Source organism: Rattus rattus, chromosome 16 (assembly GCF_011064425.1).
Source record: "Rattus rattus isolate New Zealand chromosome 16, Rrattus_CSIRO_v1, whole genome shotgun sequence".
Taxonomy (NCBI): Eukaryota; Metazoa; Chordata; class Mammalia; order Rodentia; family Muridae; genus Rattus; species Rattus rattus.
The window spans coordinates 39475184-39544120 of record NC_046169.1 but is presented as its reverse complement, the minus strand read 5'-3'; the positions used below and the strand labels follow the sequence as shown (position 1 = coordinate 39544120).

General features: G+C 53.5%; 3 protein-coding genes across 3 annotated transcripts in view; 2 read left to right on the top strand and 1 right to left on the bottom strand.

Moving 5' to 3' along the window:
* The window catches only part of Ube3b (ubiquitin protein ligase E3B), a 46568-nt gene extending 36384 nt beyond the window's left edge, over positions 1-10184 (top strand). The window contains exons 22-28 of the mRNA XM_032887299.1: positions 48-185; positions 418-483; positions 1455-1513; positions 3543-3725; positions 3930-4041; positions 6929-7021; positions 8423-10184. Of these exons, the coding sequence (XP_032743190.1) occupies positions 48-185; positions 418-483; positions 1455-1513; positions 3543-3725; positions 3930-4041; positions 6929-7021; positions 8423-8614 (843 nt within the window). The 3' untranslated portion in view covers positions 8615-10184. The remainder of the gene's footprint in view (positions 1-47; positions 186-417; positions 484-1454; positions 1514-3542; positions 3726-3929; positions 4042-6928; positions 7022-8422) is intronic.
* A 12733-nt stretch (positions 10185-22917) lies between these two features.
* Mmab (metabolism of cobalamin associated B) lies at positions 22918-33593 on the bottom strand. The gene is made up of 9 exons (XM_032887048.1): positions 33439-33593; positions 32236-32297; positions 28657-28750; positions 28065-28122; positions 27245-27317; positions 26922-27019; positions 26607-26671; positions 25430-25489; positions 22918-23235 (listed from the first exon to the last, which is right to left on the bottom strand). The coding sequence occupies exons 1-9, from the start codon at positions 33552-33554 to the stop codon at positions 23148-23150; spliced, it is 714 nt and encodes a 237-aa protein (XP_032742939.1). The 5' UTR covers positions 33555-33593; the 3' UTR covers positions 22918-23147.
* Positions 33594-33823: 230 nt separating this feature from the next.
* On the top strand, positions 33824-51790 carry Mvk (mevalonate kinase). The gene is made up of 11 exons (XM_032886843.1): positions 33824-33926; positions 34908-34999; positions 36459-36606; positions 40680-40824; positions 43363-43518; positions 44704-44807; positions 45294-45339; positions 47192-47282; positions 47611-47727; positions 50195-50348; positions 51347-51790. Exons 2-11 carry the CDS (start codon positions 34922-34924, stop codon positions 51493-51495), a joined length of 1188 nt encoding a protein of 395 aa, XP_032742734.1. The 5' UTR covers positions 33824-33926; positions 34908-34921; the 3' UTR covers positions 51496-51790.
* The last annotated feature ends 17147 nt before the right edge of the window (positions 51791-68937 follow it).

The following is a 68937-nucleotide window of genomic DNA, read 5'->3' as shown; positions in this document are numbered from 1 at the left end:
CTCAGGCTGCCGGAGCTGACAGCTGGGCCCTGCCTCCTCTGACCTAGGGGATCGTGGTGGACGTGCCCTTTGCCTCCTTCTTCCTGAGCCAGATGCTCGGGCACCACCACAGCGTCTTCTACAGCTCCGTGGATGAGCTGCCCTCCCTGGACTCGGAGTTCTATAAAAACCTCACCTCCATCAAGGTCAGTGCTGGGTGGTGCATGTCCCTGTCACTGGGGCTTAACCCCAACTCTACCCTCGGCCAGGCCCTTCACAGCTGAGGCCCACAGCCTCTGCTGTCTCATGACCAGTGGCCTCTGCTTGGAGGTGGGGTTGCACAGCTGTCCATGTCCCCTCAGAGGGAAGAGTTCTGCCCACACACGCCCAGTGCTCCCCCCCCCCGCCCTCACTCTCTCATTCTCTCTCTTCCATTAGCGCTATGATGGAGACGTCGCAGACCTCGGGCTGACACTGTCTTACGATGAAGACGTCATGGGTCAGGTATGTGGGCTGATCTGGCCGGCCTCGTCTGCTCGTGAGACGCTCTGACTCATGGTTTCCTCAGAGATTCGCCCACTGGGGATCTGCCTGTCACTGGCCTCTGCGTTTGCACCTCTGGCTCCCACAGAGCCCGTGCTTTGCCTGTGTTACATCTTGGGACTTAAGAGAGGATCTGCCTGTGCCCAGCCTTCCTGTTCTAGTTTGGGGCAAGCTGTGAGTCTCAGTTGGGAAACCTGAGGTCAGTGAGGACTGGCCATTATAAGTGGAGCTTCCTGACCCGATGCGGAGGGCAGCACCTAAGCTGACGCTCCTGGGGAGTCCAATCCCAGTCACACCATCATCAGGAACGGAGGAGAAGTCAGCCTGGCAGAAGCCATTTCTGTCACAGTTAATGGCAGGACTCACCCCGTCCTCTACCCTCTTGTGTCCATGTAGCCTGAGGTCCGCTCTGGAGAAACCAGGAACATATTGGTGCAGAGCCGGCTTCTCAGATCTGGCTTCACCTCAGAGGGTATTTGGTGTTTGAAAAGCATGGTAATGTGTCCCGAATGTGTCTTTCCAGGCTTTCCCCACAGACACGTGTGAGCGTGTTGTGTGAGTGCGTGTGTGTGTCAGATATGGTACCAACACTCTTGCAGTATAGCCTGCTTTCCCATCTTTACGCAGTGGTGCAGTATTCCAGGTGTGGGTGTGCACGCCTGGCCGCCATGCTCAGCAGCCTCCCTCCGGGCATGCTGCAGCCTTAGTGCAAATGTTTGAACAAGGATTGGATGACAAACCATTCCCACTGATCGCATGAGGCCTGCGTGTTGATGTTTTGGCCCCAGGCTTTTGTGAAAAATGATCCTTTTGAGAAACATGCAGCATCATAATTCCGCCGTTACCGTGGGTGTCTGCACTAGGCCCTTCCGTCTTCCTGAGTGTCGCTGGCTGTTAGTTCTCTCTGGTAGTTACTCTCGTCTTCTCCCCAGCTTGTCTGCCACGAACTGGTTCCTGGAGGGAAGACCATCCCGGTCACAGATGAGAACAAGTGAGTACAGTGGAATGCGTCTGAGGCCGGCCCCTGAGAGCACTGCTCTGGCTCTGGCTCAGGCTGAGAGCTGAGCAAGACAGATGGGTGGAAGGAGGCCATAAGTATCCTAATGCGATTTCCTGGTTACAGTTCATAGGCCAGAATTGTAGTAAATTCAATTTGCAAAATAAGAGTGAATGGTTTGCTCTCTGCAGAAGCTCTTGGAAGGTCCGAGGCACCATTCTTAGGAATGTAGAGATGGCCCACGCTGAGGCGCAGGGAGCCTAAACAGCTTAGGCACGCTGCCCCGAGGGCAGGCGAGCAGGGACTTCAGAGTGACGGTGTGCGGCTGTTCTCAGGAAGACAGTGTGATTGCAGACACGGCAGACATTACTTAGAGGCAGGGTGTTAAGGGAGGTGTGGGGGCGCAGCAGCTCCTGTCACAGATAATGTGCTTTAGTAATGGCATAAATTTGGTCCTTTTGATCCTAGAAACAAAACCTTCAATGCATGATCTCCACCCAGGCTGTCCCACCTAATGAAAGGGGGACACTTGGCAGGAGGGAGGGACACTGGCCCTCTGGTCGGGGTTTGAACTGTCTGACAAACGAGGGCGAGGGCCCTGTGACTCCCGGGTCCCAGTGCAGCGCACCTGCACTCCGTTCCTGTCTCGGGTCAGCTCGTTTGGCAGCCTGTGTCTTGGGGGTTTATGTCTTAACTTTACAAGTCCAGCAAGGTTGCCTTAGCCTCGGTTTGAAAGCTTTAACAAAGAAGGGGTGGCTGAGGTCTGAGTCTCTGCAGGGTGAGTCCTGGTCCTGCCTGTGTGTGGCTGTGACTTCCTCAGGGGCAGCAGTGTTCAATGTGTAAACAGCCCCTGAGAGATCGAGCTGAGAAGGGGCCCAAACTTTTGACAGCAGATATGGGGCATGTCCTGTAGACCTGCCCACCTACCAGGGAGGTCATCTTTCTGCCTGGAACTATGGCAAAGGGTGGTGGGGTGTGTGCATGTGTGTGTGTGTGTGTGTGTGTGTGTGTGTGTGTGTGTGTGAGAGAGAGAGAGAGAGAGAGAGAGAGAGAGAGAGAGAGGTACAAATGACAGAAAAGGTAAGTTCACACAGGCTAAAAGGCCAGGGAAGATGAACTATAGGGGTAAATGCCCGGGTGGGTGAGTTCCTGCACACTGAAGGGCTGCAGAGACAAGGCTGGGAGGGTCAGGGAGGTGAGTCCGAGCAGGCTGTGCTAGAGTAAGATTCTTCTCCTGCCACGGAGCCTGGCAGTGAACCTTGTGTCCTGAACTCTGACCTATGATGAAGCTTCAGTATATGACAAGGGTACCTGGTCTCTCACACACGCATGCGCACACACCCACACATGCACACCCGAGCGCACATGCTATTAGTAACCTCCTTCATAGAAATAATTGAAAATTCATATTTGAATGTATTAGTGTGTAATGTTTGCTGCTGAATGGTTTTTAGTAGAACTATTTCAAGGTCAGTAACTGTGACCTGGGCACTGTAGGACACAATGGAATTACTTGGACTAGACTTAACGCGGTGTTTCTAATGGTTTCTTGGGCATACTTGCCAGCCGATCACTGACACTAGTACAAGCTGGAGCCAAGGCCACGAAACACTAGCTGAGAGCCTTTGCCCGTCCAACTCCGCTTTAGGCTTCAGTGGACTGTGCTGTGCTGTTGCAAGTGAGGCAGCCCTCTCTGACGTTGGTTGGAACACTAAGCTGTGTCCCCGAGAGAGGCCAGTGGGACGTACCTGTGCAGGTGACCCTCCGTCCCTGAGCATGGGGTCGTCCCGGGGCGTTCCCAGGTGCTGTGAGGATGAGTGAACCAGGCTGTGCTCTCGACACTTGGTGCTGTCATGGTGGCACAGTGTGTGACTCGGAGGCCACCATCACGGAGTTGCCATCACCTGCTGAGAGACGCTGGCGTTTGTGTTTTGGAGATGGTTCAAGAGCACTAGGCTCGTCTCTTAGCACATCTGGCAACAGCCTGGCCTGGCCTGCTAGTCCAGTGTCTCTCTCGTTACAGAATTAGCTACATCCATCTGATGGCTCATTTTCGAATGCACACTCAAATCAAGAACCAGACAGCTGCTCTCATTAGTGGCTTCCGTTCCATTATTAAGCCCGAGTGGATCCGAATGTTCTCTACCCCTGAGCTTCAACGTCTCATATCCGGGGACAATGCCGAGATCGATCTGGAAGACTTAAAGTAAGGGCATTGAGGAGGGGTGTGTGACGTGATTAGGCCATCCAGAAGGAGAGCTCTTCCCTCCCCGGGTCTAATACAGAGTGACTCTGGGCACCCTGGTGACAGCCCATTTAGTTTCCAGGGGATGAGGCATTGCATGGGGCCTTGCCTCGCTGCACCTGCCTGCTGTCCCCGAGAGTGAGCCCCACTCTGGCTTGTTTTTAGGAAGCACACGGTGTACTACGGTGGCTTTCATGGGAGTCACAGAGTCATCGTCTGGCTCTGGGATATCCTGGCTTCCGACTTCACGCCCGATGAAAGAGCCATGTTCCTGAAGGTACTTGTTACATTTTCTACGTACTTATGTTCTTGAGTGCGCAGACCTCGGGCCACTCTGATTCACACTGAAAACATGGGATTATCCAGAGGGCAGTGTTAGCATAGCCTCCTCTGTGCCAAAGGCTGGAGGAACCAGAGAGGGGCTGACACGATGGGGCGGGGCTGCTGGCTGCTCCTTGCTGTGGTGCAGGGCCCTGTGCACCTCTGCTCAGTGCTGCCCTCCCATCTGCAATTCTGCCTCTTTACCTTAGAGAAAATAATAATAATAATAATAATAATAATAATAATAATAATAATAATAGTAGTAGTAGTAGTAGTAGTAGTAGTAGTAGTAGTAGTAGTACAGGCCTTTTAATCCCAACTCAGAGGCAGAGGCAGGCAGAGCTCTGTGAGTTCGAGGCCAGCCTGATCTACAGAGTGAGTTCCAGGACAGCCTGGTCTACACAGAAACCCTGTTGGAAAAATGGAGAAGGAGGAGGAGGGGGAAATACAGACAATCCTAAATGCATCACACATATACACACGTGCACAGGCACATAGAGTGTCCCAAGGGAACACAAATGTTGAGGCTGACAACACTGAATGTTGCTCTGAGGGATCAGGGGTTGAGTCAGGTTCTCCATGTGTAGCCCAGGCTACTTCAGAGTCAGGGCAGGCCTCCTGCCTCAGCATCTTGAACTGCAATCCCAGGTGTGGCCGCCATGCCTGGCTTACTGTGTGCTTCTCAGGAGGAGAATCTGTAGTTAGCTCTGTGCCCTAACATCAGGGAAGTCTTGAGTGACCTCTGTGTCCCTAAGTGCTGTTGGATTTGGTGGATGACAGCAGCAGAGTATCGCTTTACAGGACACTGCATTATGTATGTGCCTGTCACCGTCACCTGTGCGTAGATTGTCATTTAAAACCATCATTTTGCCACCTGCTTTCCTTCTCTCTGAAAAGCTATGGTCTAGGAGTGTATGTAGGGCCTTGGAATCTCCCCTAAGGCTGGCTGCACACTCTGTCTATCTCCCTTTCTATCCCCCTCTGTTTTGCTTTAGGCAGGGTCTCCTGTATCCCAACATTGCTCTTAGATTTGCCATGTGACATGTGACCAAGGTTGACCTTCAAGTCCTGACCTCGCGTCTCCATTAGAAGCATTGGGAGTGTCTTGTGTGATCCACTGTGTGTGCTGGTGCCACCGACCAAACCAGTGGCTGGTCTTCCTTGCTGGCCACTTTAAACTGAGTTTTCTCCTGCTGTGGGAGCCATCACCCACTCCAGTCCAACCAGTACACACACAGGCTCCACAAACCCACAGGTCTCCAGGCCATAGGCCATTAGTTACAACAGCGGTTCTCCCAGCAGTGCACCACCCAGCATCCACTCTGGGCCACTGAGCTATGTCTCCTCCCCAGGAACATGGTAACTTATTAAAGCCCTTTGAAGCATGACAGGGAGAGCTGTGCAGCATTAGAGCGTGGCTTAAGTGGTTATTATGACCCACACTACATCAGCTACTGAATTACAGAGCCAGTCTTGCTGTTCTGTCTCTCAGAAAGCAGCATGAATCTGGTTACCGCTGAGTTAAAAAGGGGGGTTTTCTTAGGTCTTCCCCATGCAGACTGACCTGTGGATCTCCAGCTTGGTTGGACGCCTGCGTCTGAGGCATTAAGGCAGAGGCCGTATTTGGGGAAGGCCAGGAGATGCTGGAGTGTTGCTGGGAAGTGTGGCTGGCTGCCCACAGGCCCCACACCCAGTGTCCACAGCTTGGTCCCTGAAGCCTCACTGGCTTTGTGGACCTGATTTTTCCCAGTGTGCTGATTGGTGTTGGGCGTTGTACAGACCCTCCCCCCACACACACACACACACCCAGGATGCTCTGAATATGTGCAAGACACCAGTGTGAGCTGGGCTTCCCTACTTTGTGGGTGGTTCTTTCTCCCACCCTTTATCTGCCCGGTTTCACCCCGTTACTAGATAGAGAAAGGATAGCAGGGAGAGAGAGGTCTCTGAATCTAATTTCTTTCTTCTTTTTCTTTTTCTTTTTTTTCTTTTCTGTTTGTTTGGTTTTTTGGTTTGATTGGTTGGTTTGTTCATTTTTCCTTTGAGCACAACTGCTAACCAACTGTAACCTCCCCCTTCCCCAGTGACCAGCAACCACGCCTATCAAGTCTCTAGCATTTATATCCCCTCTGAAAAGTTCACACAATTCCAAACATCACACAATCACAGAAACCATCAGCAGCTGGCAAAACCACGCCTCTGCCAGAGCACGAGGCAAATCATAGTCAGCTGTGTGGACCACCTGACGCAGCCCCACCTCCCACACTTGGGATTAAGATGAAAATACTTAGAATATTTCTGTGGTTTTAAAGAAACCAAAATTCCCAAGTTGTCACTACACTAATGTGTGCCATGCATAAGGTCATGGTTTCCAGCTGTACTGGCTCCATACTGTGGCTCATAGGCACCTCCAGCCTCTGCTGGCCCAGGTGTCCTCAGATGCTGCCACTGCTGTGCTCCCCGAGGAGGACAGGTGCTGTTCCTCTCCTCTGCTGCTGCTGCCGTGCAGCTGCAGACCTGCCCCAAGCTGCTGTGCTGCTACACCAGGAGTCGAAGGGCCTCTGCTGCTCCAGAGCCCATGTCAGACTGAACAGAGACCTGTGTCACGGGTGTCACTCCGAGTTGCCCTACGAGCCACCAGCCTTGTTCAATGGGCCATTCCTTCACAAGCTTTAGTTCCAGAGAGAGGCGCCCTAGAGACACTCGGTGTGTCCTGTACACATGCAGGCGAGCACCTCCCGCTACCCCGTGCTCTACTGAGTAGCACTCGGACAGGGGAGATCCCAGCATGGCTGAGGTGGCAAAAAATGCCTACTGTCCCCCGACTCCACCTTGTATTGCAGTTTGTGACCAGCTGCTCCCGACCCCCGCTCCTAGGATTCGCCTACCTCAAACCTCCGTTCTCCATTCGCTGTGTGGAAGTGTCAGATGACCAGGTAACTAAGGCCATGTCTGCCCTTCTTCCTTCCTTCCTTCCTTCCTTTCTTCCTTCCTTTCTTCCTTCCTTCTTTCCTTCTTTCCTTCCTTCCTTCCCTCCTTCCCTCCTTCCCTCCTTCCCTCCTTCCCTCCTTCCCTCCTTCCCTCCTTCCCTCCTTCCCTCCTTCCTTCCTTGTGCTCAGTTTCTGCTGTGGGTGCCCACCATGTCCCTCCCACCCTTGCCTATGGTTCTCAGGGCATGACAGCCAGCCACCCACAGAGGGCACTGCAGAGCCAGGCCAGTGTGGGCTTCAGCACTGTCTGAGGTCCCTCCCTGGGAAAGGCCTGCAGGGTGTGTAATCGGAGCGCTCTTTGGTGGCTGCTGATCTGTCCAGGTTCAAGGTCCAAGAGGAAGGGTAAAAGAACAAAGCAGGTCTGCCCCAGCTCCCCCAGCTCACGTGCACACCCAGGGTAGCTGCCTGTTGGCTGCAGCTTAAAAGACAATGTGATGGGGTTCGTGTGCCCAGTGTGGTGTGAGCCTGGCCATGCTGATGCTCGGATGTGGCTGCCCCGGGAAAGCTGCTCTCAGGATGTCCCGCCTCACCACCTCTCTGCAGCCTGCAACCTGTGTTCCCCTGAGTCAGACACTAGATGGTTGTCCCTCAACTTCCAAATTTTGGGAAAAGTTGAGCCAAGTGCTAGTCAGCCATGGGCTGTGATATTGATGGAGAAGGGGTATTAGGTTGCCTTAGTCAACTGAACTGACACATGTCTTTTGTCCAGGAGCCTGTTGTCTTAGGTGACCTAGAACAGCACTCCAACAGGCATGGGTGCTCAGCAGCAGGGGCAGGTGTGGTGCTCAGTGACAGGTGTGGGTGCTCAGAGGCAGGTGTGGGTGCTCAGAGGCAGGTGTGGTGCTCAGCAGCAGGGGCATGTGTGGGTGCTCAGCAGCAGGTGTAGGTGCTCAGCAGCAGGGGCAGGTGTGGTGCTCAGTGGCAGGTGTGGGTGCTCAGTGGCAGGTGTGGTGCTCAGTGGCAGGTGTGGTGCTCAGAGGCAGGTGTGATGCTCAGAGGCAGGTGTAGGTGCTCAGAGGCAGGTGTAGGTGCTCAGCAGCAGAGGCAGGTGTGGTGCTCAGAGGCAGGTGTGGGTGCTCAGCAGCAGGGGCAGGTGTGGTGCTCAGAGGCAGGTGTGGGTGCTCAGAGGCAGGTGTGGGTGCTCAGCAGCAGGGGCAGGTGTGGTGCTCAGTGGCAGGTGTGGTGCTCAGTGGCAGGTGTGGGTGCTCAGTGGCAGGTGTGCTCAGTGGCAGGTGTGGGTGCTCAGCTGCAGGTATCTTTTGGCCTCCAGGGCCACTGCCCTGAGCTGGGCATCTTCTGCTCCTGTGTAGTCTTCCTCTGACCCGAAGCTGTGGTGTGTGCTTGCAGGATACTGGGGACACCCTGGGCAGCGTCCTCAGGGGCTTCTTCACCATCCGCAAGAGGGAGCCAGGCGGGCGTCTGCCCACTTCTTCCACTTGCTTCAACCTGCTTAAGCTGCCCAACTACAGCAAGAAAAGCGTACTCCGAGAGAAACTGCGCTACGCCATCAGCATGAACACAGGCTTTGAGCTCTCCTAACCCAACCTAATCTCACTACTAAGGAGCCCTCAGCTCCTGGAGGCAGCACGCCCCAGGAGTGTGGCCAGGTCACCGCAGCCTCAGACCCTCTCAATAGCCATGAGACACCCAAGCTTGAGGGTGCTGCACAGTGCCCTCCGTGCACTGGGGACAGAGGGCTGATGAAAATACCCCCAGTTCTGCCCTTGCAGGTCTTCCTCCTTCTGGGGCCTGAGACCTGGGCCTAGCGTTTGCAGAGCAACGCCTGGCAGTTCTGTGAGGCGTTCTCTTGCCCTCTGAGGACACAAGGCCTGTGTCTGTGAGCTCCTCCTTCCGTTCTGAAAACTCAGGTACGGCCTCGCCAAGCCTCTATGCACAGCAAAGTCCCTGCCTCTACCCTGTCCACAGTGGCCCCTCCCTAGGCAACCACACCCAGCTCCAGCCAGGGAGGCCACTGAGCACAGTTAGGGTCTCCTGCAGGGGACCCAGGGGATCCACACCACAGCCCTCTTTCCCACACCCTCAGCAGGCTACGCTGTCAGGGGACCCTTGCTGTCAGCCCGTGCGTGGCCTCTGCAGCAGTGTCCTAGCTTGGGAGAGCAGCCTGCCACCCCTGGAGAACAGCCCATTTCTGCAGTACCCAGAGCCTGCTCACCCTGTGTGTCTGCCCCTCATTGGAGAACCACACGAGACCCTACAGTGCCCCGTCCTCTGGGCAGTACTTTATTCCAGGGACTTCAGAGTCCTTCCTTTGCACTGACAGGCCCCGGAGGCTGAGGAGTGTCCCACACATCTCCACACTACTGCCTCTGTGGCTCTGCGCTTTCTTTGTCTGGGACCTCATTCTCTTTCCCCACTCACTGCACTCCTAGGCCCTTGTTCCCATTTACCTTAAGAATAGATTTGGGATATTGAGGCAGATGCCCTGAGCTTAGTGATCTGATAGCAGCCATGTGTCTCCTGCCTCACCAAGTTCTTGTATCCCTCCCATCCTGGTGGAAGCCAGGAGTCCTGGTCCCTCCTCCACATCGTGGAGTCAGCTTAGGGCTACAGTGCTCAGAGCAAGAAGACGCCTTCCACGAGGAGCCTGCACAGCGGGAGAGCGGCCGAGCCCTGTTCTCACTTTAGCAAAGAGCTGTGGCCGGAGTTTGGCCAGGCCCAGGAGAGCCCCTGGGGTTCTGGAGTGTGGTGCCAGCTTCACGTGGATGGGAGGCTGGCACGTCCTTGGAAGATATCTGCCAGCCATGTGTGTTCCCAGCTTGTCCATGGATTCCTGTGCCCCGAGCACAGCATGCACGAGTAACCTGGAGCCAGAGAGTCACAGCGGGGACACAGGAGAGAGTGGGGTGTAAGCACTGATACCAGCTTGACCTGTTTGGTTTTGACCTAAGGTCGTCTGTCAGTCACGAGTCTGCTTCCCTGCAGTTCATTGTGACACGGCATCCAAGCACTCACTCATCTGTGCCATAGCTGCTGTTCATGGCGTCCCAGCCGCTCTTGGTGGCTCCAGAAAGAAGTCGGGGTTTGGTTTTGTAGCTAACTGGTGGACTAAGACTTGTCAGGGCTTTATTAAATTTGTACTTGAGCACAGGATGGCTCTGTTCTGGTTTGTACTCAGCCCTGCGCCCAGATGGCCCCATGAAGCACCACTAGGAGCAGGAAGACAAGGGGCGCGTTGACCTCCTGGCTTTAGAGCTGGGTTAGGAGAGCTGGGCAGTTGTCACTGTGCCCAGCTTTACTTAGAGAAGCATCCCTAGAGCTGGTCTCCCTCTGCTCTGTTCCAACAAGCAGCGGCGCCAGGATGACATGCGTAGCTTTGCAGTTTGTGATGTATGTATTACCTACAAAAGCCAGCTCGCTTGATGGGGAGAGACCAGATGAGTCTAACCTGGGCTACCTCAGACACCCCGGTGTCCCCACTAACAGACAAATACTGCAAAGCCCCCAGGGCACACACCTCCTACAGTGTAATGCCCGCCCACCTAAAACTAAGCCCGGCCCTGGCTTTGGACTCTTTAGAACTGAAGTTACCATGCAGCAAGTGGGGTGTTCGAAGGGCCAGCAGGACCTGCGGGTGCTAATGAATTTTGTTCGTGCAAAACCCTGGGGAAACCCCTGTTACTGGCAGGGGCAAAGCCATTGGCCTTTGTCCTCTGGGTCAGGGAGACATGGCGTCTCCCTAAGTTGGTCAGTACATGAATGTGGCGTGCCCTGGGTCCTTTTGTATTTCTTTCCTTTCTGAGATTACGTGTACTATGTAGCCCCAGCTGCTTGAGTGCTGGGGCCACAGGTTCACGCGTATAATCACGGAGCCCGGGAAGATTTCAAGGTTCAGACCAGCCTTCAATAAACAGCAGACCCATGTGGTTTCAAAACCAGGGCCAGGGCCACCCACAGGCTAGAGAGCATCTGACCAAGCTTCCAGAAGCTTCTGATTCCCTCACAGAGTGAACAGAGGCCAAAGGTCACATGCCACCTCTTCACGCAGTTCACACAAGCTGGGGACTCATCTGCTTGGAACAGTGCCTTAGCAAACGTGCTTCAGCCAGCAGGGGCCTGGCCTGAAGAGTTTGCACACCTGAGGAGTTTGCACGAGTGTGCATCTCCAGGAGCTGGCTGTGCCCCCACACCAGTGTGAGACCAGTGTTGGAGAGGCTGCATGAAGGCCTAGGCCAGCAGTCCCCACCCCTTGGCACACCGGTCCTAAGGAAATCACTTCTTCATTGTGGTCACGACGGCCAACACTACTGACGAGCATATGTGTAACAGATGGAGTTGTTCTGGAGCCTGCACTGCGGACTCCACCATCCAGCCAGGGCCGAGAGCATTCTGCCACAGCTCACGTCCCAGCCCTGCTGCCACCAACTGGGAGCCCAGGCCAGAACCCCTTGCTTTTTGAGCTGCAGTTTCCCCTCTAGGACAGCAGAGAAGGGGGCGTAAGAGACCCTGGTCTCTGCCATCCGTGGGCAGCTGGTGAATCCTGGTTATCTCAGGGACAGAGTAAACATTCTCTCTGGAGATCTTTGTTCTTCTGACTCCTGGGTAGGAACATTCACGGATATCAACAGACATCTCAGCAATCTGCCACTGAGCCAAAGACAGCACTGGTGCCCCCGGGCCACAGCCCCGGCTGCACCCCAAGCTTCCACCACACCACACTCGCTGGACAGCTCTCCTGGTTTGAGCACTGTAGCTGCCTTTCCTTCAAAATTCCCCCAGACCCTTGTTGGAGCTTGGTGCACGGGGGAAGCGGGGGCAGGGGTGTGTGTGGCAGAGTCTGGCACCAGAGTCTGTTGAAGGAACAAGGCCAGGCCTCCAGCGGTTGGATACAGTGCTGAACGTGGCCTCAGAGTCTCCCAGGCCATCCTGGCAATGTCTACCTCCCAGGTTCACTCTGCACTCATGCCTGTGTAATAACACCCGTGGACTGTCTCGCCAGCAGACGGCTGGAATTACTGGGCAGGTGGGCAAGGCTGGTCCGGTCATGAGTGCTCAGGCCGCCGTGCTTGGAACCTTACTCTCCTCCTCTGAGAGAACAGCACAAGGAGTTTTCTTGGCCATAGTTGGCTGCGCTGTGGGTCACACCGGCAGTCCCGGCACTTGGGAAGCTCAAGGAAGAGAATTGCAAGTTCAAGAATAACCAGGGATACAGAGTGAGATCCCATCATTCATTAAGAAAAAAAAAAAAAAAAAAAGACTGGCAGGATGGCTCAGTGGTTAAGAACACTGACTGCTCTTACAGAGGTTCTGAGTTCAATTCCCAGCAGCCACATGGTAGCTCACAACCATCTGTAATGGGGTCTGGTGTGCCTAAAGATAGCTACAGTGTACTAATATAAATATAATAAATCTTGGGGTTGAGGATTTAGCTCAGTGGTAGAGCGCTAAAAAGGCCCTGGGTTCGGTCCTCAGCTCCGGAAGGAAAAAAAAATATATATATATATAATCTTAAAAAGAAAAAACAAAACAAGGAAGTCAGGGGTGGTGGTGCACACCTTTAATCCCAGCACCCATGATGCAGGAGCAGGTGGATCCCCCAGCCTGGTCTCTGCGTTCACGGGTAAATCACGCACAGGTTTGACGAAGAGGCTCCCTTGGCAGTTTTCACCATGCAGGTGGAAGGGGAGTCACTGTGGCAGAGGCAGAAGCAAGACCAGGCAGGTAAGATGGAGGCATGATGGGAGATGTAGCACCACTAGCCCAAGGTCGGCGTGGTCGGCGTGGGCACCACACACTGAACAGTGATAACCAAGGCGGCCGGTCTGCTCCTCCCACCAGGTTGAGCCTCTACACGGATCGCTGTAAATCCACCAGGGATCGTAGGAACCAGGGTGGAGCTGACCTCAGTCTACCAAGGGCTAGAGAGGCGAACAGCATTGCAGGAGATCACAGCCCCCAAAACTCTACAACTGAGACTCAGTCCTGGGCCTGTGTGACTCCGTCGGCCTGGAGGGTGTGCGTTGGATGGGGAGCAGGGACTCAGGGTTCAGACTGTCTTCCGAACTGGGAATTTGAAGTCAGTGGGGGCAAACAGGCAGGCAATGTTAGGCTTGGAAGAGAGGAGACAGGAGCAAAGTTACGCCAGGGCAAGCATGGTGTTGCTTTGCCCACTGGGTATCTGCCAGCTCTAGGCACCTGCCAGGCATCTGCACCCATGATCCTTTAGGGGCTCCCACGTATTCTGTAACCTTCTGTCCCATGCAGGACACTGTCCAGGAGAGGGAGGATCCTCTGCTCATCCTGTAGGGGCTTTGGTACTGTCTGTGGATGGTTTTGTCACTGGCCCAGATGGTGCCAGATGGGCTAAGCAGCTGGCAGGTGTTCCAGCCGGGAGCTCGCCCAGGAAGCCTGACGGGCATTCATTCACCAAACAAACAGGCCCAGAGAACTCCTGTGCCTCGGGCTGGCACGGGTATTGCTAAAGCCATGAGCAGTGTGGGTACTGTCCCCAGTCCAGGGAGTTATATTTGCAACGAAAAATGTCATCACATACCTTGGTCACTCTGTCCGGTGCCCTGTGTCACCCGGTTCTGATACCCACTTAACAACTAGGAAGACTGAGGTTTGGAAAGTGTCCCCCTAGTATTCCAGGTCAGAACACTGCTATGCCAAAACCCTCGTCAGGGCTGGGTGGGCAGAAGGGTGGGAGAAGCGTCTTGGCAAGGCTGAAGGGATGCCCTGCCCTTTGTCTGCAGTTCTTCCTGACCCTGTCACCGGCAGAGGCTTCTGGAAGCTGACACGGTCACACCTGTGTGAGGTGTTCCTACTGGCTTCAGAAAGACTAACCTCCCAAGCTCTGGCTTCCCAAGTCTTGCAATCTGAGAGGAAGTGACAGGCCACAGAGCAGCCGCTGGCCCCCAATTCCCAGCCGAAAGGAAGAACAAGACTTGGGGGTGCTCCTGACAGCCTGCTTTGTGGTGTTCACTCTCCCCTGAACCTTTAGAAACTCAATGCAGACAGGAAGGCAAGAAAAAGGCCAGGACCTCAGCTCACCCGAGCTCCGTGGGTCCAAAGACGCCTCCCCAGCTGAGGCAGAGAACCAGCCAGCCAAGGATCCGCAGTGGACATGGCTGCTGCATCTGAACACGTTCCATCGAGAGGGACACCAGGGGTGCCTCCTGTATGTCTTCCTCGTCCCTCAGCTCCCAAATATCTTCATGTGGGCATGCCACTGGCTGGGGAACAGCAGCCAGAGCTCCTGGGTTTTCCCTTTCGGTGTGCTATGCTATGCTATGCTATGCTATGCTATGCTATGCTATGCTATGCTATGCTATGCTATGCTATGCTATGCTATGCTATGCCCCTGAGAACAAGCTGTCAGCTCCAAGTGCCAATCAAATGTAAACGGCCCACCTCCATCAGGGTGGTCTCTCCTCATCCAGGGTTCTTGACATCTCACAGAGAGTCCATGCCGCAGGTGGGTGGAAGCTGGGGCAGTTCAGGACCCCAGGGAGTGTTAACAGAAGCTGGGTCTCCAGGATGCCTTGGGCATGGATGGGTGGCCCACAGCCAATGGCCATCCTCAGCACGCTCAAGTGTCTCATGGAGGTTTGGTGGACGGGTCTGGGCTTGCGTGTTGCTCAGGTATACATTAGGTCAGCAGACATCGTTAACCTGCCATGCCAGGCACCGCCCAGGCCTGGGATTCTGTGTCTGATGAAAGCCAGTCACCACACAGGAACTAGGTCCCTGCTTCTTCCTGACGTTCCAAAGCCCAGTCTGGCCTCAGAGTGGTGGTGATGGTGGTGGTGGTGATGGTGGTGGTGAAGATTCAGGCTCTGGAACAATCCATCATGGCTCCTTCCTCACTGTCTTGGGAACAGTCATGGATCCTCTCCAGGTCTACAAAATGGGGCTGGCCCCTTCCCAGGAGATCGAAGGTGGCTATAGTACAGAGTGTGGCTCACGCATGAACGTTGATGCACGCAGGGAAGTCACCCAAGCCAGCTGTCAGCTGCCCACCCAACCCTCCAATGGGTTAAACTAGCCACGCATCACTTTCTGGTGGGAATACCCTCTCAGACACATGTTCTTGGCTATTTTATCAACATACGGACACACAACTTAGTCACAAAGCTATGATGTTGCATGGTCTGCCACTGTCATAAATGTGACCCTTTACTGATCAAAACGTCATCAGTGCACACCGTGAGCAGCAAGGCTGTGAAGCCTTTCAGATTGTTGGCACCTCCCTTTCTATCTATATCTCGATATGTGTGTGTGTATGATGTATGTATGTGTGTATACATATGTGTGTATGTGCCTATGTATATGTGTGTATATATATGGTGTATATATGTATACATGTATGGTATATATAAATATACACATGTTTGTATATATACATGTGTGTATGTGCGTATACATATGTATGTATGTACATTATGTACGTATGTATATGTGTATATATATGGTGTATATATATGTATGTACACATGTATGGTGTATATAAATATACACATGTTTGTATATATACATGTGTGTATGCGTATGAATATATGTTGTATGTATATGTATATATACATATGAGTGTATATATGTGTGCATATATGCGTACATGTGTGTATATGTGTGTGCATATGTGTGTATTGTGTATGTGTGTATATATGTGTGTATATGTGTGTGTATGTGTATATATACACACATGCATGTATATATACACATATGTGTGTATATGTGTGTATGGTGTGTATATGTGTATGTATATATGTGTGTGTATATATGTGTGCGGTATATATATGTGTATGTATATGTGTGTGTGGTGTGTATGTATGTATATGTATGTGTGTGTACATATGTATGTGTGTATGTGTATGTATGTATGTGTGTGTGCATATGTGGTGTGTGTGTGTGTGTGTGTGTCTGTGTGTGTGTGTGTATGAGCCAAAGGCCCTGCTCCCCAGTGGTAATGGTGCACCTGCGACCATGCAGCACTGCCTACACTTTAGTTAGAGGTCTCCTTCTTGACCTTTGGCTGCAAGACTTTGCAACCTGTAAGTCCCCAAATGTCCCTGGACCAAAATGTTTGCCCTACGTAAATATAGCCATCTTCCTGGAGAAGAGCTGGCACTGGTTCCTCACCCTGCTGGGCACAGCAAAGCACCACAATGGGGACCCGAGAGACAAAGCCTTGGAAGGGAAGGTTCTGGAATTTGCACCCTGAGGAGCCGGTGGTGTGGGATGGGGAGGCGAGGGGGTGGAGCTGTCACACCATCTCTCTGGGTTTAATCTTGAATTTGCATGCTTTAATATGAAATCTAATTGCAGATGCTGAATTATGGTGGGGAGCTCGTCAGGGCTGACTAATTAATTAGTCAGATTTATAAGCATTTGACTCTTTGAGATCTACGGCCCTGATTTGTCGCCTCGAAGCGCTTGGAAAATTTCCCTCTGTTAGTCCTCTTGGAGTGTTGGGAACCATCTTGAGGGGCTGATTTGGGGAGGGAGTGTGACTCCCTGAGGCAATCTGGAGCCCAGAAGTGCCCCGTCCTTTGAGATCAGTGGTTTTAGCCTAAGAATCCAGAAGTATCAAAAGCCCGACTCTCATTCTGTGTCTCTAGGAACCATGACAGACATTACTAGTGGACAACCAAATTCCTTTCTATAAAGTCTGGCCTCCTGGCTCAGCCTTCCTATAACTGACGACCAATGAATTTCTTCTTTTTCCCTTCCTGGGGTAAGCCCCTCTCTGCTCACAGCAGGACAGAGGAGAAGGAACTGGGTCTGCTACTGAAGATGGGGACTGAGTTCCGGTCTTGCCACTTGCCGACTGTAGTGTTAGCCTCAACTCTCCGCTTGTTAGTGCCCCCTTTGTCAGAGGGGATGAAGCTGACTCTGGATGCTGTCACAGACAGAGAGAGACGACAGTGTCCTCAACTTCTGGCTGATATGGTAATGGAGACTATCCCCCAGAAGGCATCCTGTGAGGGGTGGGAACATTTTTCTTCCCTCCTCGGTTGCTCCAGAGTGGGAGCAGAGTCTACATTCACAGGCCAGCCTCCAGCCGTCAACAGTCAGTGCGGAAAGGGAGCGGCACATGTTGGTTTGCACGAGAATGGCCCAACAGGCCATAGAGTTGAACGCTTGGTCACCAGGAAGTGGCACTATGTGAAAGAGGCGTGGCCTTGTTGAAGGAAGTGGAGGACTCTCTCTCTCTCTCTCTCTCTCTCTCTCTCTCTCTCTCTCTCTCTCTCTCTCTCTCTCCCTCTCTCTCTCTTTCTCGGATTAAGACATAGAACTCTCAGTTCCTTCCCCAGCACTATGTCCTCCTGCACGATGCCATGCTTCCCACCATGATGACAAGGGACTAAACCTCCCAACTATAAGCCAGCCCCAGTGAAATGTCCCTTACGATTTGCCGTGATCATGGAGTCTCCACGGCGATAGAACACTGACCAGACCAAGACATGATCAGAGGGCACCCATGGCTGGTGGGGAGGTTCTGGAGGATGTCGTCCTCCAAGGACTACCATGACGCTAGCTGTGCTAGGAGAGGGAGATGACACAGTGCAGGCGGGGGACACCTTTGGGTCTATTCCCACACTCTGGCTAGGGTTTCATGTAGCCCATGCTGGCCTTAAACTTGATATGTAGCCAAGACTCACTGTCTCCACCTCCCAAGTACTGAGATTAGTGGCATGGACCATATACACCAATGCAGTCCGTGCCGGGGACCAAACCCAAGGCTTCGTGAGCGTTAGACAAGCATCCTACCAATTGAGCCACCACCATGCCCAGCTTTCCCGTCCTGTGTCTCTTACACAGGGAGCCCTTCTCAAATCTAACCTAAATCCACTCATTGCCAAAGAATCGGGAAATCCAGACAAACAAGGAGGATGTGCTCCCATCACCTGCGGATCCCCACCCCACCCCTTAGAGGTGGGTACTGTTAGCACACGTGCCTTCGTGCAGCGTATACACAGGCATATTGATGCCACAGGGTTCGTGCTGTTGGCTACACAGCATTTTGTAGCAGGTCCTCATACCTCTCACTGCGGTCCCTTACTGTTAAATGTTGCACTCACAGAACTGCCTAGCTGCCTTTTCTTGAACATCAGTTTCCAGTGATTTCATTGTACTGAGTGACATTTGCTGAATGGGACCCTCTCTCCACTCTGCTGAGAGATGTCTCCCTCTGAGACGCTCAGGCCTGGGACATACCCTCTCAGGACTGTCGTCAGCGTTGCTAAGTTGTCCTCCTGAAACTCATGCCCGCCTCCACTCCCCTGCACTGGGGACTCATGCTTTTCTCTCACGACGTCACTAGGTGGAAAGCCACAGTCTCAAAACTCTCTCCAGCTTCTGGGTTGCTGCAGCCATACCCTGAAGGCAATGGAAATACAGTCCTCTTCTTCTGCCTTTCTCAGTTCAAAGCACCTTGACGGAGGAGACCACAGCCAGTCCGTGCAGCTGGCCACCTGGCATGGCCGCCAGCCGCCTCCCTCCCACGTGCCTGCCTGGGTGTGTGCTCAAGGCCTGCAGCTCACACCTCGTGGCAGGCAGGACAGCGGGCTTGAGTTATAGCGGACCTGATTTCCCTGCACAGCTCCCACGGAGTTAACAGATGTACGCGCGTCTGAGGCAGTCAGGCGGCAAGAGGCTTTGGGGCCGATCCTTCCCGTTTTGACAGTGTGTAATCGAGGTGAAGCCATAAATTTTATAAACAAGAATAAATGCCCCTTAGCAACATATGTCTGCTCGACCCTTCCAAGGTGATCATATATAAAGGTACCTAGTAGCCGGGGAGGGATGTAGGCATTACAGATGGCCGGCGAAGAGGACCAGAGGGCCTGTGACCTGAGATCAGCCACGCGGAGTCGCTTTTACGGACCGGGCTGGTAGAGAGGTCACCTTGCACCCTGGATCTGGAGTCGTCAGGACGCTTTTGTGCCATCTACTGGGTTGGGTCTCCGACAGCTTTCGCCTGTGTCACTTTGAACTGGAACCTACATCTAGTCTTCTCTGGAATGGCTGCTTCCAGCTGGGCTACCCAGGGTCCTCTGAGAGCTTTTGCATTCTTTCCTCCTTTCCTTGCATTTTTTTTCTTTTCTTTTCTTTTTTTTTTTTAGGAGCTGGGGACCGACCGAAACCAGGGCCTTGCGCTTGCTAGGCAAGCGCTCTACCACTGAGCTAAATCCCCAACCCCTCCTCCTTTCCTAGAGAAGCCTCTTACCCCATTTAATTACCAGCCCGACACTAATCGCTAACTGCCCAAGGAGGCCACCCTGAGGAAGGAGATGCTGGGCAGGCTGGAGAAAGATCCAAGTTCAAGGCCCAGAGCGGCCTTGGTGCCAGGCACGGAGTGCCCCAGCTTCTGTGTTTGTAACAAAGGGGCTAATGGCGGCTTGCTGGGGCTGCTGTGGACAAGACGCTTCCTTTCTTTTTCTCTGGGTACGTTTACAAGCGCACGAGTAATGTGCACGCACCGAAGTCAGAGCCTGACTCCTGGGAGCCTGTCTTCTCTTTCCACCAAGTGCCAAACTTGGGACCTCAGTTCTGTGGCAAGTGCCCTTACCAAGCCCTCTCACCAGCCCACAGTGGGAGGGGGTTGGAAAGGGCTCTGCATGTGGTCGGAGCAGGGTGACACATGGTTGGAATTACAGTGCTCAGGAAACTGAGGCAGGAGGATCTCACATTTGAGGCCAGTTGACTCTGGGTAAGACCCTGTCCCAAAGCCGGACCCTCAGAATGTGATCTGAAGAGGACACAGCTGCTCACAGCTGCTCAGCCGTGACAGCCACACAGGCCAGGCCCTCGGCGGCAGCCTCCACCTCAGGCAGTTGGCTGTTACTCTGTTCCAAAGACAGAAGGCCAGGCCCAGTGGCACACCATGCTAATCCCAGCACTGTGGAGGACGAAGTAGCACTCGGGAGGGAGGACCGAAGGTCCCGGGCCAGCCTGGGCTACACAGGAGTTAGGTGAATTGCTCGAGGTGACTCAGCTAAGATGTGAGAAAGCCGTGACTGGAATTCAAGTTAACACTAGCTAGCAATTGCTAGGCCCCTGTTAAAGATTCCTTGTTAAGCTCTCCCTGGGACCACAGAGCCTGAAGATTCATCATTTTACCAGAGAGGAGGCAAGAGGGAAGAGATGACCAGCATGTCTGGAGCTCAGTGGCTGGGAAGTGACAGGGCTGGTCTTAGCAGACAGGTTGAGGGAAGCTAGAGGGAAGCTGTGTTGGGTAACCATCTGAGTCCCTCTGAGGCCTCTCTACACCCATGCATTTCTCCTCGCCTTCAAGGTTGGGGCTATGCGAACTCCTAAGTGGCTGCTTTTGAAGAGGGTGGTTTTGTTTTGTTTTGTTTTGTTTTGAGACAAGGGCTACGTTGCCAAGGCTGGCCTTAAATCTCCAAACTGTCAGGCCATCCACCTACCTCAGCCCTGCATGTGGCTGGGACAACAGGTATGCACCACGGCGTCCAGCTTGCATGGGAATCTTACCCTGGGATTACACGGACTTCTGGGACGCGTGTAAACTTGGCAATCAACCAGAGCACGCACACCACCCCAAAGGGCATGTGCACAGCTTTTCCAGTGCCAACTGATTGATGGCTTTGGGGCCTCCGATTCCATAAAGTGACTGAGACCCCTCCCCAAAGCTCCCAGATCCCCATCTGTTTGCCCTCTGCCCTGCCTGGACAAAGTGCCACCCTCCAGGAGGACCCAAGAGAGCAGCTCTGGGCCCCGAAAGTGGGAGCCATGCCCCCTGCCAGAACCCCAAAGGCAAATTTATTCCTCTCGGAGATCAAGACAGGACCAGCTTGGGCACAGCATTGCCAGCAGGATCCTCAAACCCCGTCTGGGGAGAGAGATGAGCCACAAATCCTTCCAGACTCTGATTTATGTAGCATTCATGTGGAATTTATTATACAAAGAATTTTATTCAATTAAACTTGAAATGCGTCCGGATTCTTAAAGGTTCAGCCGTGATCGCTGGGACAGAGCGATCGTAAAACTGGATGGGCTGTCGGGAGGTGCTGGGGAGGAGGTAAGGGTGACATTGCAGCTGACAGGGGACTTGGAACCGGGGACGTTTATCATTGGGATGTGCTACAAGTTCAGGCTCTGAAAATTACTCCATGAGAAACGCACATTAACAATAGCCGTGAAGTATCAGTTAAGGGAGACTCGGCTGAGAAATGCGACAGCAATCTGTCAGCGCCTGGCGATGCTTGCCGCAGCCCAGGTCGTGATTAAAACTACTGTCAAGTACCAGTGGGCTCGGTGGTGGCGGGGTGTCACGTGGCCACAGCCTAGGTCAGTTCTGAGTCTCAGTTTCCTTTCCTGTAGAAACGTGAACTCCCCACCCCCGGCACTGTGAGCCTCAGGTGAGATCCAGTACAAGCTGGGCCCTCTGGTAGCAGGTCGGACATCACAGATGGGTTCATTCACCTCTGCGAATGCTGGTGAATACTGTTCTGGTGAGCCCAGACTAGGGGCATCTTCTTGGATGTGAGGTATGGGGTGGCAATACCCTAAAACCCACTGAAATGTCCCATTTAAAAGGAGGAACTTTTTGGTGGGTGGATTGTATCTCAATAAAAGCGCTTTCTACAAAACTTCAAAGGAGAGAAAGCCTTCCTGCTATATTTTTAAGGGTTGAATTATGAAAGGGGTGAAGAGATCAGTGATAAATGGGTACAATTTAAAGAAGGTTTTGAAGCTTGTTAGCACGTAGTGGGGATCACCCCATGAGGCCCAGGGTGGTACACACAAGGCTAGGCAATGCCTGGAGCCTGAAGGTGGGGATCGACATTTGAGCGCCACTCAACATGCTCACGTGGGTCTGGAAGGCGGTCGGGCATAGGCTAGGGGCGTGGCTTCCTATGCTCTTGAGTTCGCACTCCCCTTTTTGGGGAAGACCTGGAGCTGTAGGCAGAGTGGCGGGGCTGCTGTAAGCTCTTGGAACATGGCTTCCCCGGCCAGGCCCAGACCAAGCTCCTGCCTCCGTTTCTGCACACACAGCACCAACTCTGTCCAATCCGTGCCTCACTACCCTACCCCGGTGGCTGCAGTGTCCTTGCAGGAACTGCCTCCTAGGGGTGTCCCTCCCTGCTGGGCATCCGCCCTTCACAGGACCCAGAAGATGCACGGCTGGAATCAAAGGCTTGCTGACTGACCAACAAGACAGCTAGAGGGGCCGGTCCACCCACACCTAGCATGGAGGGTGTGCCAAGGATGTGCACAGGGAAGAGACGATCGCTGAGCTGAGTCCTGGGGTGTCTCAGACCTACCCTTCCTAAGTCGCTGGCTACCATGAGGTTCTCAGGGTTGCCTCCGGCCTTTCATAAACATCCCTCTTCCCAAGGTCACGGGTGTCACTGCGATGTCACGTCAAGGGGAAAGGAAGCAGTGGTGGCAGGCGGAGTAACACAGGCATGATGTGGCTCACGAAAGCACAGACCGGCTGTGGTGTGGCTCACGGAAGCATGAACAAGAGAGCTCGTGCCACGCTGAAGACCACATTCCGCCACTGCCCGGGGTGGGGAGGACCGCCTGCCTCCTGCGCTGATGGAAAAGATTCTCGGAGTTGCGCCCCTGTGGACCTGCATCTTTCCCCGACACTGTGGCAGTGATGGGCGGCTCAGAGGTGACTAAACTCAAGTCTGCCTGCCTTCCCTTTATAAATGTGACATTTAAAGCCCCACTGGCGCAAGTAAATCACAATTACATTCCAGGGGCCTCTGGTACATTCCAAGTCCTTGAACAGCCTGAGTTGGCAATGCACACACTCTGTCTCTCTCTGTGTGTCACACACACACACACACACACACACACACACACACACACACACACACAGCCCGAGTGCACGGTTCAAACCTTCCCCACGTTCATTCTCAAATCCAAGTGGCCCGCCGTCCCCTTTGTAGCCTCCAGTGCACCTTGCTTCCTGCCGTTTGGAACTCAGTTGAAGTGATAAGCCAGGAGTCTCAGAGGTCCCTGAGGGCAGGGGGCTGGGCACAAGGCAGGCGATGCTGGGTCTGTAGCTCATGCCTGCTTCCGCTCTCAGCATGACTGTCTGGAGCTGACCACTGGCCCACCATGTCTTCACGCCTCACTCATCACGCTTCTTGTATATTTTCTCCTGGCTGCCCTCCTTCATGGCTGCATACCTGGCTACCGTGAAAAGGTAATCGCTGAGTCTGGAGGGCAGAGAGAACCAATGGGAAGGCCGTGAGATGACAGGCTGGTGCTAGCTGGCCCCTGCCTGCTTTCAGGGAGGATGGGTGAATGGAATGCTGGTGGCACAGGCTATGGTACACCCAGGGTGGGAAGGGCAGGGACTCTAGGCCACCACTTCCTAAGGGGCTTCTATACTCGCAACAACGGGCACGCTGCGTCTGGAATTCGGGAGTGTGGTGAGCTCTGGTTTCTTAAGTGAATGTTTTTGTTGTAATCCCAGGTGTGGGATATGAGGCTGCTTCAGTTTGTCCACAGCCGCTGACTGTGATCGTCTCGTGCTCCGTGTGTATGTGAGTGTGTGTGTGTATTGCGTGTTGTGTTGTATGTGTGTGTGTTTGTGTTGTGTGGGTGTCTGTGTGTGTTGTGTATGTTGTGTGTACGTGTTTGTGTGTGTTGTGTCTGTGTGTTGTGTGTATGTTTCGTGTGTGTTGTGTCTGTGTTATGTGTATGTTGTGTGTGTGTGTGTGTGTGTGTGTGGTGTGTGTGTGTTTGTGCGTTGTGTGTATGTTGTATGTGTGTGTCATTTTTGCCAGCTGCAGAGTTTAATTCTGGGGACTCTGGAGAGGGTGGGTGTACACGGCAAAGCCCGAGAGCCTCTGTGGCCGCCGCTCCTGCCAAGTTGCTGTTTTGCAGGTTGGAGATATCCTGACGACAGAGACTGGACCTGCCCCAAGGAACCTGACACCCCCACCCAGTGAGAAGTAGTCTGAGGAGGTCTGCGCCCAATTCTCTTTAACCTTCTTTCTCTCCTACCTAGTGTCGAGGGGTTGGTGGTAGATAATAGAACCCAATGAAGTAGCCCGAAAGGTACGCCAACCCAGGAGAACTGCGCCAGCCCAGGAGCCTGCAGGTCGACCCAGCTCCAGGTTCTGCTCTTCCCGAGCTACATTTCGATTAGAGAAGCCTTAGGTGGGTCGTGACCTTGGAGCTCCCAACGTCTTCGTGGCTGGGGCTCTCCTGTGCAGGTAGGCTGGTCAATGGCGTTCTCGGTCTCTGTATACTAAGTAGTGACACCCAGCACCCACTATGACCCCCACTGTCTCTAGACACTGCTGATGTCACACACATGACAGAGGCCTAGTCCCTAGCTCTTCCTCGGACCCAGCAGTGATGGGCTCGGGGCAGGAGGCCTTCTGCAGAGAAAGGAGAGCCTTCGAGACAACATCACACCTGCCTGAGGTCCTCTTGAGGCTCTGACCCCTTGGAGGCTCAGAGCAAGCATCTGTCACTTCGTCACGCCTTCCTGCTTGCCCGCTACCCTAAGCCCAGCTCCGCACACATCTGGTTCTCTACTCCTAACTCTAGGGGCCCGTGAGCAGCTGTCAGACAAGACTTGCCCTGCCATTGCCCTTCTGAGCCTCATGTTCCTGGGGCAAGCATGTGCTGCCTTCTTGGTGACTCCCCGGAACCTGCAGGGAAGGCACAGCCTACCCTGACCCACATAACACTGTAGGGTCAGCAGGTATCCCCAGGGTTGCTGCTTCTGAGTTTAAAGGGAGCCATTTCTCACTTGACCTGGGTGACATCCCACCCAGAAGGGAGGATTCTATGAGGATTCAAGCTAGTCTTTATCCTGGGGTGGGAGGGTGGGGTAACACAGGACATGGGTAACCCCATAGCTAGGTGTTGCAGGGTCACTCCCTGTCTTGCTAGGCAGCTTCTGGGGTGCAGCCCCCATGTTTCCCTAAGCTCTCCACCAGCTCGTGGGCTCCTGCCTGGCCTACACTGGCTGCATCTGAGCCAGATTACAGTGAAGACCAGAAGCATGGCTGCAGGGCAGAGGGCGAGTGCAGGGCCACGCACTCCTGCGGCAGCCATGCTCAGAGCACTGAGGCCTGAGGTCAGCATTTCAGGAAGAGACGCTGGCTGGGCGACTCCATGGGCCATCATGGAGGCCCTTGGGAGCAGTCTCCATGAGCATACCCTAAGACCACCTGACCGTTTTCTTTACGTTTGCCTCTCCTGGCTCTGACAGGCATTTCCTAAGCAGAGCCTGACCTTAGAGTGGGACAGGGCTACCTGGGACCAGCACGCTCCGCTATACATGGCAGAGCCTGGGGCTCAGTCATGGCTGCTCTAGGGCTCGTTGCAATGCTATGACCCCCACACGAGTCCCAGGTGGTGAGACAGACCCGAGGCACTCCACTTAGGCACCTGTTCAAGAACTTTGCCACATTTGCGTCCGTTTCTCCCATCTGGACAAGGGGCACCACGCTGTGAAGATGGAACACACAGTCAGGTTACAGAGCGAGGCTTAACGCACGGGAGCCTGGGACACAGACCGGCGCCTGACCTCACTATTCAAACCCAGTCCTGACAGGCACAAACCAGACAGGGTGCCCGCCACTGCCTCAGCCAGCCCCCTTACCTTGGTCATACAGGACGTGGCCTTGCCAGGAAAGGAGGAGGCACAGCAGGCAAGTTGAGGGTAGCTGGCCTGGGCTCCTTCGTGGGGAGGGCTATAAACCTCTAGTCCTTGAAGGAGGGGGTTTGATCCCTTAATCCCCAAGGAGCTCCTTGTTCTAAGTTGTGATTCTAATTACCTGGAGGTCCCACTCCTGGCTGTGGGCATCTACTTGGCCTCCTGCGCTGCCTGATCCAATCTGGTCCTCTCCTGAGCTAGCCTTGGGGGTGCTGGGTTTGGCCTTACCCAAGACTATATACACTTGGCCAGCAGCCCAAGACGTCTCATGTCTAGTCCTGCCTGCCGGCACTTCCCACTTGGCACGGTTTCTTCACCGAGAGTTTTCTGGTCACTGCCGGCCGGGGACTGTCTGCCGCACTGAATGTGCGACGACACCAGCTCTGTCTGCGCTGCTGAGCTAAACTGCACTACTCACACGGCAAGCCCTGTTGAGCGGGTGACTTTGAACAAATGACTCTTTTTCTCCGGAGGCCCACACGTTTTTTTGGTCACCCGGGATGCATCTGGGAATGTCCGGATTTAAGAGTCTTTTGTGAAGGAAAAAGGCTTGTGATCCGAGAGTCCGCTGGACCTCCCCAGAGCAGCCACAGAATCTCTCTAACCTGCTCCTGACTCCCGGAGCTGTTGTGAGGAGCCCCTGAGAGGTGGACAGATTCTCTGGGGTCCCCCCCACTCAACCACAGGGCCCCTCGTAGTGCTTTCTGCTGGCTTCTCGAGGTCCTTGCATGGTGTCCTCCTCAGCCCCCCACCCTAGGGAGCCTGTGGCTCTCAGAGCAGGGAAAACTCTGCTTGGCCTCTGAGCGGCACCACAGTCCCCTTCCAGATACAGGACTCAGGACAGGGCACAACGAAGACACCCAGGGAAGGGTCGGTGGCTCAGATGTGACCAGGCTCTGGGGTCCTTACCGTCGTTCAGCCCGGCGGCACACAGCCCGACAGAAGTGCAGGGCAGAACTGCTCTTGCCTCCAGACTGAAAGAGAGAGTGTGAGTGTTGGCCACTGCTGCTCCACAATGGGCAGTCTCCTGCCTCCCAGAGCCCTACCAGGCATATCCCTGAGGCCCTGCCCTTGACAGGAGCTGAGTGCTGGGGGGTGGCTCTGTTACTGGGGAAAGCTACAGTTGGGTCTATCGGCAAGCCCGTGTTTCTGTCACTGCACCCACTCCGCCGCCCCCAGGTTGAGCCCCCTCTCCCACACACACACCCGCCGCTCGATACCCACAGGGAGAATGAAAGCCGTGAGTGGGGGGAGCTGGCTGGTGTACTTGTCAATCCACTGTTCCAGCTCCAAGATAGGCTCTTCCTGGAAAGCCGTGTGCTCTGAGGAGTCAAGGGCAGAAAGGCACTAATGTAAAAATGTCACCAGACCCCCCGGGACACGCTCCTTCCTTCTGCATGGGTGTCCCACTCCCATCGGCTTTGAAGGTAACCTCTCTCCCAAGCCAGAGAGCTCTGGGGCCCAGGCTCCCAGTGGGCAGTACTGGGGTGGGGGGGGCAGCCCTCACCCCAAGACCCCAGGAACTCCCCGAGCAGGCTGGGAATTACTTAAGTGAGCCTCCCTGGCTGAGGAATGTGGAGTGGCCAGGGCGGAGCCGACGTCCTGCAGAGTGCACTGGATCTGGGAACAAGGGTGAGGAGAAAGGTCGTTGGTGGAACGGGTTGGGCCTGTTGGGCTGTGTCCCCCAACTGTCCTAACTCTAAACACCAGAAACCTCTTGAGCGGGGCTTGAGGGAGGAAAGGGTCTGCTAAGCTCTGGCCAAGAGGCACCCTGCATTCTTCTTTCTCTATAGTGACAGTTGGAGTCACAGGACCAAATGTACCAAGTGAAGGATAGCCTATGGTGGGCAGTGGTCAGCGGGGTGGGAGGACTCAGGGAGGACACTTGTCACTCCTGGGACCCATGCAGGCTCCAACCAGACTACAGTTTAGCTTGGGCGACCTCAGCCTCCCACACATCCTAGAGTGACCCTGCTAAGTAGATCCCATTGGATCTCAAGGGTGGCGTTAACAGGCACACGTCCGCCTGGCTGAGACTCTCACGGGCTCCTGAGTTCTTCAGCCTGGGCTGTGGCCCCTGGCCCTGGGCTGTCCTTGGCAATGTAGGATATTGGCACCAGGGCTTTCTCAGAGCTAGAGCACAGGTATCCTCCAGGATTGCTGCACACCCCCTGGAGAGCAGAGTCACCCTTCACACGACAGCCCTCACCTCGCTGGGGATTATGTGTCCTTATTTCCGAGATGAGGATAGCATAGTTCTTAAGAGTGATTAGCTACTGTGATGCAAAGAGGCAACAGGCCACGGCAAGCCGGTGACACCTCAGGCCACAGAGACAGAGGCCCCATTGTAGGCTAAACTGACTTTACCTTCTGAAGTTCTTCGGCAAACGTGTGGCCTTTTTCTGTGATCAACTCCATGGCAAACCTAGGACGAGGAAGAATCAGTCCCTGTCAGTGATCTGGGAGCCGTGCTAATAAGCTACACCAGCCATGGCTGCCTCTTCCTGCTGACAAAGAGAACACGTGGACAGGGGCATTTGCTTCCTGAAGCGCCTTTATCATAGTCACTACTCCCAGTCAACCGTCCTTTCTACACAGGCAGGCTGGTCCTGTTGCTCCATCAGGGAGCAGGAGACCTGGGGTCTGTCCAAGGAGATAGAGACCTCAACAGCACACCAGAGGCCAACGTTAACCTGCTCACAGTAGGAAGGGCTTTCAAGGATGAAGAGGAGTTCCTTCGTGAGGTAGAACAGAAGAGGAAACAAACTTCCCACACATAGGTGACAGGGACAGACCTATACTCTGTAGCTCACGGAGCTGACCAGCAGATCTGTGCGACCTGACTTCTCATAGCCACAGCTCGCACAGATCCATCAAGGGCAACCTCCAGGACCCTCCGGCAGAGCTGAGAATGTCACACGGCTGATGCCCGGCGCTAACTACATCGAGGCCCACTTACCCAATAGCCGAGCTTAGTTCATCCGTGGTCCCCAAAGCTTCAAATACTTGATCGTCTTTAGGTCTTCTTTCTCCCGTGAAGGTGCTGGAAAGCCCTGGGGGGAGATATTCAGCACACTGAGATTTGGGGGCTTCTGGGGGGGTGAGTGTAGTGTGTTGGTCTGACACTGCTTGTATTGTAATGCTCAGTACTGGCCCCTAAAACCTGGTTGCCCCAGTGACTCGAGAGTCCGAGTGTAGACCCAAGTGACACTTTGTGACCTTGCCCTCCAAGTTATCCCTGACTGGTGAATAAAGACATCTACAGCCTATAGCTGCGCAGGACTGAGAGAGGCGGGGCTTGGGGTTCCTGAGTTTGGAGTCTGAGGAGAACCACGAGGGGGAGGGAAAGGAAGGTACAGAGAGGAGATGCCATGGGGTAAGAATCCTAAAATCATGGTCATGAGGTCTGGCCAATTGGAGTTCAGGGCAGCCCAGATGGAGCCCAGTACGTAGTAATTCGGGGTTATCGATAGGAAAGGAAATTCTAACAGCATGGAAGGTAGATATCCGCCCAGCTTAGTGCTGATAAAGGCTTATTATAAATTAAAGGTCTTGGGTTGGAGAGGTGGCTCTGCGGTTAAGAACGCTGACCGTTCTTCCAGAGGTCCTGAGTTCAATTCCCAGCAACCACATGGTGGCTCACAACCATCTGTAATGGGATCTGATGCCCTCGTCTGGGGTGTCTGAAGACAGCGACAGTGTACTCACACACATAAAATAAACACATCTTTAAAAAATATAAACAAATAAATTAAAGGTCTGGTGTGTCTTTTATCTGGGAATTGAATAATCCAAGGAGGGGAAGGGGCCCCTGACTGAGATTAAATATATTCCACATCAGGTGGGTCAGGAGCTGGAGGGATGGCTCTGTGGTTAAGGGCACCAGCAGCTCTTGCAGAGGTCAGACTCAGGTCCCGGTATCCCATAGAGTAACTTGCAACCCTCTGTAACTCCAGTTCCAGGGTCTGATGCTTCCTTCCAGCCTTCACGGGCACCAGGCATGCGTGAGTCGCATAAACACACACTTAGGCAAACACTCATACACATCAAAGTAAAGCAAACCTTTAAAGAAAGATTTTTTTCCCCCGATATACTTAAACTATTTTCTTTTTATTTCCTGTCTGTGGGTGTTTAATCTGCATGTATGTCTACACACTATTAGCATGAAGTGTCCTTTTTGTCACTGCCACCAAGGTTATCTCTCTTCTTCCTGGCATGCTGTTAGCTTAGGAACCACCAATGAAGCCTCTTGTTTAAGAAATAAGGCGCCTGTGGTATCTAACCTCTGCGTGTCCCGGCTCCTGTCATGTGTCTTAGCCAAAGAAGCAAAAGCGACCAGGCAGATGCATCTTTGTCACAGTCCCCAGCACCCCTCTGTCTTTCCAACCTTCTAAGAAAGATCACTGAGTGCCTTCAGTTACAGAAGTAGTCCTGCTTCCTAACCTCGTCAGATCCAGAACGAAGCTCCCCTTCTCTAACTCTGACCCTGTGCCGTCCAGCATAAGCCTCACCCTGTCCAGCAGCTATTATGGGATTCCACTGCTGGGCCATAGTGAGCCCAGTGCCCCATCTGTGAGTGACCTGAGGCTGTCCCTGAACCTGTCTGGTGTAGCACTGACACCACCACCTGTCACTTCTACTCGATTTCTATCGTTCTGGGAACACACCGGCGACAGACAAAACATTTACATTCTGACATTTTGTTTGCATACAGCTCAGTGAGGGTAAGTATGTCCTCTGTGTGTGTGTGTGTGTGTGTGTGTGTGTGTACTTGAGTATGAAAGGATATAACCCAAACACAATCACTATTAACGATCTTGACCCTATGAAGGGTCTTAAATTTCGGAAAATGGTACCATAGTTGTCTATTTCTCTATCACTATTATATCTGGTATTTAATAAATATTAAGGCAATTAAAAAAAATAGAAGAAAAGTATTTGAACTCTTGTGTATTTCCCTCTCCCACGAATCAAATCTCTCTCCTGGCTTCCAGACAAAGATAAAATCTTTCAGGATTAGCAAGGTGGCTCAGTTGGTAAAGACACTTGCTGCCAAGTCTGATGACCCGAGTTAATCCCTGGGAACCAGATGGTGGAAGAAAGGAAGCATCTTCTCCAAGCTGTTCTCTGACCTCAAATGCATTGGGATATAGGCATGTATAACCCACATGCGCGCGCGCACACACACACACACACACACACACACACACACACTCACACACACACTAAATAAATTGCAATTTTAAAAGTCCCAAAGAGATAACCTATCAGACAAATCTGAAAACACACTCATTATTTTTTTCTTTGGAGACAAAGTCTCACTATGTGGCCCTGGCTGGCCTAGAAATTGCTATGTAGTCCAGGCATACAAAACACACACACACACACACACACACACACACACACACACACACACTATACATACACAATTTTTTTCTTTTCTTTAGAGATAAGCTCTCACTATGTAGTCCAGGCTGGCCTTAGACTTACTGTGATCCTCCTGCCTCTGCCTCCAGAGTACCAGGACAACATGTCTGGGCCACCAAGTCTACCGCTACATGTTTTAATCCAAATAGGCTAAAAAGTTCTTTTTACATTTTTTACTTTTTTTTTTTTAAAGATTTATTTATTTAATGTATATGAGCACACTGTTACTGTCTTCAGACACTCCAGAAGAGGGCACCAGATCCCATTACAGATGGCTGTGAGCCACCATGTGGTTGCTGGGAATTGAACTCAGGACCTCTGGAAGAGCAGTCAGTGCTCTTAACCGCTGAGCCATCTCTCCAGCCCCCTACATTTTTTAAATTTAGGCTGGGTGGTGGTGGCACACCTTTAATCCTGGCACATGGGAGTCAGAGGCAGGCATATATCTGAGTTCGAGACCAGCCTGGTCTACTGAATGAGGTTTAAAGACAGGCAGGGCTATGCAGAGAGAGAGGCTATGGTGTGCATGCATGTGTGTGTGTGTGTGTGTGTGTGTGTGTGTGTGTGTGTGTGTGTGTGTGTGTGCGTGTATGTATGCATGTTTGTGTATGCGATATGCACGTTAGTACAAGTGTTCACAGAGCTCAGAGACAATGGATCCCTCTAGAGGTGAAGTTATAGGAAGGTTTGAGCCACCCACTGTGGGTGCTGGGAAGCACGGAATAGGCTCACCCCTGAATCATCTCTCTCACCCATGACCCAGAGTCCTTACACTGTCCTGCACTGTTTTTTAGCTTTTTTGGTTCTGGTGTTGAGCACAGGGCCTTCAGAATACTAGGTGGGCTCTGTACCACTTCCAACCCCACAACGTGTCATTCCCTTTGTTCAAGACAGAGTTGTACTATGTAGTGTAGCCTGGAGTTGGATACGTCACCCTAGCTGGTCTTGAACTTGCGACTCTCCTACCTCAGCTCCTGAGTGCTGGGGTTAAAGTGTGCACCATGCCCGGCTTCCTTACAACTTGTCTTGAACACTTAATAGTGCATTTTTCAAGTGGCTTCACATTTACGGCATAAATTCAGACCGGTCTTGTGGCTGCAACATGGCCTACCTTTGTCTCCTGTCTTGGTGTAAATCTTGGGGACCTTGGCTGCCTTCGAGGATGGCTGCGGTCTGATGAGAGACAGACACAGAGACATGGTTAAGTGAGAATGGTTTATGGGGTGCACCTTGGCGAATGATGCCCAGCTTTCGGCCTGCAACCTCGGTGGCAGCACTTACCTGCCTTCGGGATGGCAATCTCTTGTCAGCCATTTCCCCGCTGAACCTTCTAGACAGCTTCTTGTCCCTGCCTCTACCCTTACAGTGGCTGCTGTAGTGCATGTCTCAATGAAGATGCTTCGCAAATACTGGCTAAAAGGACCATCCAATCACTCCACGTAGCCCGCGCTCCACAGTGGACTAAAGTCACTAGCTCCTCAAACTGCTCTTCACCTTCTCCCATTGCTTCTCCTTTGAGGAAACTGGAGCCCACAAAGACTCAGCCTCCTAGATCTCCAGGAAGTGACTGGGCTGGGATTCACATCCAAAACTCCTCTACTGTAAACCTGACCTGGACCATTAGCCTCCCCAAACTCTTGCTTCTCATCTACCCTAACCCCAACCCTTTACCACAAAGTTACAGCTTCTTGGGGAAAGAAAACCAGGCCATTTGCATTTTCTAAGGTGTTGAGTATCAAGGCACTGTCAAAATGGAATTTCAAAAATGCTATTTTCACTTAAAAACATTTTTTTTTTTTGAGGCCTGAGCCTGAACTACCTAGCCTTTGTTTGGTCAAGCTAGGCAAACAGTGTACCACCAGGCCACATTCCCAGTTCTTGCTCCAGAGCCCTCAGGAGTCTTCCATTTTCAAACAGTGCACAACTTAGATATATAGCTTAAAAGTAAAATGTGAATTCTCAAGGTTGTTGGAAAGTCAGAGGACTGGACCGGAAACGTTGATTATGAGCTCATGGTAGTCTGTGAGTCCTGATGCAAGTTTCAAAGTGTTACCATGTCTTCCTGGTATCTTAATTGTAATCCAAATAAACTGCCTGGGAGGCTGGACAAAACCCACAAGGGCATCCCCTGCCCCGACTGACTCCTGCTGGACTGCCTTAAAACTTGTGCAGGAAATCCTGACCTCTGACGCCATGCTGACCCCGATGACGTCAGGCCACAGAGAGCACGTCATCAGTGTGACATGCCCACGGAAACAAAATAACTATTCTCCTCACACCTCGTGTTGAGTTACTCTCCCAGCCTGAAACTCACCTGTCCCCGTCTTCCCCACCCTGAGGGCCAAAGCTCTGGAAACGGGAACACAGCAGCCTGCACCCGCCGAGACGCCGGCGCAGGCCAAGGCGGCCCCCAAAGGTCCACACAGCCATGAGTACGGTAACGCGTCCAGGGCTGACCCAACCAGGCACCCGTCCAGGCCCGGGGAGGACTCCGCCCCGCAGCCGGCCGCGCCACCTCTCAATGGCTGTTTCCTATTGGCCTGTGGCACTCGCACCAGGGCGGGGCACCCCCCGGGACTTGTTTCCCATTGGATGACGATTAGAAAGAGGCGGGGCAATCTCGGTCTGTTTGAAATTCTCATTGGTCAATGTTCGACCCAATCCGTAAAGGGAACCTCGACTCAAGCTCTCTGATTGGCCGGAGGAAGACACGCCTGCCTCCTTGGGGCTCTGCCCTTTGATATGGAGAAGACCGGGAGCTACTGCGGGAGTTTCGGCTCACCTGGGCGCTGGCCGGGGCAGGTGAGAGGCCTGGGCTGCGGGTGGGGCGATGTGAGGGTTGGGTCCCGGACACCCTGGGCCGGGCGCCGCGGTCCTCTGTCTTAGTTTCCTCGATCCGAGCGGTCGGCGACCTCAGGTCGGACAGTTCCCGGTAGACTGGGGTCTCCGTGGCTACTGAGTATGCAGTGGGGTGGCCAGTGCAAGGGAGTTCCAGTGAAGTCTTGAACCGGGTGACTTTGCGTTATTTATAACAATGTAAAATGCGTGCACCCATAAGTCCAGCAAAAGCACTTGGTGAGACTCTGCCTTGCACAAGTTCTTGTTTAAATGTGCAACACGAGGCGTAACAGGTAAGCCCCGCAGCCTTGTGTATAACTGACAAGTTGGTTGTGGCCTCATGTCCCGGAAGAATTCTTTCTTCTGCAAGATTTTATGTAAACCTCGGGTTTCGATACCATCAAACGCATAACCGCCCTCATGGTAGGCAAGCATTCCACGACTGAGCCGTGCACTCGGAGGTCATGTCAGTTTCTACCAGCAGCAGTGATAGTCCCGTCAGTACCTTGTAGCTCACTGCGGTATAGATGCTACTTTGCCAGACTGACAGGTCCTGCTGCTTCTGGTCCTTTGAATCAGTCTCCAGCGTTGTCTCTATTAGCTGATTTGTTGGAAACAGATTCATGGCAGTTTTCCTAAGACATGCTGGGGACGGAAGGGCTGGTATCTGAACCCAGATTTTTTTCCATTGTCCAGCTGACTGGCTCACTGCCCTGTCATCCTGGTATATAGTTCTGGATGGTAGTTCCACGAAGAGACAGAGTTTCTCTATATGGCGCTGGCTGTCCTGGAACTCACACTGTAGACTAGGCTGGCCTCCAACCCCCAAAGAGATCCACCTGCCTCTGCCTCTCGAGTGCTGGGATTAAAGGTGTGGGCCTTCCTGGTGTTTGTAGCCAAGATCTAGGAAACTTTGTTTTTCCTCTCTGCTGCTTTTTCTTTCAGGAGTCTCAGGAGCCATGTTGTCAGAAGTCCTGCTGGTGTCTGCTCCAGGGAAAGTCATCCTCCATGGAGAACATGCTGTGGTCCATGGCAAGGTAAAAACTCCCCAGAGATGGGCTGGAGAGACAGCTCAGTGGTTAAGAACACTGACTACTCTTCCAGAGGTTCTGAGTTCAAGTCCCAGCAACCACGTGGTGGCTCACAATCATCTGTAATGGGATCTGATGCCCTCTTGTGGTGTGTCTGAAGACAGCGACAGTGTACTCATATACATAAGATAAATAAATAAATCATTAAAAAACAAAAACAGGGGCTGGAGAGATGGCTCAGCGGATAAGAGCACTGACTGCTCTTCCAGAGGTCCTGAGTTCAAATCCCAGTAACCACATGGTGGCTCACAACCATCTGTAATAGGATCTCTTCTGGTGTGTCTAAAGATAGCTACAATGTACTCATATACATAAAATAAAAAATCTTTAAAAAAAACAAAACAAACAAACAAAACAAAAACAAAAACAGGGGGTTGGGGATTTAGTTCAGTGGTAGAGCACTTGCCTAGCAAGCACAAGGCCCTGGGTTCAGTCCCCAGCTCCGAAAAAAAAAAAACCAAAAAAAACAAAAAACAAAAAACAAGGGCTGGAGAGATGGCTCAGCGGCTAAGAGCACCAACTGCTCTTCCTGAGGTCCTGAGTTCAATTCCCAGCAACCACATGCTGGCTCACAGCCATCCGTAATGGTATCTGATGTTTTCTTCTGGTGTATCTGATGACAAACTACAGTGTACTGATATACATTAAAAACAAAAACAAAAAGTCCCCAGGTATTTGAACTGATTGGGTAACCACTTCTCTCTGACACTGACTTTGAAGAAGGTAAAAGAAAGGCCTGGATGAATGTCTCCAGCCAGACGAACCTTAAGTTGGTCCCACTCCGTACCATAGCGGAAAGATGGTTTATAAAACCTACAGGTTGGGTGGAATCACCCAGGAAGTGAGTGTTGGTGGAGGGGAAAGAGCTTAGAGAACTGGACTCTGGGAACATTCCAGGGTTGAGGAATTGGAAAGATGGAGTGGTAGAAGTATTGCATACTTGTATTATCTCATTTAAACCTTGGCCCTAACCCGAGTCCGATGTGTAGTCTCCTATTTTGTAGATAAAGCTGAGGCTCAGGAGAGAGTCGGTAACTTGACCAAGCACATTACACCCTCTCCAACCCTCATCCTTTACGGTCTCGTGCGTGCGTGCGTGTGTGTGTGTGTGTGTGTGTGTGTATGTGTGTGTATGTCTGTCTGTCTGTCTAGGCTAAGAGACAACCTGAGGTCTGTCTGTCTGTCTAGGCTGAGACAACCTGAGGTATCATTCCTCAAGAGGCACTGTTTACCTTGGATTTTGAGCCAGCCCTTCTCATAATCTTACATGAGTTTGTTGGGATGGGGAAGGGTAGGCGGCCAGCAAACCCCCCAGGATCCTCCCATCTCCACCTCCAGAACGTATGGCCGCTGGCCCGTGAGCCCCTCACCTTCAGGCTTCCCAGTTTTGCCCTTCATTTTGCAGGTAGCTCTGGCGGTGGCCTTGAACTTGAGAACATTTCTCGTGCTGCGACCACAGAGCAATGGGAAAGTGAGCCTCAATTTACCAAACGTCGGTATTAAGCAGGTCTGGGATGTGGCCACGCTTCAGCTGCTGGACACAGGCTTTCTTGGTTAGTACAAAGAGGGGGGGGCCTGGTGTGGCAAGAGCCTGGCCCCTGAAGGAAGTGGGGAAGGGGTGACAGACAGAGTGGTTACTTCAGGCTGCTTGTGGGGAGCCAGAAAATGATGTTGTCCTCCGACCCCAGAAAACTGGCTTCATTCACTTCGTACAGGACTTAGTTTTGTTTGTTTGTGATACCAGACCTCACAGAGATCTGCCTGCCTCTTTCTCTCAAGTGCATGCTCCACCACACCTAGCTAGTTCATTTGAAACATGTAGAACTGTGCCCTGGATCTCTGTGGCCTGCTGTGGGCGGATCTTCCAGGCTCACTGTAGAGTAAAAATGTTAAGCTGTTGAGTTAGTTACCCTTCTTGTTGCTATGACAAAGGCAACTTGAGTATGTATTGTGGCTCTCGGTTTGAGCATAGTCCATTGGGCTCCTGGCAGGAGCGTAAGGTGCCTGGTCACATTCCCTCTGTAGTCAGGAAGCAGAGAGAGAGAAGAATGGCTCTACTCCTCCCTGTTATTCAGTCTAGAACTCCGGGGATGGTGCTATACACACCCAGAGTGAGTCTTCCTACATTAGCTGAACCTCTCTAGAAATGCCCTCCTAGTCAGGCTCAGAGCTGTGTCTCCTAGGTGATTCTAAATCCTATCCGAATTAATTAGTGTATCCCCAGTACTTGGGAGGTGGGGGCCAGAGAATCAGGAATACAGCTCCGGCTGTATGGTAAGATCAAGGCTAGCCTGGGCTACGTGAGCCCACATTAAATGAAACAAGATAAAAGAGACAAAAGGATTGACTGTCACAGGTGTGGAAGCAGGTGTGCCACAGTGTCAGTCACAGGTGTGGAAGCAGGTGTGCCACGGTATCACAGGTGTGGAACAGTGTATGTACTTATAGAAGCCAATGTGGAAAGGTACAGGAAAGTCTATGGGAAGAGCTATCAACTGACGACAACAGTTAGTTCCTGGGGTGGACGCCGTGACGGGAAGTAGATCGAGAAAGCTGTCAATTCTGCTTTTAGTGAAAGTGAAGGCACTGTTGTTCTGTGTGGTTTGTTACAGAGCAGAGGCCCGGGTGGCTCAGGGGTGGGGTGTGTGCTTACCAACTTGTGTTTGTTACTGGCTAATCCAATCAATACTAATGAAGTGTTGCTGTAATTCCTTCCCAGGGGAAACAAAACATCTCCCCCTCCTCCTCCTAAGGTCCCAATGATAAACCAAGGCACAATTCCCCCAGAGTTCACCCTGGGGAAGCAGGGGCTTCTTTACTGAGTGTATAAGTCAGGGGTTGGTTATTGGAGTGTGGGTGCCCCCACATAAAGGTCTTACCAGAAGGCTTTACCCAGCAGGAAGATGTAGTCACACAGATGGAGCCCCAAACCCCAATCTTCCCCAGTCTGTATACCCTAGCCACACGCAATTAAGGCAGAGCAGCATGCAGAATGGTAGGGGGCTGCTGGGTACTGAGGTGGGGGTCCTGTGACCTCCCCACCCCTCTGTGAGGAGTGCAGTCACCAAGCCCAGCTGGGATAATCGTTTTGGCAAGGGGGTACAAGGGAATTCCCCAAGATGGCTGTTGCCTGACTCAGAGGCCATTCGGGAGCAGCACAAGGTGACAGACACCACATCGCTTCCTCAGTAGCAACCTGGGCATTCTGGCACCAGCCCTTCACGACTGACTTTTGGAGAGAGGGACTCGGGTCGACCGAGAGATGGAATTTCTGTGTCTCTGAAACAGAGCCGGGCCATGTCAACGTCTAGGGACACGGTGCTTCTCTTTTGGGGTGTCAGCACTTTCCCGTGCCATTAACCCAAGGCCCCTGTGCTGCTGCTGGCGTCATGGGAAGAGCGGTGGTTACAGCCATCCAGGCGAGTTCCCTTCTGTCAGCAGGGTAGTGCCTGCCCCATGAGTCTGGTCTGACCACAGAATCCTGCTGGTTCATGCCTTTCTCAGCAAGCCTAGGGCTAGCAAGAGCCCTCCACGACTACTTCCAGCCTGTTCCCAAGCCCCGCTACCAGAGATGGAGTGACAGTGAATGCTTGGGCTTGGGGTGTGACTCAGCAAGGGAGAGCTGGGCTTGATCCCCAGTAAAGAAAGAGGGAAGGGGCTGTCTTTACCTAGACTGACTCTTTTCTACTTACCGGTTCTTGTAATTGGGAGAGGGGGCACTTCCCCCAGTGTCTGTAGTTCCTGCCCCTGCCCTTCGACTGTGGAGAATTGGTAGAGGTGGTGGGAAATGACTATATTTTGTAAGAAGCACTGTGGGTGACTCCTGGGTCCCCTCAGCTCAGAGCCTCTGGGACTTGCTTACCATGGTACCAGGCACCGCTAGGGCAGAAATGTCCCCGGAGGACCAGCAGCCGCTTTTCTAAGTCGGTGTCTAAAGTGGCACCAGCCAGGAGTGGTAGCTTCTGGCCGAGATCATGCAAGCCCGCCGGCGAGTCCGGACAGGCATGTGACCTGGCTGAGGGTTGCGGTGGAGAACGGTCAGGACACACGGTGGGTGCCAGGGCTGTAAGTCTGCTTCGGTAGGAGAGTACAAGGGCCTCTTGGAGACTGGTTTCCTCCTTTTGGAGTCTAGCATTCCCTCCACGTAGTAACAGGCAAAGAACAGGTATCAACCTCCTAGGCCGGGCTGTGAGCCAAGCGTGCCCTCCACCAGTGGTCCCCAACGTAGGAGAGACCATCCATCTCCTTCATGGCTGTGACAATTGAGGGTAAAGGCAGGAGACACCATGTCGTCATGGATATAGAAAGGGCTCAGACACAGCTCTCTAAACTCCAAGATTGGTCTGAACCCATCCCAGCACTCTGCAAAGTTGGGGTCTCCTTGACCCCCTGTTTTTTTCCTCTGGAATACCATCAGTCTTTTAGGCACACAGGCACTGAACCCTTGGTGGGTGAGGCCTTGAACTTTCCTAACAGCCATGCCCTGCTCCATTCGTTTGCTCCTGACCTGAGGCTGGGAGAAGTAATTTCTACAGGTGAGCTGGTCAGACTGGATCAGCCTCTTCTGCATGACAGAGACAGGTGGCCCAGGTCCTGTGCTGCGCTGGACAAAACCTCTGTGTGTGTGTGTGTGTGTGTGTGTGTGTGTGTGTGTGTGTGTGTGTGTGTGTGTGTATGATGTATGTTTGGGGTGTGGTGTGTGGGTGTGAGATGTATGTGTGTGTGTCGTGCGTGGCGTTGTGTGTCTGTGTGATGTGGTTCATCTGTGTGTGTGTGTGTGTGTGTGTGTGGGGTGTAGTGTTTGTGGTGTGTCTGATATATGTGTGTGTGTCTGTGTATGGTGTGTGTGGTGATGTATGGGTGTGTGGTATATGTGTGTGTGTGATGTATGTGGTATGTGTTGTGTGTGGTGTGGTGTGTGGGTGTGAGATGTATGTGTCATGTGTGTATCATGGTGTGTCTGTGTGATGTGGTTCATCTGTGTGGTGTGTGTGTGTGTGTGTGTGTGTCTGGTATAGTGTTTGTGGTGTATCTGATGTGTGTGTGTGTGTGTGTGTGTGTGTGTGTGTGTGGTATGGTATGTGTGGTGTGGTGATGTGTGGGTGTGTGGTGTGTGTGAGGTGAGTGTATGTTCGTGTATGCATGCACGCACATTGGGAGTGCTAAGAATGGAACCCAGGGCCTGGCACTTGCTAGGGCCTTACTTAATACTGAGCCCCATCTCTAGTCCTTTTGCTAATTGTCTTTGAGAGAGAGAGAGAGAGAAACCTGCTCCCTTTGACATGGTTTTGAAGGCTGGAAGGCAAATCACAGTGCTCGTGCTCAGACTATCAGCTAAGCACTTGATCTGGGCCAGGACCTGCACTGCATGCCTTGTCCTTGTCTTTGCGAAGGCCCCCTGAGGAGGTGCCATTGCTGTCCTCTTACCAAGGTTCAGAGACAGTAAGCCACTCGGCTGAGGGCCACATGTTCAGTGAGTGGCGGCTAAGACCCACACCCAGGGCAAGTGTTGGGCTGGAGGGTGGGACCTTTTCGTCCCCACGCTGATGCCAGCGTGTTCTGCGGTTTTACGAGAACGTCTGCTCTGCAGGCCTCTCACCCACCTGCTTGTTTGCCTGTGTGACAGAGCAAGGCGATGTCCCGGCACCCACCTTGGAGCAACTGGAGAAGCTGAAGAAGGTGGCGGGCCTCCCCCGAGACTGTGCAGGCAACGAAGGCCTGTCTCTGCTTGCCTTTCTGTACCTGTACCTGGCTATCTGCCGGAAACAGAGGTGCGTGCATGGGCTGTGGGAGTCTACCCCCGGGAAGTGTTCCGGAGAATTCCGGAGCCTCATGGGTTTCTAGGGATGATGTCCGTGGCAACCCAGGCAAGGGGGGCGGGGGGGAGGGGAGAGCGAGCCTGAGGAAGGCCATTTAGCTAGTCAGGCTGTAGAGTTGTGGCATGAACCACCTGGCTGGCTGATGTGTTCACCCTGTGCTGCGTCCCCGGCTGCTTTAGTTAAACAGAGCAAAGGGTCTGTTGCAATTCCTCAGGGCGACCTCTCTGTGGTGTGGCTGGAGGGAGGCGGTCAGCACTGTGAGGCCACTGCAGAGAGACCTGGGAGCCAGTGCCTAGGGCGTGACAGCTCCTCTGAGGCAGCCTCACGAGGCCAAGATGGTAGTGCTTGCCCGCTCTGAGGCTCAGCTTCCCTGTGTGGAATGATCCATCGACAGCACCAGGCTCTGAGGAGAATACGGTCTGATCTGCCTAAAGCACGGAGCCCAGAGCCCGACGTGCAGCTCAGGGCATGGTTGCTGTAACCATCGGCCATTTCCTCAGGCTGGAAGTGGTGACTTAGACCTATGACCCCAGCACTCAGGAGACTGAGTTGCCATGTGACGGTCCCCAGAGTGACAGCCTGCACTGCGGTGTGAGACCTCGTCTCAAACAGAAAAAAACACCACCAAGTCAGGCTGGGGATGCGACCAGTGAAGGTGTTTGGCTACCATGTGCGAGACTATGAGTCTTTGTCCCCAGAGCTTCACAAAACCTGGGTTGGTGGAGCTCACCTGAAATCCCAGCCCCTGGGAGGATGACCAGTTCAGAGCCATCCTCCTCTACCCCAGCAACCTCGAAGTCAGCCAAGGCTTTGAAAGACCCTCTCCAAAATGGCAGGTGCTTACGCATGCACACACACACGTAGTGAACTCATTATTTAGTAATAACATAATTTTCTCAAGGTACAGTAAGGAGGATTGGGAGTATATTTAAACTGGTAAGTTGAACGTGGCCGTGACAGACACGGTACATGCAATAGTTTGGGGCGGGGGTTTGGTTGTTTTGTAAGCTGTGGCTGGTCTGGAACTCAGTGAGACCAGGCTAGCCTAGAACTCACAGAGATCTAGCTGCTTCTGCCTCTGGAGTGCTGGGGTTTAAGGTGTGTGTCACCATGCCTGTGACTGGTGTGATTTATTTATTCATCTATGCATGTGAGTACACTGTTCCTGTCTTCAGACACACCAGAAGAGGGCATAGGACCCCATTACAGATGGTTGTGAGCCACCCTGTGGTTGCTGGGACTTGAACTCAGGACCTCTGCGAGAGCAGTCAGAGCTCTTAACTGCTGAGCCATCCCTCCAGCCCCTCAGATGTTATCCCCAGGCCTAGGCTATGTAGCCGGCCTTGCTACTTTGTGGGTCTTCTTTTTTCCACCCTTCTCCACCCTTTTCTTTCTACCCTTTCAACCCCTAATGCTAGATAAGAGGGGAAGAGGATAGGGAGGAATAAAGTCAGGGGTTGGAAATCGGGCAACATTTTTGTTAGACTACTTCCTACTTATTAGGGGCATCGAGTTCCTTGGGGGCAAGTTTGGTCTTCACTGACGGGATAACTAATTTCTTCTTCTTGTTGTTTCTTCTTTGCACACAAATACTTCACAAACCAACAATAGCCCACTCTGCCTCTAGGGGCCCTATTCATCTACTCTCTGAAAAGTCTCCAGGATTCCAAACACTTTACAACAACAAAAATTCTGCAGCTGGCAAAATCACACCTCTGCTAGAGCAGGAGCCAAATCACAGTCAGCAGCTGTGGAGTCTGAAGCAGCCGCACATCCCACACCTGGGATGTGTTAAAACGAAAACATTCTGGGTTTTTGTTTTTGTTTTTGTTTTTTTGTTTTTTGTTTTTTTTAAAGAAACCAAAATTGCCACTGCAGGGCTGTTCAGCATGGGTAACACACTTTGCTTCAATTGGTTGGGCCCTGGTCTCTGGTGCGGGCCTGTGTACTCTGAAAAGCCGTGCTTGGAGTTAGGTATCTACAAAATGGGAACAGGTCTCAGAAACTGCAGAACACTGTCGGGTCTTACTTGAGGGAGGTCTCCGTGTGATGGTCTGATAGTTCTTTTAACCAAACTGCTGTAGACCTGGGTTCCATGTGTCGGCAGTAGTGCCTGGTGCAGGTAGTCTGCAGAAGTGTCCAATGGAGGTGCTTCCCAAGCTCCAGAAAGATGGGTGGGAGGGTGACATGGAGCAAGGCCATGCCAGACAGACGGACAGGTGGTGCTGAGAACCAGGCCAGGAGGAGCCCAGCTCTACCGAGCAGGGAGTTCTCAGGAGGGGTTTAGGTTCACAGTGATTTAACTGAAGTCTGATGCCTGTTTCCTGGTGGTCAGCGTCGTCTTCAGTCCCTGGAACCCGATGGGGATTGCTCCCGTCAGGGTCTAGATGCTCAGCCACCCCCTCCCCCAGTGTCCACACCTGGCCCCAGGTTCCCATTGGCGCTTCACACCCTTTAAGGGAGTCACTTTCTGTGCCCGGTGTGTTTCAGGACACTCCCGAGCCTGGACATCATGGTGTGGTCGGAACTGCCCCCTGGGGCAGGCTTGGGCTCCAGTGCAGCCTACTCAGTGTGTGTGGCAGCCGCCCTCCTGACTGCCTGTGAGGAGGTCACCAACCCGCTCAAGGACAGGGGCTCCATTGGCAGGTAAGGACCAGCTTTCTCCTGCTCCCCGTCCTTCCTGTGACAGAGCAGTGCGTGGCACTGGGGTTTGTGACAATTTTTGTGACCCTCTGAACCTCAGTTTCCCCTCTGAGGGAAAATGAGTAACCCTGTCTTTCCCACTGGGTTTCTCTTTGTCTCTCTGTCTCTGTCTCTGTCTCTCTCTCTTATTCTCTCTCCCTGTGTGTGTGTGTGTGTGTGTGTGTGTGTGTGTGTGTGTGTGTGTGCCCAGAGGCACCAGCTGTTGGGCCAGGGTTTGTGTATACTCAGGAGCTGTGGCCCCAATAGCCCGTGTTAGGCCGCTGTCCCTGTGCAATGGTATCCGTCCATCTCACTGTGCAGTCGTGTCTGCCTTCACAGATGAGAAAGGTGAGGACTGGTAGAGCAGACAGGGTCCAACCAGCATCCTGCACATACAGCTCAGCCAAGGCAAGGGAAGGGAATTTCTAGAAGGGAGCCAGACTGAGGACGGGGAGAGGGTGGGCTGCACTTCCGAGTTCCTGCTAGTGTTTTGACCTGGTCCTGTGCTAGCCCTGAGCCCACCCCATTCCTGGGGAGGCTCCTCTGCTTCAAGGAAGCCCAGAGGTGATGGTTGCCCACCAGGGATTCACAATAGAGGTGTGTTCATTGTCCTGGGGTCTCAGTGTGTGGCCTCACCACCATGCACACTTGCTTCCCCACACCTCCAGTTCCAGGGGTCACACAGGAAGCAGAAGCCTCACCTCTGCTTGCCCTTCCTGAGACAGACCCTCTGAGGAGCTGACATTTGAGCAGTCAACGTGTATGCTGTGTAGACGCAATGTCTGCCTCCAGCCGTACGTGACCTAGCCTGGCGAGAGTGGAGCTAAGCATCCTATCCCTGAGGCAGGTGAGGGCTCAGAGAGGTTAGGTAACAGGTTCAGAGTCACCCAGCTGGTGAGAGCACAGCACACAGGGAAACTGAGGCTTGAGCCACTCCCACCATGCTGTGTGGGTTTCAGAGGACAGGAAAGCGAGGCTCAGGATCATCTTAGACTGAGAGGGGCAGACTCTACCGCTCCTTCTGAGTTCCTGTGCCCACTCACATCAGCCCTGGGTTTTGGGTGGCCCCTGCACTCATAGCAGGGACAGCCCACAGCTCCTTCCTTCGACTGTCCAAGGCTACCCCAGCCCCTTTCTCTGTGTGCTCAGTTGGCCCGAGGAGGATCTGAAGTCAATTAACAAGTGGGCCTACGAGGGGGAGAGAGTGATCCACGGGAACCCCTCTGGCGTGGACAATTCCGTCAGCACCTGGGGTAAGTGTGTTCGCCCCCTCGTCCTTCCTGGGAGTCTCGTTACATTTGTGGGTGCCCCGGCTCTCCCGGCTTGGGATGGGTCCAATTAGTGGCTTCTGAGGAAAAGAGCGCACTCCTGCTCCGGGTGAGGGGAAGATCTCAGGCGCTGACTCTCTGGGGGGAGGCCCAGGCCTGGGAAATAGGAACCCCACAGGGGACTGCTGCTGTGGAGTTGGTGAACCAGGAGAGCAGCCTTCCATCCTGACAGGCCCAGCCACTGAGCCCCGGGCCTTAGCCTCACCACTCGGGCGATGGCTGAGGATGTCAGGTGGCTCAGAAGGCCGAGGGCCCGGGGACCTTCATACCCTTAGGGTCTTCCACAGATGAAGCCAGAGTGGACGGGTGCGTCACTCAGCCTGGCGTGTCCTGGTCCACACTGACCTCATGCTGTCCCAGAATGCAAATCCGAGCCATCCCCATGGTGATGGCTGCTGTCCCTCTCTCCAGGAGGAGCCCTGCGCTACCAGCAAGGGAAGATGTCATCCTTGAAGAGGTAATTCAGGCCGCATTGCCATGGCTAACACATATCCAGGAAGAGCACTGTGCCTCTGTGAGGTTCTCAGGGGCAGGTGTCCTTGCGTCCCCTCCCTGCTGTGGGGGCCCCTGGCTGTTGTCTTCCTTCCTCCATGCCAACTCTTCACCACGATTAAAGGTGAAGGTCGTGTGTGGCCACCCCTTCCCTTTGAAGCTCAGCTGATCCGCAGACCCTGGCTGCCTGTCTGTCTGTTCATTTGGTAAACATTAGCCACTACCTCTTTCCTAATGACCAGGAATGTAGGCATCCCTCTCTGGCTGTTTCCAGGAGCTTTTGCTGGGCATGAGAGTGAGGTTGGGACAGATAAGTACGGAAGCCAACAGAGGGGAAAGAGGGGTGTTGTGGAGGCTAGCAAGGCTTGGGCGAGCTGGAGCCTGCAGCCGGAGGCTTGGGCAAAGCTCAGAGCGGAGGATTTGGCAGCGTCCACCCTGCTTTGCGCGCTGTGTCCTACCTGGTCAGCTGTGCAGACTGAATCTTGGCCCCCAGTGCTTTAGCCATCTGCAGAAAGATTGGGGACAGGGATTAAATGGTGGCAAGTAGGAGCCCGGTGGGAATTATGTGTTGGGGGGTCACTGGCACCCATGGTGGTCAGCACAGATAGGCACACAGTCCTGGCATACTGCTCTAGCCAGCTGAGGGGCTCGGAGGTCCGCCCCTCCCTCCCCTCCCCCCTCCCTCCCCTCCCCTCCCCCCTCCCCCCCCTCCCCCCTACCCCCTTCCCTCCCCCCCCCCCACACCCCTCCCCCCCCCTCCCCCCCTCCCCTCCGCTCCCCTCCCTTTCCCTGTCCTATAGAGACCTCCTCTCTCAGCTTTGGCGGTCTGCAACTCTGCACCAGATCCTTCCTTGTGATGCTGGCTGGCCCTGTACATCACAGAGTGTTCAGCAGCCTGGCTAGGCCCCCACAGCACCCCTTAGTTGTGATGCCCAAAAGTGACCCTCAGTGAGAGTGGGTGGATGGGGTTCCCCAGGGCCTCCGATGAGGTAACACCCAAGCAGAGGCCTGAATGAAGGTGAGTCAGGAGCTGTGAGGAGGGAGAATCAATGCAAGCAGGAAGGTCCTGAGGCTGTCGTGGGGCAGCTGGGTGACTGTGCACTGAGGAAGGGCGGGGGTGGGGTGACACGGAGTCAGGGAGCCCAGGCCCAGATGACCTCAGAGCAGAACCCTGAGTGTGACCCTGGACATGATAGGTTTCCATGTGGGTTGGCCGCGGGCCTCCAGCCGAGGCGTGTGTGAGGGTGAAGATGCCATCCACGAAGTACCCAACCTCCAAAACATCCCCACTCCATCCATGGCGCCATTCCGTGCAAAGCACCTCGTTTGTGGTGTGGCTCAAGGTCCACCTTCCCAGAACTCGGTCTTTTTGAGTGAAAAGGGTAGCGAAAAGACAGTGCTCATTTAAAAAGCGACGTCCTTGCAGATAGTCCTTGGGTGTGGAGCGAGTCTGCAGGGGGATGCTCATCTCTCGCCCTGTGCCCCGCCCCCTCATCCTCACCTAAGCCTCAGGGTTGGGCACCACTGACCCTCAGGCCCTCCCTTCTCTCTGCCACGGCCACTTTGAACTTATAACCCAGTGAGGGGTCACGACCTCCAGGCTGAGCCTATGCTACTGTGCTCCAGCCTCGGCCCCTGGTGGTCTTTACTCTTTCTCAGCCCTTTATCTCATGATGGTGAAGTCTTGGAGGACCTGCTTTCTCCCATCCCTGCTCTCTAGTCCCTAGACTAAGTTGACATCCCCCTGTGTGTGGCTGGGTGACACACCTACACCTTCCTGGGCCTGGCCCGTCCACCCTGCCTTCTTTTCTCCGCAGGCTCCCAGCTCTGCAGATCCTGCTCACCAACACCAAGGTCCCACGAAGTACCAAGGCCCTCGTGGCTGGCGTCAGAAGCAGGCTAATCAAGGTGCTGCTGGTGCTGCGTGTAGTGGGGTGGGGGGCAGGGAAATCTCAGGGGTGGGGTGGGGTGGGGCAGTATGTACAGAAAGGAAGGTGCTAACTATGACCACTGCCATGCTGGTCGGGATAGGGATTTTTGGAACAGGCCTGTCCCTTTAGTCACACAGCTTTGCAGTAAGGATCCCCCCCCCCCTCTCTCCCCAGACATCAGGGCATCGGCAGAACAGAGGCCAGGCCACAGGAGATCCCCGAGGGTTGGTGTAGATGGTGCCCTGACACTACAGCAGGGTCTGCCCTCCCCTAGCCTTAGACCTCACGTTCTTCCTTTCCTGCAGTTCCCTGAGATCATGGCCCCGCTCCTGACCTCAATTGACGCAATCTCCCTGGAGTGTGAGCGCGTGCTGGGAGAGATGGCGGCCGCACCAGTCCCAGAACAGTACCTTGTCCTAGAAGTAAGCTTCCTACTGAGAGGGTCTCCTCACCCCACTGCTGCCCATGGATGTATCCCCCTGTCCTCAGTTTACCCAGGCCTGGGCCCCCAAGCCTGTGTGTGCCCATGGGGGCAAGCACAGAAGCCTGGTACACGAGGCCCTGCGGGAGGTGTGGGTCCTGAGGTTGAGGGGAGACGCCCACCTTCCTGGTTTCCCGCGCTGTGCTGACTACGGGTGTCCACTCAACAGCCACCTGGCGCTTCTGGGCAGGAGGGTCCTGAAGTTGTCCGTGGTCCTCTTAACTCTGGCCAGCACCGTTGGTGTAACTCTAGGTAGCGTTTGAGCAGCCCCAGGTCTGAATTTCACTCACTGCCTGCTGGTGGCCGCGCTAGGGTGTCACAAAGTTATTCCAGTTCCAGGGCCTCCTGTTCCCAGTGCCCATGTGTCACCAGCTCAGAGAGTCAAAGGCTTCCTCTCCGTCTGGTCTGTCCGTCAGGCTGACGGGCGAAGTACAAGGGACCCAGCAGCCCCTGGCTGAGGTAGTCATGTGAAAGGGCAGGCAGGGTCCCTTGGACGGCAGGTGTGCCCCCCTCCGCTTGGCCTCTAGTACTGACCTGTAGTACCCACCTCTGCCCCTGCCAGCATCCCGGTGTGCAGCCAACACACAAAGCGGCCACTCCTGCTCCTTACAATTACCCGTGTCTCCACCTTAGAGGCTGACTCACTTCCTGTGTCATCCAGCCAGTGAGTGGCAGAGCCAGGACCCAAACTGATGCCTGCGTAAGCCTCCACTCCGCAGATCATTAGTTTTTATTTTTCAAGTAGCCCAGGCCGGCCTGGAACTCACCGTGTAGACCAGGAGAGCCTCAGACTTAGAGATCTGCATGAGACGTGCACCATCACCCCCAGAATCACTCAGATCTTTACTGAGTCCCTACTGTGCACGGGGCAGTCCTCCAGCCTTGTTTCCCAGCTCTCAGCTCCATCCACATTCAGAATCACAGATCCGAGCAGGAAAGTAATAAAGACGAGAACTTCTCGCTTACGCCCTGTCGGGCCTGAGAGTGCCGGGGAGCAGCCTGCTGATTACGCAGTGAGGGTATTTTTGGCTACCACCGCTGCTCAAGTGCACAGCACTGCCCCCGGACAGCTCTGCATGTGAACCAGCGAGCTGTTCTCTGGTGTCATAGTCTGTCATCCGATCCTTGACAGATTTTGGATCAGAATGTGACAGGTGTCTGGAACCTGCCTTGACAACCTGACACCTGGCACTCAGGCACACAGAGAGGCCCCCGAAGTCTCCTCACGCAGCCCACCAGGCTCAGGAAAGGCACGAGGGGGCTGCCACCGGGCCACGCTGCCTGTCTGCTCATTGGTCAGCATCCCAGCAAGTGGGCGGGGCCCGGGAAAGAGCACCTGGCAGAGCTGCCTCAGTGCATCCTGAGCTCCGTGCTCAGAGCAGAGCCTAAACAGCACAAGCCACACACACCCAGTCCCCCAGCAGGAGGTGGCATCTGGAATGCTCTGGGTGTTCTAGCAAGCAGAGGCGCTGTGGCACCAACTCGCCACCTTACAAGGTGGGCGGCCCCAGACAGGTTTTTTGCCCCTGGCCCTCAGTGTCCTCTTTTATAAGGTGGGATGATAGTGACATACACTGATAACAGGGTTTGCAGACCACAGGCGTTGGGCAAAAGTCCTTCCCTTCACACAGCCAGGAGGGCACAGACCTCACACTCTGCTTCCATGGGAGGAACCCTCTAGCAAAGGACTGAGAAGGGCAGAGCCAAGCCTCACCCTAGCCTGCCTCAGGCCCAAGCCCAGGAGGGAGTGCGTGGCCTTACTGGGTGCTCCTCCCCAGCACACAGTGTGTACCCAGCATCCAGTAAAAGGCAAGCAGTGGCTGCCTTTAGCATTTTATCCACACACGCCTTGTTGGTCCTTGGCAAGCAGCAATCTTATTGCACATAATTGAAGAAACCTAGACAAATATTTAGCTATTTCCTCACTCGTGACCTTGCTGGAGTGACAGCCAGGCTCTTATTCCAAAAACCAGCCGGGGAGGCAACAGTAGGGTGGCATACCGTATGCGACATTTTCTCTCGCAAATGGTAAGCTATCCCCACTGGCCTTTAGCGGGAAAGGAACCATCTCCTGAGTAAGGGACCAGTGCCAACGGCTTCCAGCATAGCTTCATGCAGAGATTGAAGACCTGTGGTTAGGAATCTTTCAGGTGATCCCTGACCCCACGGCAGGTGTGTAGGTTTGTGGCCAGTGTAGTGACGCTGACCCCTCCCCCCACTTGATCAGCTTGGATCATACGCATGTCCCTTATAATCCCAAGGGCCCAGCTTGGTACTGGCCTCAGTACAGGAGGATGAACTCACTTATCAAAGTCCCACAGAGAGAGCATGAGCTGTCCCACAACCAGGGCTGTGACAGGAAGCTCGCCTTGGTGGGTCAGGCAGGAACAGATGACCGCCTCTTCCAGGAGCTAATGGACATGAACCAGCACCATCTGAATGCCCTTGGTGTGGGCCACGCCTCCCTGGACCAGCTCTGTCAGGTAACAGCAGCACATGGACTGCACAGCAAGCTGACTGGCGCAGGCGGCGGCGGCTGTGGCATCACCCTCCTGAAGCCAGGTACGGGGTGTGCGGCTGGGGAGACGGTTAGACTGATGGAAGGGCCGCCGGAGAATTCCCCACAGGGGGGACTTGAGCTCGGCTCTGTAGCCTTGGGCAAGTGCGTTAACCTCCCCTGGGCAAGCGCGGGTGATGGCAGGTAGACTACTGGACCATTGCTCCTACCCCAGGAGGAGTGTGTGGCTGCAAAGGTCATCCACCCCAGGCCCCTGCCTCCACCTGCAAAAGCTTCAGAAACATCCAGGGCAGCCTCCCATCCCCCAGCTGCCACCCCACTCCTGTTCACTGTGAGGAGCAGACAGGTTTGGAAGAGTGAAATAGCTTTGGTCTTTGGGAGGAAAGACTCACCAAGAGGCTTAAGGGAAAGGAGCCCCACACCATACCAGAGGGCAAGGAATTCTCGCTGCAGGCATCTGGCGGTACCATCTGTCTCACCCACTCCTGTGTTGCCGCCTCCTTCTCCCCCTCCCCCTCCTCCTTCCCCTCCCCTTCCTCCTCCCTCTCCCCCTCCTCCTCCTCCTCCTCCGTCTCATCACTCCATCTCCTCACTTTGCACAGCCCACCAAGGTTTCCAAAGCCCCAGGCTTCTGGCTTCAAAGAGTGAGGTGTCCTCCCGGAGGCCCTGCTGGGTGGCTCCTGGTCCATGGCTGACACTTATGAGTCAGTGTTTTTAAGAGCATGCCCAGTACACCAGGTGTTGGCCAGGCACACATGGGATGGGGAGGCAGAGTCAGCCCCATTCTTAGGTAGGGAAACTGAGGCCCATATGGGGATTATGTTTGAAGCCACATTTGAAGCGTGGCATGACGTCATGAGGCATGGCAAGGCTGGGGCCAGGTGGTTACAGCCCGTGAGGAGGGCGTGGGGCTTGACTTGTGGCTCATAGGTACTGCAGTGAGCCTCGGAAGCCACAAGATGCACCCCAGGAGGGCCTTACTCCAGGGCTGGGAGCGTCTGCTGAGTACCATCCGCCAGACCTGACTGCCTTCCCTCCCCAGGTCTAGAGCGAGCAAAAGTGGAGGCCGCCAAGCAGGCCCTGACCGGCTGCGGGTTTGACTGCTGGGAGACCAGCATTGGAGCGCCTGGGGTCTCCATGCACTCAGCCACCTCCATAGAGGACCCTGTCCGACAAGCCCTGGGCCTCTGACATGTCATCCTGCCAGGAAGCTTCCACGTATCTGGGGCTGGAGTTGGCCCCTGTGCTGGCCACTAACACATTTCCTGCTGGTAGTGCCTTGTAGACTCTGAGAGGCACCACCTCCATGGCCCATCTGTATCCTGGCACTGCTGAAGCCAGACAGGCATCAGTTACCCGGTCTTCTGAGACAGCAGGCTGACACAGGAGGCCTTCCCCCTGGGGATTCTGCCTGGGCCTGGCCTCCACCGGCCTCACACAAACTCTCCGGCTCCTAGCCACGCACCCTTCTGTCCTCAGATAACGGCCCCTTCGGAACCGCCTGGGATCATTGGCTGAGGCAAGGCATGCCGACTGCTCTATCCCCGTGTGTACCCATGGACAAGCTGCCCATGGTGGGGCGGGGGAAGGGGGAATAAAATGAGCTCGTACAAACAAAGCCTCAGGCCCTGTGGGAAGGCAGGGCTAGTGCATGGTGCTCCTCGCGCCCCCCCACCCAGTGCATCCTCCATCTCCGGGAGTTTTCAGGCTGAAGGAAGACATCCATTGCTTTGCTGTGTAGCTCAGGGAGGGAGTTTTCCTAGGTAGCCACTGCTGCATAGTGACCGCTCAGTCACAGCACAGAGCACTGCTCTCCTGGGCACCTACACACAGCTCTGAAACCTGGGACGTGAACTTATAGCCTGGGGCACCTCTTCCTTCTGATGCCAGCTGGCTAGGGGAAGGATAGGTCCTTCCTCCATGCCCCTGGAATGGCAGGGTCCACCAAAGCCTGGTGAACTAGTGCCTCACCCAGCCTGAGCCGCTGGGAGCCAGGGGCCACTGTAAAGATGGGCTGAGTTTCTGATGACTCTGTTTGCCCTCAGCCGCTAGGGGGCAGCTGGTGCCTTTCCCACCTCCCTCAAGAGGAGGGCAGATGGCGGCTGGGCTGGGTGCCCCACCTAGAGGTCACTAGCAGCACCTCGAGGGCCCTAAGAAGATGAGGCCCCCATATACCCTGGCAGGTCTGTGCCCCTGTCCTTCAGAAACTGGTGGGCCTGCGTGCCCAACTTTACAGCACAGCGAGGATTCTCACCCCCATTTCACAAGCTAAGGAGACAAACCTCAGAAGGTCCAAAGCCACACAGCTTATCAGCCCCTGAGGCCTTTTGACTCCATAGCCTGCCCCCCAGCCTGCTGTGCCCCGGAAGTGCTCCCCCAAGCTGCAGCAGTAACCACGTGAAGCACGAAGGCACATTTCCTCCCCATTCAGAGGTACCCGGTCAAGTCTGGGGCCAAACGTCTTCACCTCACAGTTTGAATCTGGGGCATGGGACAATAATGCAGTCATTTGCTGGGAGGAATCTTCTGTGGCAGCTGTCACGACGGAGAGGACTGAGATCTGCAGAGCCTTTGAGCTCCCTGGGGGATGGGTGTCACACTGATGTGATACACTGGCCCTCAGGGAGCAGCCACCCCTGTGTCCTGGCCAGCGAAGGCACCTACCTCAGCTGCTGTCGTGGCCACTCCCATGTACCTGGTGCCACCATACCCAGTTGCCTGTCTGAGAGGCCTTTGCAGCCACGATTGCTCTCAGTGCTCACACGACACTGGCACCGGCTGTTCTTAGTCACCCCAGAACTTCCCAAAGATCCAGGAGTGCTGTGCTGTGCCCTGTCTGCCTTGGGCATTCTGTCCATGCTGATCCAGGTGGGATGCCATCACTGAAGGATATACCTTTCCCCCTTTCTTTGACATTTGTGTGTGTGTGTGTGTGCCCACTGTGGATGTGGAGAGCAAAGAGCCAGCTCTCTTCCACCACGGGAGCTCTGCTGATTGAACTCTCGAGTCATCAGGCTTGGCAGCCACCGGCTTTACCGAAGAGCGGTCTTGCTGGCCCACTGGGTAGCTTTTTTTAAGCTCCTGGGTAATTCCAATATATGCTCAGGCCACAAGGTCACCTCTGGCCATGCCATCCTGGTGGCTTAGCTCAGCTCTGGACTGGCTCCCTTCCAGCTCTGCCACCCTTTGGCCATGTGGCTTTGGGCCAAGTGACCTTCGAGGGCTTCCTCTTAGAAGATAAAGGTGAGGGCTGAAGAGATGGCTCAGTGGTTAAGAGCACTGACTGCTCTTCCAGAGGTCCTGAGTTCAAATCCCAACAACCACACGGTGGCTCACAACCATCTGTAATGGGATCTGATGCCCTCTTCTGTTGTGCACAAGGACAATGACAGTGTACTTACACAAAACAAGCAAATAAATAAATCAAGAGAGAGACAGAGAGAGAGAGAGAGAGAGAGAGAGAGAGAGAGAGAGAGAGTGTAAAGGTGAATGGAATCTCCTTACAGAGTTCGTGTGAAGATCGGGTGAGAAAACACACAGCAAGCCCTTAGCTCTCTGCTGGCTACACCCAGGGTGCCCAATAAATACTCACTACGGTCTTGCTCAGGATTATGGTAAGGTGTTTCCCATAAATGCCAGTATCGTGTGGCACTGTTTAAAACCCCAGCCTTGCCAGTCAGAGACGTTCCTCTATCCACTATTGGAAAAAGTGCTAGTACCACCCAGCTTCACCCCTCCTAGCCTCTCTGCTCAGAGCTGACACAGCCTGGCACCTCTGCCACCCCCATGGCCCTCACAGCACCCAGCGTAGCCTCCAGCGCACAGCAGGGCCTCCCGTGGGGAAGCAGACTGCAGACACCACAGGCGTACCAGATGGGAGCTGGTATCTTTCCTCAGTGACGCTTTACTCCTGGTACCACTGGCCAGCATTTGGTGTGGACCCTGACTGGCCTGCTGACCTCCATGTACCTGCTCTGCCTTCCAGTTTTGTCCTGGGTCGGATACCTCACTTCACATCTAGCACCCAGACAAGTCGCTCCCTTTCTGGCTGCCTGGCTCCCGGCTCATTCCGTATAGAGTTCTTGGCGAGGTACAGATGAGGAAACCAAACCCAGAGAGAGTAAGAGACCTGCAGAAGGGCACACAGTAACCACCTCAGGCTGTTCTTTACCTTTGTTTTCCCATACCTGGGTTACAACACACAAGACCATCTGAGCCTCACTGTTGCTCGCCCTGCATGGCTTGGTGTGGGGATCCACTCCAGCTTTCTGCTTGGATCTGTTTTCCCACATGCAAAATGCCAGGCCGAGTGCTGGACACCTTGCCATCCCCCCGTGGCATAGCTCTCGGGGGTTACATGCTGTCCCTTGTCCGAAGTCTCTGGCAATGCACTATGGGATATCTGATAGTCTGATGAGGTGTGTGGAGTCTCATTAAGCTGGGAGGAGACCAAAAATAAGAAAGACTGACCGCGCTGGCCAGCTCATGTTGGATTTGCTGGCACACAACGTTGGGCCTGGAGCTTCTGGATACAGAGCATCTTGGGTAGCGGCAGAATGACCCTTGCGTTTTGCAGAGGGGCAGCCAGACAGGTGTGCCCTCAGACAGGCTGGGCATGGCTTGGACCTGAGCCCTGCTAGCCTGGCTGATTCTGACCAGAGCTTGTTTCTGGATGAGAGACAGCAGCGCTCCCCAAGACTCCTCAGGGGCCTGAGGCCCAGGGCTGCTGACTCTCACATCTAGTCAGATCTGAGTTTTCTGTCTCATTTATTTTTTCCTTACCATAGACCCGAGTGATGAATGAGATGACAGAGAAGGGGATGGGCCCCGCCTCGGGCGGCTGGATCTTCTTGGGGCCCTACAAAGGGGTCACAGCACAAGAGGGAGGAAGGGTTTTCCTCCCCTCCCAACCCTTCCCAGCTCCCTCCTAGTTAAGGGAGGGTCAGGGAGGCCTGACCCTCAGTTAAAAGAGCCAGCTCGTACCCAGGTACCCAGGGATGAAATGGGTGAGCCTTTTTGGGGCCATGTTCTGCCTGACCCCTCGACCTTCTCACTGTGAAGTTCAGATGACTTGGAAGCCATTCAGAGGCTGCAGGGTTTCCCCAGGCTACCCCAGGCCTCCCAAGACCCCTATGGCTTCCTCTTTCTTCTTACAAGGGCTAAAGCTGGCAGGCACCACCACTATGTCATAAACAACCCTACTGTGTGCAGGGGACTAGGCCAGGCCTCACACCTACTGTGTGCAGACTAGGCCAGGTCCCACACCTATTGTGTGCAGGGGACTAGGCCAGGCCCCATACCTACTGTGTGCAAGGTGCTAGGCCAGGCTTCAGAGAATCAACCTGGGCTGTCCTGCCCTCAGGGACCCACTGAATTTATTTTCTCCACTCGGCCCAAGCTTACAGAGAAGATACATAAACCCCAGTTTATTTCTGAGGAAACTGAAACCCAGAAGAGAAAACTCTGCTCCAAATCACAGGATCAGGGCTGGAGTCCTCAGACCTCTGGACTCCAGGCACAGTGTGCATCCTGTGATGATGCCCTGGCCCCCTTTGTTCTCAGCCTGTGGATGAAACATCGTGAGAGATACAAAGTGACCAGTGGATGAGGCCAGCTTGCTGTGTGACCAGAAACAAGTATCTTGCCCTCTCTGGGCCTCAGTCTCTTTATCCATAGAAACTATATCTTTTCATTGTCAAGACCTTGGCCCTCCTGTCTTATTTACCCCTCCCACTGATGGATATCCTGGGAATTCCATACTCAGGGTGATCTGGCTTTGTCTCACGGCCCAGCAGCCCCTGCCAGTCATAAGACTTTAACAGGGCCTCCTCCTTGTTGGCGCTGTTGGCTCCTCTGCCCATCTCACACATGGCCGGAACATCCAGGAAGCTCAGCTGTTACTCCTCTTGCAGGGGGAACTGAAGCTCAGAGAGGCTACCTAAGAGCTCAGGGCAGCAGATTCAGGCTTCAAACCTAGGAACAGTAACCATTGATTCTCTGCTGGGGAAGCCTGGGTTCACAGGAGGGATGGGAAGAGCCCTCTTTCTGCTCTTCCAGGAGGCTGGCAGAAGGGCAGGGCTAGCTGTGCTGAGCTGGACACTGGGTCTCAACTACAGTGCTGGCACACCAGACTGCCAGGGCTCCAGAGGACGTGACCTTGGAGGAAGAGCCTTCCTGGTCCTGTGCACCTGCAGTCTGTTGCCAAGACAACACATCTGTCCCATGCCCCCTGCCACCCTATGGGGGGCGGGAGGCTTCAGCACACAGGCTGGCCTGTCCTTGGCAGCCCTCACACCTGGCCCTCCAGGTTGCCATTGCCAACCATCTGCCGCAAAGAGGAGAGTCCACCAAGACCACCCCCAACAGAGCCACAGTGATCCACACTGTGAATGGAGACACTGAGGCTCATAGCTGAGAAGTGTGTCTGCCCTGCCCCTCCCCTACCCTCCCCATCCCCACCCCACCCCTCACAGTATGTTTGCAATAAGCTGGGATGTGAGCCCAAGCTTCTTAAAGGACTGGCTTGAGCCCCGCCATACCTAAGGGCTGGAGAACCTTCTCTGCTGTCATCCCTGCAGTCATGACCCTCTGAGCTCTCCAGAGCCAGCCCCAAGGACTGAAGGCTCCCAGATGCGGGAACCACATGGCTTTTGGGGTTGGAGGTGTGTGTGAGCGAGAGATAAAGACTGCAAGTTCAGGACTTCCCACCTGTCTCACAAAGTGCTCCTCAGAGACCTGCTTTCCACATGGCCTGGTGACACAGGAGAGTGGCTTGTCTTCTCTGTGCCCTGCCCTCCTTACCGTTTCTGAGAGAATGGTCTCCAGTCTTGTGGCCTGACCTTGGTTTTTCCCAGCTTCCAGCACCACTGAGAAGTCTCTGCTCTCACGCCTCAAACCCACCAATCTCCAGCCCAACTGGGGCGCAGTGTAATGGGCACTGCCTGTCCCTAACCCAGCCAGCTGTTGCCCGGATGAGTGAGGTTGTTCAAGTCTTTCTGTCAGGTCAGGCACAGATGTGGAACTCAGGCCCTCAGCTCCAGCATCCACCCCCTATCTATCTATCTATCTATCTATCTATCTATCTATCTATCTATCTATCTATCTATCTATCTGGGGATGACCTTGAACTCCCCATCATTCTGCTCCCACCTTCCAAATGCAGTGATTACAGACGTCCACCGCTGTTCCTGGCTCACCTAGTTTGGAAACGAGATTCTAAAAATCCAGCTGTTATGCATGGTACAATTCAGTTCTTAAATACTAAGAAAGAATGAAAACCAATTTAAGAAGAAGAAGAAAAAAAAAAAAAAAAAAAAAAAGACCAGGCCAAGTTCTCTGTGAGCTGAGAGGTCCCCAGGGTGAGTCCTCCTTGGGAGAGAAGCCCTGGGGAGGACCCCCTCGGCCTGGGGTGGGAGGACTGCCCTGTGGAATCTGATTACCCAGGGTGCGGTGAAATGGCAGACCAGCAGGGCGCCAGCGGTTGGAACTGAGCTTGTTCTGTCCCCAGGAGGCATTTTTTTTTTTTTTTTTTTTTTTTTTTTTTTTTTATCAGTGTCAGTATTGGCTTCTTTCTGCTCTGATGAATAGATTGTAAAAAGGCAGTGACATTATTTGAGATAACAGAGGAAGGGTCAGAGCGCGAGAGAGAAAATACGGCAGAGGCAGCAGATCAAGGGGCGGAGCATTTTGGCGCACACCCCCCCCATCGACACCCCACCCCACCCCCAGCCTGGCTCCCTGCCTCCGGGGGCTGGAATGAGGCCCCGCTGGCCACGGAGCCCCAGCCAGCTGCGCCAGGCCACTGCGCGCTCCTGTCCCTCCTCGCAGGCCCCGCCCCCTATTCTGCCTTTTCAATTCCATTCAATTAGGCCTCCCCGCTCGGAAGCTTGTCTCCTCTGATATCCAGCTTAACTGACAGGGGATTAGAGCTGTTTGTATTACACACAGAGCCACTGCCGCCAGGGCCCAGGGACCTGGTTATTTATGGAGCAGCCAGGGTACTGTCCCCCTGGGACCTGCTTCTTCTCAAGGAGCGCTGAGGGGCCCTGTTTTCCACCGCTTTCCTTCCCCATCTTGCAGCACGAACCGTGGACGAGAGAAAAAAAAAGGCACAGATGGACTTGGACTCAAAGCTCTGCTCTCCCACGTGCTGGCTGTGGGACCCTGGGCGAGCTGAGCCTCCTCTTCGAGCCTCCAACCTTTTTTTTTTTAAGTCTATGATTAGCTCGGTTTTTTTGGGGGGGAGGGGAGGGACTTCTATACATCCCAGGCTGGCCTTGAATTTGTAGCAACCCCCCTGCCTCAGCTCCCGAGTGCCTGGCTGAGCATGATTCTTCATCTAGAAATGGAGATGGTGAACCAGCTCACTGTGTTTGCCTGCCCCATGACCCCTTCAGGCCAGGCTGCCCCAGTGGAGGTAGTGTAGGAAAGATCCTTGGTGAAGCAATGCTGCCCCCACCCCTGGCTTGCCTACAGGAAAGGCCCATCCCAGCACAGGGGATGACAATGAGTATTCTCTTGGATGCTGCGTGAATCACACAGGGTGTGTGGAAAGATGGAGCAGGGATGGAACAGCCTCTCCTGTCCCCTGGGCCCTGGGCTGAGGCTAGCCCAGGCAGGACTCAACCTGCTGACCTTCTTCTGAGCCTTCTCAGCCATCCACCTCATGGCTCTCCTCCTCTCAGTCCCAAGGGCAGGCGGCTAACACCTCGTTCACTTCTGTCCTACCCACAAGTCAGGTGTATGGCATGTGATAACGGCTTGAAGTTCCGGAATGAACACAGAGATAATGAAGAAAGAAAGGAGGGAGGGAGGAGTCAGAAAGTGGCTTCCCTGGCCCAAGATGGCCACCCTGCTGGCTAGGAACTCCACTGCCCTGAGCCTGCTCCTAGGCCCTCCAAAGCAACTTTGAGGTGTAGCTCAGTGGTAGAGCGCTTGCCTAGCAAGTGCAAGGCCCTGAGTTCGGTCCCCAGCTCTGAAAAAAAAAAAATTTAAAAAATTGAGGTGTTGGAACCGGTGAGCTCAGGGTGGTCTGAAGGGTGGTGTTCCCTCATACCCTCTGTCTACTCAAAGAGAAGGAAGGGGGTTTGTGGCTTTCTCTCTCCCAGCATCCACAGCTGGTGCCCTTGTGACTGAAAAAGCTGGATGGGTCCCAGGCCAAGGAAGGTCCTTCTGGGGTAAATCCTGAGGTATTCATTGCACCCTGTTCTGCATGGCACCGGCTGGAGCTCAGAGGAGGTCTGGCCTTGGGAAAGTACGGATCTGGACAGTTCCAAAAGTCCCGGGTCAGCAAAATGGTACAGTGGGTAAAGGAGCTTGCAGTGAAGCCTGGGAGCCCAAGGCCCGCATGGAAAGAGAGAACCAAGTCCTAAAAGGTGTCCACTGACACACACACACACACACACACACACACACACACACACACACACATACACTCACATGCACTCATGCACGCACGCACGCATGGTGGTATGCAGAACTACCCCCATATTATACAGACATATCTATCATTCATATACATATATATTGAATAATAAATGCATTTCTTTTTAAATCTAGTACAATAAAAGCCACCTGTTAGCTATGGTGGCACACACTTGGAATCCTAGCACTGGGGAGGCTGAGGCAGGGGGTGGTGAAAGATTCCAGGCCATCCTGGGTTGGAGACTTTCCTTAAAACAACACAACACAGACTCCACTTACCGCTAGGATTTTCCTTCTCGAGCTGGGCGCCAATGGTCTCGTTCCTGAGTGCTAATGGTTCCATCCTACCTCAGCTCTCCATGGTGAGTCTGTCTCACAGGTTCACAGATGCTACAGTGTAACAGAGTCAGGCAGGCAGGGCTGGAGTGGGGACCAGGCTCAGGTCTAGGCTAGACACCTGCTAGTCCATCGGACACTGCTGTGTATCGGCCTCATGTTACATTGTCTCCAGACACTTGGACAAGTAGGAACTGTCCCTCAAGCTGCCGAAGGGAAAACTTGACTCTCAGAGCGGTGAGGTGGCCCAGGCTGCCAGATGCAGAGCTGGGTGGAAGAAGTCACTCATTAACTGTGGTCTCTACCTCCGTTCCTGGATTGTTTCTGATCGGGACTTCATATCTATACTGGACTGAAGGTATTGAGCCCTTAAGACCCCCTGAGCGTGGCACTGCGCTGGCTAATTTTATGTCAACTTGTCACAAGCTAGAGATATCTGACAAGAGAGAATGCCAATTGAGAAAATGCCTCCATAAGGTCAGGCTGTAAGCAAGCCTGTTGAGCATTTTCTTAACTAGTGATTGATGGGGGAGGGCCCGCCCAGTTGGATGGCCCCACCCACAGTGGGTGGAGCCATCCTTGGGCAGGTGGTCCTGAGTTTTATAAGAAAGCAGGCTGAGCAAGCTAGCAAGTAGCACCCTCCATGGCCCCTGCATCAGCTCCTGCCTCCGGGTTCCTGCCCTGTTTGAGGTCTTGTCCTGACTTCCTTCAATAATGGACTACAGTGTGGAAGTGTAAGCCAAAAAAACCTTGTCCCTCCCAAGTTGTTTTGTTCATGGTGTTTGTCATAGCAATAGTAACCCTGACAAAGACAAATTGATTCCAGCATAGTGGGATATTGTTGTGATAGACCCAATCATGTTTTAGGAAGGGTTGTGTAAGAAGTTTGGGATTTGGGGCTAGAAAAGCCATCGAGTGTTGAGAGCTCCGTGAGCTGCCCTGCAGGAGCTTGGAAGATGAGAGTCTTGTGAGCAGCGTAGACGATGCAGGCCTGGCCTGTGAGGTTTCAGAGGGAAGCAAAGACTAGGAGAGCCATTTGCTATTTTGAACTGAGAGTTTGTGGTTCTGGTCAGCTGGGGCTGAAGAATCAGCTGCGATTAACAAGAGACCAGCACCAATAAAGTATAACCATCGAGTTGCTGGGGCACTCGACGCTGGTCATCTGGAGCTAAGAAACCAGCTGTGATTAGGAAGAGACCAGCATCACTGAGGTGAACTCTTCTGGGAAGGGTTTCCTGAGAAACACAGAGGCTGTGTTCCAGAGACAGACCAGGTTGTTCCTCACACTGGCAGCTGGACTTGGTAGTGTAAGAGTCACCAAGGTGGTCCTGGTTTTAAAGGCATGAAGGGGTCATGGAGAACGGCTGAGGCTTGGCACTGTATGGCAGGGCTGGAGTCTCTGAAGAGAGCCCAGGAGAGGCTGTTGGTGAAGGTGCAGCCCATTTGCAGAAGACCCCAGCATTTTGGAGATTCCAGTACCATGGGACAGCCACCAAGAACAGCAGCAGCAGTGGAGTGGAGTCAGCTGGAGGGGACAAGAAAAGCTGTGTGTGCTGCAGAGGGCAGAGCTGGAGAAGTGATCGAATTCCTTTGGAAGAGCCCAGAGATCGTGAGTGAATCCCAGATGTTGGGCATGGAGTTATTGACACTGTTAGAGTTTGGTTTTGCTTTGTTCAGATTGTGACTGTGTCCTGGTTCTTCTTTTTTTTTTTTTTTTTTTTGGTTCTTTTTTTCAGAGCTGGGGACCGAACCCAGGGCCTTGCGCTTCCTAGGCAAGCGCTCTACCTCTGAGCTAAATTCAACCCCGGTTCTTCTCTCTTGAAGGAAGAAAGTATTTAGCATAATTTTTTATAGGAGCCCACAGTTGACTTTTTTTTTTTTTTTTTTTTTTTTTGGAGCTGGGGACTGAACCCAGGGCCTTGCGCCTTCCTAGGTAAGCGCTCTCACCGCTGAGCTAAATCCCCAGCCCCACAGTTGACTTTTTAATCCTTAAAAGAGACTTTTATACAGATTGTACTTTTAAAGTGTGTGGATTTTTAAGACTTGTAAAACTGATATTCATGCGTGATCTTGGGGGAAGAACAAGAAAGGAAAGGTTATGGCTTAACAGTGATGAGTTTGTATGTCAAGCTGACAAGGGGTCAGTTGTTCTGGCTGGTTTTATGTCAACTTGACACAAGCTAGACTCATCTGAGAAGAGGAAGCTCAATTCAGAAAATGACTCTATAAAATCAGACTGTAGGAGATTTTCGGAATTGGTCATTGATGGAGAGGACCCAGTCCATTGTGGGTGGGGCCATCCCTGGGGTGGTGGTCCTGGGTTCTATAAGAAAGCAAGCTGAGCAAGCCATGGGGAGCAAGCCAGTAAGCGCAGCACCCCTCCAGGACCTCTGCATCAGCTCCTGCCTCCAGATTCCTGCCCTGCTTGAGTTCCAGTCCTGACTTCCTTCAGTGAAGAACAACAATGTGGAAGTGTGAGCCGAATTAACCCTTTCCTCCCCAAGTTGCTTCGGTCATGATGTTTTATCACAGTAATGGAAACCCTGCTGGTAAAGAAGATATCATCCAATTGGGAGGACAACACATATGTAAAGAGCGACAAGAATCCAATGATAACATCAGGCAGAAACAGTATGTCACAGGGTACATGCGTGACTCTCCAATCTGAGGAGAGGACAGGACACTCAGATCTTGGGAAGAGATGTACCACATAACAATAACTATTGTTGTGATGATATTGACCCAAGCCGTTGGTAACCATGGCAACTCATGGTGAGGCTCAGAGGGACAAAGCTGCTGGCCAGCTACTAATGGGGGTTAAGCCCAGGCTCTGAATTCCCAGAGAAATCTCTGCCCTGCAGCCCTGGCCATCTCAGCTCAGAATGGACTCGGCTCAAGGTTAGCAGGGGTGCTCATACCGACAAGCTCAGAGATAGAGCTGGGTAAGCAGGTACCGAGAGAGCTGTGGCTTCTCACTGCCCCAGGGAGCCCCAGAGAGGGGAGAGAGCTGCAGGTGGGGGTGGGGAGGGGCATTGGAGAATGTGTTTTGTTTTGTTCTGTTCTGTTTTTCTCTTTTTAAAAGATTTATTTTTTTAATTTATATGAATACACTGTAGCTGTCTTCAGACACACTAGAAGTAAGGGCATTGGATCCCATTACAGATGGTTGTGAGCCACCATGTGGTTGCTGGGAATTGAACTCAGGACCTCTGGAAGAGCAGCCAGTGCTCTTCACCACTGAGCCATCTCTCCAGCACTGTTTTTCTTTTCTTCTTCTTCTCCTTCTCCTTCTCCTTCTCCTTCTCCTTCTCCTTCTTTTTCTCCTTCTCCTTCTTCTTCTTCTTCTTCTTCTTCTTCTTCTTCTTCTTCTTCTTCTTCTTCTTCTTCTTCTTCTTCTTCTTCTTCTTCTTCTTCTTCTTCTTCTACCACTTCTTCTTCTACTTCTTCTTCTACTTCTTCTTCTCCTCCTTCTCCTTCTCCTTCTTCTTCTTCTTCTTCTTCTTCTTCTTCTTCTTTTAAAGAAAGGATCTCGGTAGCCCAGGCTGGCTCAGGTATAGCTAATGATGACCTTAAACCCTGACCCTCTTGCCTCAACCTTCCAGATTCTGGGATTACACGTACTCACCAGTGTGCCTTGTTTACATGATGCTGGGGATCAAACCTACAGCTTCATGTATGCCAGGCAGATACTCTCCCAGTTGAGCCACCAGCCCACTGGTGAAGGAGAGCAGGCTAGGCAGCAGAGCCTCCCGCACCCCACCCCCACCCTGTGCAGGCCATCCAGAGCAGTCCTGTACTCCCATGGAGCCTCTGTGGGTGAAGGAGTCGCAGCCTCAGGTCTCTGGTGCAAACCAGAATGGGGAGAGGTGAGGTGGCTCTCCAGGGCAGTGGTATTAAAGCCACAAGCACTAGAGGGGACACCTGTGAGTGTACACAGGGGTGTCACAGTTGCTAAAGGTGCCACTCAGCTTTGAGGCTCAGACTGCCTGCCCTGTCTGGAGAGACAGTATATTGGCTTTTACCATTCTCCTGCCAGGGCCAGGGCTGTTTGGCAAACCAACCCCCAAAAGGGTGTTTGTAGAAAAGGATCACCGGGCAGAACTTCTCATAGTCTAGAGGCTGGATACCCGCCCTCCGTCCCAATGTCAGGGGCTCCCTTCCTTTCTGTTGGCTTCTAGCAGTGGGCATGGCCCCTGGGTCTCCCCTGGGCAGCAGCAACACCATCCTTCTGCTGAGTGTTGGGCCTTTTCTCAGGTCACCAGTGGGTTAGAACACACCCCAAGCCTCATCAAACCGGGATATGTCTGCAGATAACTTGAGTTTCTTAATAAGGTCACACCATAGGACCCAGGGGCCAGATCGGCTCAGTCCTTTTGGAGAGACACAGTCCCTTTTCACCCTCCTGGCACAGAGGTCCCCAGACATGACATGGAAAAGCCACCATTGGAGTCCTGGTACCTCTTCCCAAACCTCGACCCGTTCTACCCAAAGCAGCAGCAGAGGCACTGGGACAGGGCAGGTCTCCCCGGCATGCCTCTCCCTGGGGCTGCACTCAGGGAGAAGCTTGCTGATGTCAGCAAGCGCCTGCCACCTTCCTTCCCAGCAGAGCTCAGCTGTCACTACCCGTCACGCCTAGCTCATGTGCGTCCCGGATTTTATTGGCAGTTTCATTGTCTCCCCCCCAAATCTTTTCCTCTCCGTTGGCATTTTCCTCAGGGAGGCTGGGACAGGAGGAGGGAACAGAGCTGGCTTGAAAACAGGTGGTGCCAGTGCCTCTGCCCTGGGGTCAGCGGCAGCAGAAGAACCTACGGGGCATCCCCTTTCCCAGGAGCAAAGTAGGTCAAAAGGCAGAGGTGGGGAGTGCCCTGAGGAGGCCCAGACCCCATAGACTTTCAAGCCCTTCTGCAGCCCTCCCTGGTGGCATGTGGGAAGCAAGGTCACTGAGTAAGATTTAGGCCATTGCGTCAGACCCACCCAGGGGCCTTTCTCAGCTTGGTGCTGGGCATCTCAGAGCAGATCTTTCCCCTGTGGTGCCTCAACATACCCAGCTACTAAGTGGGAGCAGGTCCAGCACCTGCCTGGGTCATGGGACTAGAGAAGAAGCAATAGCTGGGTTTGAACTCCGGCTGGGTTTTGAACGTAGGACATTCCTGGTTCATGGAGTAAGTCTGCTACATAAGCCTGTCCTATGTAGTCGGTGGGGGAGTGAACCAGGCACAGGAAGAAACGCCATCGCCATCAGGTGTGCTAAGCAAAATGGAGCCAGGCACTTCCCGGGTCACTCTGTGCTGAGGGCCCAGTGGAAATTGCCGGTGAGAAACCCCATTAGAGGTTGTGTTCTTCTCCAGGGTGGGACCCCTGGGTACTTTTTCCTGTCGCAGCAGGGCTGTGCCACTGCGAGGTGCCCCAGCTATGCAACCAGATAACCAGCCCAGAGGTATGGCTGGCCCAGGGCTGCCCAGCAGGGGTAGGTGCTGAGGCCACCGACCGAGGCCCAGCTCCACATTCTGTACAGTGGGAACATCAGAGCTCCCTATCGTGGGATCAAGAGGCCATCCTGAATGGGGAGAAAACTCGGCCGCACTTGGGCATCTAGAAAGTTCCTTACAGAGCTCAGACTCCAAACCCGTCTGTGGTGCAGATGAGGAAACCAAACCCTGGGATGGGAAGAAAGGAGAAACTACTGCCCCAGCCTCGGACTCCTGGCCCAGGGTCACTATTGAATCCCCTGCCACCTCCACTCCCTCCTCCCTGTTCCCCCGACCCCCGTGGCTTCGAGAGCCGGAGTCCCGGCCCCGTGCGAGGAATAAGGAATGTGTTCTCCCTCTCCCTGGCACACTGAAGGTTTTGAAAGTTAAAGTGTTACCGTTGGCTTTGTTGTTGCCTAACTACGACAGACAAATTGAGAACGAGTTGTCAAAATGTCAACGCACAACAAATCAACATGCGAAACGAGTCCCGGCGCTCCGCGGTGTATAATTAAACAAAAAATCCCTTTTAGAAATTTCAGCGAGCGTCGGATCCACTTTATATTTGTCTGTGTGATTAATAAAGGCAGCTAATTTTCAGACTTTAAAAACAGCTAGAAAATAGCTCCTAATTACATATTAGGTTCCTGGCGGCCCCCGCTGTGCTCCGCCGGCATTGGTGGGCCGAAGAATTTGGCAGAGCCTTAATTGCATTCTGAGCGCCATCTAATTTTAGTTAAATGTAATGTAATCAGCAGCAGATGTCTGAAATAAAATATGAATTATGAATATGATGAAATTTCATTCTTGAATAAAAAAGTAATTTGCTATTTAGTTCATTAACGTCTTCGAGGTTTATTAGAGCAGGTAGCTGGCGCCCAGTGTGCTCATGGGTTAAATGGTATTTGGGATGAAGACCCACCCTCCTCCATCCTCACCCAGGACCGGAAACTTCATGGGGACAGACCCAGTTGTGAAGAGTGTGGACCTTGAGTTCAGGTCCTGGTGAGCCATAGTTTAGGGGTGAAGGGAAATGACACCCTAGCACCCACTCTTCCTTCTCTTGAGATGAGTAGAGTGGATACCACCTTGACCTTGGTGACAGTGTGGAGTGGGGATCGGTGTCTCAGTCCCTGACTCAGGATCCAGGCTCTGCTAGGGTCTGTGGGGTTGTGAGCAGGGTCTCAGTTTCCCTTTCCATGAAATGGGCTAACAGAAGCATCAATTGGACATTCCAAATGCACCCGGGGGTTTAGCGCCACCGTCTGGTGTTGCCTCACACGGGGGTTGCTCCTGTCAGGCAGAGCAGTGGTAAAACATGGGCTCTTAAAATACCTGCTTTGGCTGGCATGGTGGCACTTGGGAGACAGAGGCAGGCGGGTCTCTGAGTTTGAGGCCAGCCTGGTCTACAGAGTGAGTTCCAGGCCAGCCAGGGCTACACAGAGAAACCCTGCCTCAAAAAAAATCAACCCCCAAACCAGCCAAACAAACAAACAAAGGTGCTTTGTTTGCAGGGATGGCAAAGTCTGTATTGTGTGTCACCCAAGGCCCAGGGAACTAAGCAGCCCACAGCCAGACATTGTCGAGATTGGGATTTGATTCCAGTTTGCTCCGTGCTTGCCCCATACTCAGAGGGGTACCCCGAGAGCTGCATGGTAGGTGTTCTGGGCTCATCTGGGCAAGGCCGAGGTAAGTGGCAAATGGGGTGGAGCCCTGAAGCTGCTCTGGGCAGGTTAGGAGACACAGTTGCCTCTCTACCCTCTCTTCACGCCAACCAATAATTCCCTGCAATTATCTGGAAGAGATTGATTAGCAAAGGGCGGCATATTGACTCGAGGTTGCCTTTGCGATCAATAACTTGGGAGAGTCCTCGGGGGCGGTGGGGGGGGCAGAAAAAAGAAGCTGAATTGGAAAATGGGGGAAGTGGCTGCATGCAGAGTTCCGAGCCTCTGGTCTGAGACTCCCAGCTTTGCCTGACTTCCTGGTAGCCTCCAGCACATCGCTTGCCTCAGTTTCCTCTCCTATAAAATGGGTATGCTACGTCTAAGACTCTTAGGACCCTTGAGCTCCTCCTATTCACAAGCCTCACCCAGAGAAACCCGAACTCCTGCCGAGAGGGGCTCTGTGAATCGGTCGGTGTGGGTTGGAGGACAGGCTCTAACTGTGTAGGTCAAGCTGGCGTTAAATGAGAAGACGCGTTGTCCTTCTGTTCCCCGATGTTCTGACCGGAGAGCAGGCTCCTGGGGCATGTAGGGTACTCAGGCATCACCATTATGGAAGAAGTGAAAGCCAAGTCTAATGGGGCAAAAAGTGGGGCCACCAAAGCTAGGAGGATCTAGAGGCGCCAGGGTGGGGGTGCCACAGGGTAGGTGAGCTGTGATCTCAGAGGACACAGCCACCACTAGAAATACCGCACGGAGACCCTGATGGTGGCAAAGTGGAGCAGGGATCCCCAGACTTTCTCCTATCCCCTAACTCCTCATCATATAACCTGCTTGGAGGCAGGGAGCAGGGAGTCAGGTTTCTGGGGTACGGAACTGACCAGAAGAAAACAGTTTGGTGGCGGTAAGAAACCTGTCACAGGCTGGGATTATAGGGACAATGGTATGTAACCTCACTACTCTTCCACTGAGGCAGGAGGACCATGAGTTTGAGGTTAGCCTGGCCTACATAGTAAGGCCCTGTCTCAGAAAACAAAATCTAAGGGTAAGCAAACCACGTGACCCCTCTTGGCAAGAGCAAGGTATTTTGTGGGTGAGAGACTTCTGAGAGGGAGTAGGCACCGGAAGTCGTAAGCAGGCCCAGGCCTCCCCCTGTACTGCTGATACTGGGATCTCTACAAGCTAACTCCCAGCTCGCTTGCTCCAGTCCCAGGGAGAGTAACTCTGGCTCTGAGATTAAACCAGGCCACCCCAGAGAAGGGCTAAACGTGACAGGTCTCTGCAAAGTGCTGGCTCTGCCTTTACGTCCTTTCCAAGCCTCTGCCGCACCATCCATTCATCTGACAGTCACCGAGCCCTCCCATACTCGAGGGCCAAGCTGCAGAAAAACCGAGAGCCATTTGTCCAACTGAAAAATGATCTGAGCGTCTCTGGGCCGGAAGGATGCAGATGCTGCAAGACGGAGCTGGACTCTGGGCCTGGGAAGTCTGCAGTATCTTGAAGCTTTAGCTATGAGGTTTCATGGGATGAAGTACCTCCCTCTCAGCTGCTCCCAGTAGAGAAAGAGTCCTCCCCTATATTCTCAGTCCAGGAGCTGCCTTCAGCAAGGACTGGTGATATATAAAACCCCTGTGAGCAAGGCCACAGTGGACAAGCCTCCCTCAGTCCATGGGGAGGGAGCTAGGAAGGCAGACTTCCTGGGTTTCTGACCCTCATGTCTCCTCCCAGGACCACTCCATCCAACC

Coding starts and splice junctions, on each gene's coding strand:
- Mmab (XM_032887048.1), bottom strand. CDS start 33,554: ATGGCTGTGTGGACCTTTGGGGGCCGCCTTGGCCTGCGCCGGCGTCTC. Junction 28,751..32,235: donor CACCAAGACAGGAGACAAAG/GTAGGCCATGTT, acceptor ATCTCCCCCCAG/GGCTTTCCAGCACCTTCACG. Junction 27,318..28,064: donor TTGCCGAAGAACTTCAGAAG/GTAAAGTCAGTT, acceptor CCTTGTTCCCAG/ATCCAGTGCACTCTGCAGGA.
- Mvk (XM_032886843.1), top strand. CDS start 34,922: ATGTTGTCAGAAGTCCTGCTGGTGTCTGCTCCAGGGAAAGTCATCCTC. Junction 43,519..44,703: donor GACAGGGGCTCCATTGGCAG/GTAAGGACCAGC, acceptor CTGTGTGCTCAG/TTGGCCCGAGGAGGATCTGA. Junction 47,283..47,610: donor TCAGAAGCAGGCTAATCAAG/GTGCTGCTGGTG, acceptor CCTTTCCTGCAG/TTCCCTGAGATCATGGCCCC.